At 42.5% G+C, this 72089-nt stretch overlaps 4 protein-coding genes across 10 annotated transcripts; 3 read left to right on the top strand and 1 right to left on the bottom strand.

Annotated features, from left to right (window-relative positions):
• Window positions 1-16508: 16508 nt before the first annotated feature.
• LOC135096347 (uncharacterized) lies at window positions 16509-17704 on the top strand. Of its 2 annotated transcripts, none has more exons than XR_010264704.1 (3): window positions 16509-16704; window positions 16804-16899; window positions 17197-17704. XR_010264704.1 is itself a non-coding variant. In XM_063997800.1 (3 exons), the coding sequence occupies exons 1-3, from the start codon at window positions 16605-16607 to the stop codon at window positions 17409-17411; spliced, it is 396 nt and encodes a 131-aa protein (XP_063853870.1). In that variant the 5' UTR covers window positions 16509-16604; the 3' UTR covers window positions 17412-17704. The 2 variants fall into 2 exon arrangements, 1 of the variants encoding a protein (XP_063853870.1); XM_063997800.1 differs by having other exon boundaries at window positions 17212-17704.
• Window positions 17705-30628: 12924 nt separating this feature from the next.
• On the top strand, window positions 30629-40584 carry LOC135096345 (uncharacterized). 6 transcript variants are annotated; one of them, XM_063997795.1, is made up of 5 exons: window positions 30629-30778; window positions 31560-31994; window positions 32608-32679; window positions 39472-39595; window positions 40417-40584. In XM_063997795.1, exons 2-5 carry the CDS (start codon window positions 31689-31691, stop codon window positions 40581-40583), a joined length of 669 nt encoding a protein of 222 aa, XP_063853865.1. In that variant the 5' UTR covers window positions 30629-30778; window positions 31560-31688; the 3' UTR covers window position 40584. The 6 variants fall into 6 exon arrangements, with proteins under 6 accessions (XP_063853865.1, XP_063853867.1, XP_063853864.1 ...); XM_063997797.1 differs by having other exon boundaries at window positions 30638-31994; window positions 32611-32679; XM_063997794.1 differs by having other exon boundaries at window positions 30640-31994.
• A 565-nt stretch (window positions 40585-41149) lies between these two features.
• LOC135096344 (gastrula zinc finger protein XlCGF57.1-like) lies at window positions 41150-43451 on the top strand. The gene has a single exon (XM_063997793.1). The coding sequence runs from the start codon at window positions 41150-41152 to the stop codon at window positions 42491-42493; it is 1344 nt and encodes a 447-aa protein (XP_063853863.1). The 3' UTR covers window positions 42494-43451.
• Window positions 43452-44581: 1130 nt separating this feature from the next.
• On the bottom strand, window positions 44582-64626 carry LOC135096258 (glutamate-rich WD repeat-containing protein 1-like). Its single transcript, XM_063997626.1, has 7 exons — window positions 54057-64626; window positions 53182-53328; window positions 52379-52561; window positions 48421-48559; window positions 47362-47479; window positions 46724-46800; window positions 44582-46112 (listed from the first exon to the last, which is right to left on the bottom strand). Exons 1-4 carry the CDS (start codon window positions 54069-54071, stop codon window positions 48422-48424), a joined length of 483 nt encoding a protein of 160 aa, XP_063853696.1. The 5' UTR covers window positions 54072-64626; the 3' UTR covers window positions 44582-46112; window positions 46724-46800; window positions 47362-47479; window position 48421.
• Between the last annotated feature and the right edge of the window lie 7463 nt (window positions 64627-72089).

Raw genomic sequence — 72089 nt, 5'->3', positions numbered from 1 at the left:
TGGCGTTTTGTTAACTAACAATATGAAATACACTTAAAATACACATTTTTTTTGGTAATGTTCTCTTTCTCCATATATTCATGTTTTTTGGCGTTTTGGTACCCAGTAAGCTCAATAACACTCACAATACACGTTTCCCGTAATATCTTTTCCTTTCCCCATATCAGGTACTCTTTATGTACTTTTGTGTTTTTCTATGTAACAAGCTCAAAAACTTTCAAAACACTTGTTTTTGGTAATGTTATGTTTTTCCATTAAAAGCGTTTTCATGCTTTTTAGCGCTCTGGTACGTAAGAAGCTCAAAAACACTCAAAAATATTGTTTGGATAATATTGTTTTTCATAACCATATTGAATACTCTCGTGCTTTTTATCGTTTTTCGAGCGTAACATGCACAAATACACTCGAAACACTATTCTTATAATGTCAATTTTTTTCCCCTTATTTTTTTTTTTTCCCATATAAAAGGCTTTCCATGCATTTTGCCGTTTTGGTATTTAACAATGTGAAAAAAAACACTAAAATAACATATTTTTGGTAATGTTTTCTTTCACCATATAGAGTGCTATTAGCGTGTTTTCCCGTTTTGGTACCTAAGAAGCTCAAGAACACTTATAATACACGTCCTTCGAAATGCCTTTTCGTCTCCCAATGTAGTATACATTATCTATGTAATAAACTTAAAAGCAATCAAAAAACTTTTTTTTTTTTTCGTAATGTTATTCTCCGTCTTCATAAAAGGTGTTTTGCATGCGTTTCACCGTTTTAGTAGGTATGAAGTTGAAAAACACTCATAAAACATATTTTTCGACTTGTTATTTAGTATTCCCATACAGGGGATTTCCATTCTTTATAGTGTTTGGTGTCTATCAGGCTTAAGAATACTTAAAAGACACATTCCTCGTAATTCTGTTTCGTTTCACCATATAAAAGGCTATGCATGTATTTTGGAATTTTCGTATCTAATTTTCGTATGTGAAAACACTATAGATATACGATTCTGCGATTTTGGTAAGTTGTTCTCTTTTTTCCACATAGAGTTGTGTTCCTGCGTTTTAATATTTTGGTACCTGAAAAACTCAAATCACTCAAACCTACACGTCTCTCATAATATCTTTTTTTTCCCCCCTATTTATATGCTTTCCATGAATTTAGGCGTTTTTTTACGTAACAAACTGTTTTTCGTAATGTTTCTCTATAATATTACTTCATATAAAGTTTCTCTATGAAATGTGTTTTGTATGCGTTTCAGCGTTTTGGTACTAAAGTAACTCAAAAACACTGAAAATAAGACATTTTTTATAATATAATGTTTTCGAATACAGAGTGTTTTCCATGTTTATCATTTTGGTGCTTAGCACGCTGATAAACACTCAAAAGACACATTTCTAGAATGTTAGTTTTCTTTTCCATACAGGGTGGTTTGCGAGCATTTTGGCGTTTTGGCACCTAAGAATATGAAATACACTCAAATCAAAGTTTTTTTTTAATGTTCTGTTTCTCGATATAGAGTGCTATTCATTCATTTTAGCATTTGGTATCTAAGAAGCTGTAAATCTCTCGTAATATACGTTCCCCGTAATTTCTTTTAGATTCCCTAATACAATGCATGCTTTTTTGCATTTATCTACTTAACAAGCTGAAAAACACTTGAATAATAAGTTTTTGGTAATGTTATTTTGATTCTATATAAAGTGTTTTCATTGTGTTTCAGCGTTTTGGTAAGTATGCAGATGATAAACACTGGTGACAGACTTTTTTATAATAGTATTTTTTATTATATGGTGCTTTTACCATGCTTCTTATGGTTAGGTTGCCTTGCACGCTCATAAGCATTCAAAAGACACGTTTCTGGAATTCATGTTTTCTTTCCCTTTATTAGAGTGCTTTCCATACATATTGATTTTTTTGTTTCGTAACAAAGTGATATTCACAAAATGCTCATTTTTGCTAATATTGATTTGTTTCTCCTTATAGCTTTTTACGTTTTTTTTTTTTTTTACCAAAGAAGCTCAAAAACACACAACACTAAAATACTTGTTTTTCAAAAATTTTTCTTTTTCATAAAAAAAAAAAGGTGTTTTGCATGAGTTTTAAAGTTTTAGTACGTAAGTAGTGAAAATATATGTTTTGGTATTTTTTTTTACTTATACGAGTTTTCCATTATTATTATTATTTTTTTTTTTTAGCGTTTAGATGCATAGCACATTCATAAACACTCAAAAGACACATTTCTTGAAATCTCGCTTCTTTTCGCCATGAAGGGTGCTTTGCATGTATTTTATCTGTTTGGTGTGAAATACACTCAAAATAAACGTTTTTGGTAATATCCTGTTTTTCCATATAGAGAGTTATTTATGTGTTATCCCGTTTTGGGGCCCAAGTTTAAAAACATTCATAATAAACGTTCATCGCAGTGTGTTTCCACTTCCCATATAGGGTAATTTTTATGGAATTTGGCATTTTTTTACGTAAGAAGCTTAAAAACACTCAAAATTCTTGTTTTTGGTAATGTTATTCCGTTTCGCTATAAAACATGTTTTGCTTTTTTTTACGAACTTAAATCAAAAACACTCAAATGTCACGTTTTTGGTAATATTGTGAAAAACACTGAAATGTCACGTTTTTTTTATATATAATTTCTATTCTCATATAGGATACTTTCCATGTTTTGTAGCGTTTTGTTGCCTAGCACGCTCATAAACACTCAAAAGACACGTTTCTGGAAAGGTCGTTTCCTTTCTCTATATATGCATATATATATATTTTCTGTTTATAAAAGATGTTTTGCATGCGTTTTAGAGTTTTGGTACGTAAATAGTTCAAAACACTAAAGAGACGAGCTTTTGCTAATGATTTATCTTTTTCCAATATAGGGTTAATTTTATGCTATTTAACGTTTATCGTGGCTAACTCCCTGAAAACTCCCAAAAGACACAATTATGTTAATGACCTTTCGTTTCCCCATTAAAGGTGGCTTAGCATGCATTTTGGTGTTTCGTACCTAACACTGCGAAAAACGCTCAAAATACACGTCTTTGTTTCGCCATACAGAGTGCTATTCATGCATTTTAACATTTTGGTACGTAAGAAGTTTAATAACTCATAACATACGTTTCTCTTAATATTATTTTCTTTTCCCATATGAAGTACTTTCCATGCATTTCAGAATTTTTGTACGTAACAAGCTCAAAATCTATGAAAATACACGTTTTTGGAAAAGTTATACATTTTTTTCTATAAAGGGTGTTTTCCCTGCTTTTTAGCATTTTGGTACACAAGTAGCTTTAAAAACTATGAAAAGAGATGTATTTTTGGTAATGTTTTCTTTTCCTATATAGGGTATTCTTGATGGCTTCTAGCGTTTCGGTCCCTAACACGTCCATAATTACTGAACAAAAACTTTTCTTGAAAAGTCGTTTCCTTTACCCATATAAGATGTTTTACATGCATTTTGGCTTTTTGGTACCTTACAATGTTAATTACACTAAAAATATGTGTTTTTAGGTACTGTTGTTCTGTTTCTCCATGCGTTTTAACGTTTTGGTAATTGAGAAGTTCAAAAACATTCATAATACATGTTTCTCGTAATGTCTTTTTTGTCTCCCCATTTAGGTTGCTTTGCATGTATTATGCCGTTCATGTACGTAACAAGCTCAAAAACACTGAAAATACTTGTTTTTGGTGATGTTTGTCTCCATAAAGTGTGTTTTGAGTGCGTTTAAGCATTTTGGTACGTGTGTAGCTTAAAAAAAAAAATTAAACTCGTTTTGTTTTCCCATATAGCGTACTTTCCAAGCTTTTTTAGCATTTTGTCTAACATGCACAAAAATACTCAGAAGATTCGCTTCTTTTAATGTTTTTTTTTCCCCATATAGGGCACATTGCAGGCATTTTCGCGTTTTGGTACTTAACATTGTAAAAAAAACACTAAAAATACACATTTCTTGTGATATTGTTGTTTCTCCATATGAAGTATTTTTCAACGCCTTTTTTCTTTTGTGTACCTAAAAGGCTCAGAAGGACTCCTAAAGCACGTTTTTCGTAATTTCGTTGTTTTCTATATAGAGTATCCATGCATTTTTGCGTTTATTTACGTAACAAGCTGAAAAAAACATTCAAAATACTTTTTTTTTAATAATGTTACTCTGTCTCTTAATAAAGGGGGTTTTTGCAAGCGTTTTAGTTTAGCGTTTTGTTGTAAAACATGCACAAAAACGCCGTAGAGGTTTCTTTGCTTGCATTTAGGCTAACTAGGTAACTAGGTAAAAAAAAAAAAAAACACACACGAAATACACAATTTTTGTATTGTTATTCTGTTTCTCCATTTAGAGTGCTACTCACGAGTTTCAGCGTTTTGGTACCTAAGAAGCTCAAAACCACTCAATATTCACGTCTCTTTAGTGTCTCGATATAGTGTACTTTCGATACATATTTGCGGTTTTGTACGTAACAAGCTGAAAAAAAAAAAACATTGAAAATGCATGTTTTTGTTAAAGTTATTGTTTCTCTATAAAATGTGTTGGGCAAGTCTTTTAGCGTTTCGGTACCTGAGTAGCTAAAAACACTCAAAAAACACGTTTTAGTATTTTTTTTCTCTCCAAATAAGGTGTTTTCCATGCTTTTTAGTGTTCTTGTGCCTTCAAAGGACACTGAAAAGACATATTTCTGTAAATAAAATCTCAATTCACAATTGAGGGTGCTTTGCATGCATTTTGGCATTATAGTAAATAAGAATGTGAATGTGAATGTTTTTCATAATCTCTTTCCAAGATAGTGCTATTCATGTGTTTTAGCGTTTTAGTACCTAAGACGATCCAAATCACTCATAATATGTATTTCTTGTAATGTTCTTTGATTACCTGAAATAAGGTTTTCCATGCATTTTGTCGTTTTTATACGTAACGAGCTAAAAAAAAAAAATACTCGAAATACTTGTTTTTGGTAATGCTGTCCTTTCTCCATATTTTTTTTTTTTTTAATGCGTTTTAGCATTTTCTACGTGAGAAGCTAATAATACTGAAAGGATACGTTTTTAGTAATGCTGTTTGGTATTCCAATAGAAGGTGATTTAAATGTATTTTAGCGTTTTGGTGCATAATATGCTCATAAGCACTCAAAAAAAAAAAAACGTTTCTGGAAATGTCGTTTATTTTCCCCATATATGGTGTTTTGCATGCATTTTGGCAGTTTCGTACCTAAAAACACTGGAAGTACGCATTTTTTTGGTAATGTTCTGTTTCTCCACATATAATGCTATTGAAGTGTTTTTTGTGTTTTGCATCCTAATCAGCTCAAAAGCACTCATAATACATTTTTTTTTCTCGTAATGTCCATTAGTTATTCCATATAGGATACTTTGCAAGAATTTTTGCGTTTTCGTACATACCAATGTTGTTAACACTCATAACACATGTTTTTGATAATAATGTTGTTCTGTTTCTACATATATATGTTATTGAGCGTTTTGTTAGCAAAGGTCTCTCTCTCTCTCTCTCTCTCCACCCCCCCCCCCCCCCGTCTGTCACGCACATCCCTCTCGCCTCAGTCTCCGCTTTCATCACCTCCTGCTGCTGCCTCTGAGCCTCTCCTGTACCTTCTCTTTGGTGGTATTTCGCCATTCCTACCACAGCCATTTCCGAATATCTCGCTATTCTCTCCTCACCTCCTTTCAAAAACAGCTTTACATTCTCAAAAAAAATTCTACATTAGTTTCCCCAAAAAAAAGTTCCCGGTTCCTCTTATTTCTATTGTCCCGCCATCCTCTGAGGCAATTGTCTTTTCCATTTCAATCTCGTAATTGTCAGATTTAACGCTTTTTCCTCCTAATGATTTAGAGTCACATCTTGCTGTTCCTTGCCCGCCACACGAGTTTCCGGAGCTACTACATTTTCTATACACACGCTGAGTGTACGATTCATGTTTTTGCAGTAGTTGATTGTGTCTGTGTCATCATGCGTCACTGTACACAAAGGAAGCCGACTAACAAGTTTTTTTGTGGCAATAGAGGCAAAGAATCAGTCTTTTCTTGTTTTTGTTTTTATTGTTCTAGTTTTTGTTCTTGTTCTTGTTCTTCTTTTATTTCTTTTTTTTTCTTCTTTTCTTTATCTTCATCTAGTTTTCATTTTCTTCATCGTCTTCTTCTGTAGTGAGAACACAACACTAAGCATCCTGAACACTCCTTCACTCACAGGTCATGAAGCCTCCTGCTCTCACGTAACACAATTTCTACGTCCTGTAACTTAATTACCTTGGGAACACAATTATAAGCCCCATTCTTCCTAATGCAGATAAAAAAAATAAAAATAAAAAACTGAATTTCTACATCACTCAGCACTTCCCGCGCCGCCCCATCCTGCATCACCTTCCATTACAAGATTAGCCAGAGCATTATTCCCTTACAAAGAACCCTCCGCGATTCTGCACAACCCCTCGCTTCCTCCCTCGAACTCTGGCGCTGGTGTGGTGCTGATGACTTGTGTGGGGGGGAAGTCCACTCATAAGTTGCTTTAATGCTCCTCTGTTTCAGGTCACTCTAGCATCTTTACCGTCTTCCACCCCTCATGCGGGCTGTACGCAAATGTCAACACCTTTATATGTTGTGGTTGCTTCTTATCTGTTCTGGCTGCATAGTTTCTTTTCCAATTCACGTTCATATGTACTTGATGATGCATGTTTATTGCAGTGTCTTACATATATGCCTTCGCATTATTTTATTATGTGTCTTGCTGTATTTTAAGTTTTTCTTTTATAACATAAAATATATGGCTGATTTTTCAAGTTCATGCCAGACACTATGACCTCCATTACGCGCTTAGCAAGCAGAGATGAGGCCCTGACACGGAAGCAGTAGTAATTCCAAGGAAAATCAGAATGATACATCCTCAGGTTCAACCAATTAGCGGTAGCAAAACGGCAGAGGCACCTCCGCTTTGGGGGATCCTGAGGAGGAATTGGAGCGATAAGGCAAGATGCAGATATGAAATTGTGATCAAAGGTGCTCCACGTAGAAAAGAGTGACAGAATAAGGAGAAGGATTAGAGGTTAGGAAAAAGAATACTGGGTGTTTCTCATTGACAGACAGCCAGGGATACAAATTAGATGGTGTCTCTGTTCAGAGTAAGAATCTCAGCAAGACCTATGTATTATGATGGCAACCCTGCACTGCAATACCGAGCAGAGTCTGGGCGAAACTCAGTCTTACTTACAAATACTTTTATTTCTTCACTTAACTCAGCTATAGCACAATTTTGGCAAATTTAGTTTATATCCACAGACGAAGCTGTGTTTGTTCAGTTATGTCAGTAGTGTAAGAAAGGCCATAATTATAGAGAGTATAAATAAAGGAATCAAATTTTACGGTTTATACACTTATTGATAATCGTTATGTCCACCCATTTTGAGGTTATTCTTCAAATTAAACATGTCTTCTCGGACATAAAACACCCCTGAATGTGAGGGTGCTTTCAGATTTCGCATAGAGTGATATCAAAGAGAAAAGGAAAAGTTTTAATGACTATCTTGCATGTCTCTCAGCAAGCAGGGTAGAGAGAAGATGGGTGTTTTCTTCCCCTCCCACGTCCCTCCCTTCCTCCCACCAACCCCATCACCCACCCATCCCTGGTAATCCGATCCCCTGATAATTAATTAATAGTAATATTTAAGTAAACCGTTTGCTGTTTTTCGCATTTTGCTAAGTATACAGTTTCCAACATCTCAAATTCACGTCTCGGACCACGTGCACAAAAACACAAACAAATTCACAAATAAATAAACAATTGAGAAATGAAAACTCAAATGAGCAAATTACTTTACTTCACAGTAATCATGCTGGTCGGCGCATCCGTGGCCGAGGAACAGCACGCCGCGGAGGAGGCCTTGGAGGCGCTGGTGCTTCAGACACAGCGGGGCCAGCTCCTCCTGCTAGAGCTGGAACACCAGCAGCTGTTGTCTGCGAAGAGCAAGGCGCACCGGCTGCTTCTGAAGGACCCGGAGCCCGACATAATCCTGCTGCAGCAGAAGGTGCAGCAGGTGGAAGCTGAGCTCGCCTTCCAGCAGCAGCAGACGGACATGGCCCGGACAAAGGCTGCCTCCATCATGCGCTCTCTGCGCGCCGACGAGCAACAGGCGGCAGCTCTCTTGAAGCAGCAGGCCGCGGAAGCTGATGAGGCGAGCCGCCGCCTGTGTGAGGCGTTAACTGAGGGCCACGGGGACATGTCTCTTCTGTGCCGCGGAGCAAAGGTGGACATGTCACCAGAGCTGGCCAAGGTGCTCAATTGGCTGGCTCGGCAACAGGGCAAGACGGAGTCCAACAGGAAGCCCTGGATACTCACCAAGCTGGCAATGGTATGGATAGGATGGCTAGTGGTAGTCAGGATGCTCTGGCGCCTAGGTGAGCCTGAAGAAAAGACCCACAAGATGGACTGAGCGCCACTTATCAGACTTTTCAGGCTCTCCTTGGGGCCACAGCACCCTAACCACCGCCACCTTCCACCACACGCCACTTCCACCTTTCAACACCCACCACTTTCTAGAATGCACCATCCGCCACCTCCCAACATCCAACAGCCACCATCGCCACCACCCAACATCCAACAGCCACCATCACCACCTCCCAAACTCCAACAGCCACCACCCACCATACAACAGCCACCATCGCCACCACCCACCATCCAACAGCCACCACCCACCATACAACAGCCACCATCACCACCTCCCAAACTCCAACACCCACCACCCACCATACAACAGCCACCATCGCCACCACCCACCATCCAACAGCCACCATCACCACCTCCCAACATTCAACAGCCACCATCCAACAGCCACCATCGCCACCTCCCAACATTCAACAGCCACCACCCACCATCCAACAGCCACCATCGCCACCTCACACCATCCAACAGCCACCATCGCCACCACCCAACATCCAACAGCCACCATCGCCACCACCCACCATCCAACAACCACCATCGCCACCACCCAACATCCAACAACCACCATCGCCACCACCCAACATCCAACAACCACCATCGCCACCACCCAACATCCAACAACCACCATCGCCACCACCCACCATACAACAGCCACCATCGCCACCTCCCAACATCCAACAGCCACCATCGCCACCTCCCAACATCCAACAGCCACCATCAACACCACACACCATCCAACAGCCACCATCGCCACCACCCAACATCCAACAGCCACCATCGCCACCACCCAACATCCAACAGCCACCATCGCCACCTCCCAACATCCAACAGCCACCACCCACCATCCAACATCCAACAGCCACCATCGCCACCACCCAACATCCAACAGCCACCATCGCCACCATCCAACAGCCACCGTCGCCACCACCCAACATCCAACAGCCACCATCGCCACCTCCCAACATCCAACAGCCACCATCGCCACCTCCCAACATCCAACAGCCACCATCGCCACCACCCAACATCCAACAGCCACCATCGCCACAACCCAACATCCAACATCCAACAGCCACCATCGCCACCACCCAACATCCAACAGCCACCATCGCCACCTCCCAACATCCAACAGCCACCATCGCCACCACCCAACATCCAACATCCAACAGCCACCATCGCCACCACCCAACATCCAACAGCCACCATCGCCACCTCCCAACATCCAACAGCCACCATCGCCACCTCCCAACATCCAACAGCCACCATCGCCACCACCCAACATCCAACAGCCACCATCGCCACCACCCAACATCCAACAGCCACCATCGCCAACACCCAACATCCAACAGCCACCATCGCCACCACCCAACATCCAACAGCCACCATCGCCACCACCCAACATCCAACAGCCACCATCGCCACCTCCCAACATCCAACAGCCACCATCGCCACCACCCAACATCCAACAGCCACCACCCACCATCCAACATCCAACAGCCACCATCGCCACCACCCAACATCCAACAGCCACCACCCACCATCCAACATCCAACAGCCACCATCGCCACCACCCAACATCCAACAGCCACCATCGCCACCTCCCAACATCCAACAGCCACCATCGCCACCTCCCAACATCCAACAGCCACCATCGCCACCACCCAACATCCAACAGCCACCACCCACCATCCAACATCCAACAGCCACCATCGCCACCACCCACCATCCAACATCCAACAGCCACCATCGCCACCACCCAACATCCAACAGCCACCATCGCCACCTCCCAACATCCAACAGCCACCATCGCCACCTCCCAACATCCAACAGCCACCATCGCCACCACCCAACATCCAACAGCCACCACCCACCATCCAACATCCAACAGCCACCATCGCCACCACCCAACATCCAACAGCCACCATCGCCACCTCCCAACATCCAACAGCCACCATCGCCACCACCCAACATCCAACAGCCACCATCGCCACCACCCAACATCCAACAGCCACCATCGCCACCACCCAACATCCAACAGCCACCACCCACCATCCAACATCCAACAGCCACCATCGCCACCACCCACCATCCAACATCCAACAGCCACCATCGCCACCACCCAACATCCAACAGCCACCACCCACCATCCAACATCCAACAGCCACCATCGCCACCACCCAACATCCAACAGCCACCGTCGCCACCACCCAACATCCAACAGCCACCACCCACCATCCAACAGCCACCATCGCCACCACCCAACATCCAACAGCAACCACCCAACATCCAACAGCCACCATCGCCACCACCCAACATCCAACAGCCACCATCGCCACCACACACCATCCAACAGCCACCATCGCCACCACCCAACATCCAACAGCCACCATCGCCACCACCCAACATCCAACAGCCACCATCGCCACCACACACCATCCAACAGCCACCATCGCCACCTCCCAACATCCAACAGCCACCATCGCCACCTCCCAACATCCAACAGCCACCATCGCCACCTCCCAACATCCAACAGCCACCATCGCCACCTCCCAACATCCAACAGCCACCATCGCCACCACCCAACATCCAACAGCCACCATCGCCACCACCCACCATCCAACAACCACCATCGCCACCACCCAACATCCAACAACCACCATCGCCACCACCCAACATCCAACAACCACCATCGCCACCACTCACCATACAACAGCCACCATCGCCACCACCCAACATCCAACAGCCACCATCGCCACCTCCCAACATCCAACAGCCACCATCGCCACCACACAACATCCAACAGCCACCATCGCCACCTCCCAACATCCAACAGCCACCATCGCCGCCACCCAACATCCAACAGCCACCACCCACCATCCAACATCCAACAGCCACCATTGCCACCACCCAACATCCAACATCCAACAGCCACCATCGCCACCACCCAACATCCAACAGTCACCACCCACCATCCAACATCCAACAGCCACCATCGCCACCTCCCAACATCCAACAGCCACCATCGCCACCTCCCAACATCCAACAGCCACCATCGCCACCTCCCAACATCCAACAGCCACCATCGCCACCACCCAACATCCAACAGCCACCATCGCCACCACCAAACATCCAACAGCCACCATCGCCACCTCCCAACATCCAACAGCCACCATCGCCACCTCCCAACATCCAACAGCCACCATCGCCACCTCCCAACATCCAACAGCCACCATCGCCACCACCCAACATCCAACAGCCACCACCCACCACCCACCATCCAACATCCAACAGCCACCATCGCCACCACCCAACATCCAACAGCCACCACCCACCACCCACCATCCAACATCCAACAGCCACCATCGCCACCACCCAACATCCAACAGCCACCATCGCCACCACCCAACATCCAACATCCAACAGCCACCATCGCCACCACCCAACATCCAACATCCAACAGCCACCATCGCCACCACCCAACATCCAACATCCAACAGCCACCATCGCCACCACCCAACATCCAACATCCAACAGCCACCATCGCCACCACCCAACATCCAACATCCAACAGCCACCATCGCCACCACCCAACATCCAACAGCCACTATCGCCACCTCCCAACATCCAACAGCCACCATCGCCACCTCCCAACATCCAACAGCCACCATCGCCACCTCCCAACATCCAACAGCCACCATCGCCACCTCCCAACATCCAACAGCCACCATCGCCACCACCCAACATCCAACAGCCACCATCGCCACCACCCAACATCCAACATCCAACAGCCACCATCGCCACCTCCCAGCATACAACAGCCACCATCGCCACCACCCAACATCCAACAGCCACCATCGCCACCACCCAACATCCAACAGCCACCATCGCCACCACCCAACATCCAACAGCCACCACCCACCATCCAACATCCAACAGCCACCATCGCCACCACCCAACATCCAACAGCCACCATCGCCACCACCCAACATCCAACAGCCACCACCCACCATCCAACATCCAACAGCCACCATCGCCACCACCCAACATCCAACAGCCACCACCCACCATCCAACATCCAACAGCCACCATCGCCACCTCCCAACATCCAACAGCCACCATCGCCACCACCCAACATCCAACAGCCACCATCGCCACCACCCAACATCCAATAGCCACCATTGCCACCACCTACCATCCAACAGCCACCATCGCCACCACCCAACATCCAACAGCCACCATCGCCACCACCCAACATCCAACAGCCACCACCCACCATCCAACATCCAACAGCCACCATCGCCACCTCCCAACATCCAACAGCCACCATCGCCACCACCCAACATCCAACAGCCACCATCGCCACCACCCACCATCCATCTGGGAGGTGGCGGATGATGCGTGGTGTGAGGTAGTGAATGGGTGATGTGAGGTGGTGGATGGGTGATGTTGAGGTGCTGGATGATGGATGTTATTGGGAGGTGGCAGTTTTCGTACGATATGAAGTGGCAGGCGGCTCGTGTCATCCACCGCCTGCCACCTCCAACATCCGCCATCCGCCACCTTTCATCAACCGCCATGCACCATCTGCCACCTTCCATCATCCACCACTTTCCAACATCCGCAATCCACCATCCGCCACCTCCTACTATCCGCTATCACCATCTCCCATCCTTTCTTCCTCTTTTTCTTTTTCTCTTCTTTTTCCTACATTCTAGTACATACGTACCAAAATGCTAAAACGCACTCAAAACACCCTTTATGGAGACACAGAGTAGCATTACCATAAACAAGTATTTTCACTGTTTTGAGCTTGTGACGTACATGAACGCCAAAACAGACAAAAAATACATTACGAGAAACATGTATTGTGAATGTTTTTGAACTTCTCAATTACCAAAACACTAAAACGCATGGAGAAACAGAACAACACTACCTAAAAACGTGTATTTTCAGTTTAATTAACATTGTTAGGCACTAGAAAGCCAAAATGCATGTAAAGCATCTTAAATGGGGAAAGGAACGACATTTTGAGAAACGTTTTTGTTCAGTAATTATGGACGTGTTAGGGACCGAAACGCTAGAAGCCATCGAGAGTACCCTATATGGGAAAAGAATATATTACCAAAAATACATCTCTGTTCAGTGTTTTTTAAGCTACTTGCGTACCAAAATGCTAAAAAGCAGAGAAAACACTTTTTATGTAGAAAATGTACAACTTTACCAAAAACGTGTATTTCCATAGATTTTCAGCTTGTTACGTACAAAAATACTAAAATGCATGAAAAGTACTCTATATGGGGAGAGAAAATAATATTAAGAGAAATGTATGTTATAAGAGTTATTAAAATCTTAGGTATCAAAATGTTAAAAGGCATGAATAGCACTCTCTATGGCGAAACAAAGCATCATTACCAAAGACGTGTATTTTGAGCGTTTTTCCCAGTGTTAGGTACCAAACGCCAAAATGCATGCAAAGCCATCCTTTAATGGGGACAGGAAAGGTCATTAACTGAATTGTGTCTTTTGGGAGTTTTCAGGGTGTTAGCCACGATAAACGTTAAAAAGCATAAAAATAACACTATATGGAAAAAGATAAATCATTAGCAAAAGCGTGTCTCTTGAGTGTTTTGAACTATTTACGTACCAAAGCGCTTAAACGCATACAAAACCTTTTATCCTTTTATAGAGAAACGGAAAATATATATGCATCTATCGAGAAAGGAAACGACCTTTCCAGAAACGTGTCTTTTGAGTGTTTATGAGCGTGCTAGGCAACAGAAGCCTACAAAACATGGAAGGCATCCTATATGTGAATAGAAATTATTATAAAAAAAAAAAAAAACGTGACATTTCATTGTTTTTGACTTCATTACTAAAAATGTGGCATTTAAGTGTTTTGACTTAATTTCGTAGCAAAAAGCTAAGAGTCATGCAAAACACGATTTATAGTGAAACAGGATAACATTACCAAAAGCAAGAATTTTGAGTGTTTTTAACCTTCTTACGTAAAAAAAAATGGCAAATTCCATGAGAAGTACCCTATATGGGAAATGGAAACACACTGCGATGAACATTTATTATGAGTGCTTTTAACCTTGAGCCCCAAAACGGGATAACACATAAATAACTCTCTATATGGAAAAACGTTTACTTTGAGTGTATTTCACACCAAACCGATAAAATGCATGCAAAGCACCCTTCATGGCGAAAAGAAGAGAGATTTCAAGAAACGTGTCCTTTGAGTGTTCATGAATGTGCTATGAACCTAAACGCAAAAAAAAAAAAAAAAAAAAAAGTATGGAAAACTTGTATAAGTAAGACAAAAAAATTACCAAAACATCTATTTTTCACTCCTTACGTACTAAAACTTTAAGACTCATGCAAAACACTCTTTATGGAAAAGGAGAATAACTTTTCCTAAACAAGTATTTTAGTGTTTTTGAGCTTATTGCATAGAAAAACACCAAAATACATGCAAAACACCCTATACGGAGAAACGAAAAGACATTACCAGAAACGAGTGTTATGTATGTTTTTGAGCTTCTTTGGTAAAAAAAAAAAAAAAACGCTAAAAAGCATGAATAGCACTCTATATGGAGAAACAAATCAATAAATCAAACAAACTTTTTTGTCCTATCCACTCTTACACTGATGATACCACCCTGCACTTTTCCATGTCTTTTCACAGACGTCCAGCCCTTCAGGAAGTAAACAGTTCAAGCAGGGAAGCCATAGAATGCCTGAATTCTGATCTCTCTAAAATTTCTGATTGGGGGGAGAGCAAACTTGGTATTGTTCAATGCCTCAAAAACTCAATTCCTCCATCTATCAACTCGACACAACCTTCCAGACAACTATCCCCTCTTCAATGACACTCAACTGTCTCCCTCTTCTACAATGAACTTCCTGAGTCTGTCCTTTACTTATAATCTAAACTGGAATCTTCACATCTCATCTCTAGCTAAAACAGCTTCTATGAAGTTAGGTGTTCTGAGTCATCTCCACCAGTTTCTCTCGCCCTCCCAGCTGCTAACTCTATAAAGGGGCCTTATCCATCCATGTATGGAGTATGCTTCACATGTCTAGGAGGTTCCACTCATAACGCTCTTTTAGACAAGGTCGAGTCAAATGTTTTTTGTCTCATCAACTCCTCTCCTCTCACTGACTGTCTTAAGTCTTTTTCTCATCACCACAATGTTGCATCTCTTGCTATCTTATACCACTGTTTTCATGCTAACTGCTCTTCTGATCTTGCTTACTGCATGCCTCTCCTCCTCCCATGGTCTCACTGTACAAGACTTTCTTCTTTCTCTCATCCCTATTCTGCCACCTCTATAATATAAGAGTTAACCAGTATTCTGAATCATTCGTCCTTTTCTCTGATAAACTCTGGAACTCCCTGCCTGCTTCTGTATTTCCACCTTCCTATGACTTGAACTTCTTCAAGAGGGACATTTCAAGACACTTATCCTTCAATTTTTTACCATTCTATTTGACATTTTTATGGCTACTGACAACAAATGAGCCTCTCTTTTTTTTTTCTGTCCTTGGTCAATGGCCCTCTTACATAAGAGATAAAAGAAAAAAAATTATATATATATATATATATATATATATATATATATATATATATATATATATATATATATATATATATATATATATATATTTATATATAACTAGTGTAAAGAAATATTCTAAATGAAAATACATGAAATATAATCAAAATAAAAACAAAAAATATAAAATATATGTGAAAATACAAAAAAATACACAATAAAAAAAACTAAATTTAATAAGCAATAGAAATAAATATTAAATAAAATTAAATAAAATCCAAAAAATAATAATGGAACTAAAAGTAAAATAACATAACACAAAATACAAAAAAAACAACAAAAAGTGAAGCATTTATAAAAATAAAAACATTCATAATAAATAAAGCATCAATAAATAAAACAATAATGAAACAAAAGAAATCACAAAAAAAAGATAATAATTACCATAAGCAAAACAAACAAACAAACTAATTAAAATAAAACTTCTGTCATGTTTTCATTTACCCTTCCAGATATAGAGAAATGGCATTCCCCCGGGGCAGGATGGAGGCAGCAGAGTGGCGGCGCCTGCTTCACCTCCTCAAGGACGCGCGGGTCAGGGTGACGAGGGAGTATGGAAGTTTTTCGATACCAGAGGAAACCATCACTGAGGAGGAGGAGTGGAGAGAGCTGGAGGACGTCACTATCAATTTGTGGGGGTGTAAGGTGTTCAGGTGAGTGTGTGTGTGTGTGTGTGTGTGTGTGTGTGTGTGTGTGTGTGTGTGTGTGTGTGTGTGTGCTGCCTCTAATTACCCTTGGTTTCTTCCATACAGGGAATCTGACGAGATGTGTTTCTTGTCAGCCTCAATTTTTGACTTATGAGTCTGATGAAGAAGATGAAGATGAGGAGGAGGAGGACTTAAAAAATTGTTAGTATCAGCAGTAATATTCAGAGTTGTGTGAGTGATATAATATTATAAGGCTAGTAATTGTTAGTAAGTAGTGATAACAAGTTTTTATTGTTATTATTACTAATAATAATAATAATAATAATAATAATAATAATAATAATAATAATAATAGTAATAATAATAATAATAATAATAATAATAATAATAATAATAATAATAATAATAATAATGATAATAATAGTAATAATAATAATAAGACTCACAAGAGTTTTTCTTCCATCAATAGAGCCTTGACTTTTTTCCTTCATGACACAGTAACCTGCTCCACAGCCTGCTGCATCACCACCACAGCCACCTCCACCACAGCCTGCTACACCACCATCACAGCCACCACAACACAGTCACTCCACCACAGCCTGCCAAAAGTAGTGGAGACAAAGAGGCGCCCTTTGAGAGTGGTGCCCCCAGTGCTGTGCTGCATCAAGTGTTGTACACCTGCAGGTGGTGTGGTTGGTGTCCTCCACACGTAGGGAATTGTTTGTAAGGTGTGTGGCGGCGTGAATCGCGGTGCAAGTGTTCTGGTGCAGTGAGCCACACTGGGGTGCCAGCAGGTGCGCCGTGACAGGTGTGAGGACTCGTTCACCACAACACTCATTCACCGACGCTGTGCTGTGTGGGCCAGGGCATATCAGGCAGTTAGTTTGGCACAGGCGGCATTCTGATTGCCTTTGGTTTTGACGTGTGTTGTAAGACTCAAACACTGATAATAAAGCTGCTCCACCCTGTCTCTCATTTCCCTGAGTCCAGTGGTGTGGTGAAGGGTCCCAGCACTAGTGATAAAGCTGCTCCACAACAGTCCTGCACAACAAAGAGAATGGCTGGGTGCAGACTCTGCCGGCAAGGAAGCAACATGGGAAACACTTCAGGGAGAAAGACCAGCGGGACCGACAGTGGACAGCTGGATGACTCGGCGGGCAGCCGGGAGAGGATGGCCAAGCTAGGCCAGACCCATTGCTGGCCAGGAGAATGGACTCAGCCGAGGAGATGCACATGTGTGTCCCATGGGAAAGAGCTGCCGTGTCACTGCAGTAGTGACGCTGAAGAGGACATCAAGGAGAACGAGTCATGCGAGGCGAGCCACACCACCTTCAGAAACGTGTCATTCTGTCTGCAGATGATGCCTCAATATTAAGAGAATGACAAGCCACACTGACTGTGGAATTCCTCACACTGACTTGAACAAGACCTCACAGTGGAGCAAGGCACAGGAAAGGGAGATCATTGCATTACCTACTGCAGAGAGAGAGAGAGAGAGAGAGAGAGAGAGCAGCTGGTACTATACAAATGTTATTGGTGTCAGTATCAACTCTTGTTTATGCCCAAGACAGTGTGAGTCTCTTCAGACAAACATACAACAAGTTTCTTCAGTAACAATTTCCTGGAATCCACTCCCGGCAGTCTGCGCCACCAGCACACCCCGTGTCTCTCAGCCAAGTCTCCACCCAGCACCCTAAACCATCTGCCCAAACAGGTGAGATGTCGGGGAGGCAGAGAGAGGCGGTGCACATTACACATTACATCTTAAGTAAGTATTAACCCTAAGGAAGTATCCTGTTGATGATACAGAAATGTTGTTAATGTGCCACTAGTACTGCAGTGAACGTGCTGCCTGTCCTGCACGCCACCACACCAGCACATGCCACACCTTCTCCGAGTGCCACCATCCGGTGCTGCGCAGCAGAACAGGTGTGGAGGCGTCAGCCGAGTATATGACTGACGCGTCGTGCCAGAGGAAATGCAAGCTGACCATCATGGGTGGCTTCAACTGTAGAGAACTAAATTGAGATGAATGGACAAGTGAAGGAAGTGACGAATCATGGGGGAATGAAATGCTGAAGTTAGCCATGGAAAACACTTTAACACAATGGATTGCAATTGACACGAGATTTAGAAGTGATGGTGTACCACTGAGACTGGACTCGATTTTCATGAAAGACCCAGAAATTATAGAAAGTGTCACCTGAGACTCCCCTTTAAGCAAGAGTGATCACGTGTTAATTGAACTCCAAATAACAGAGACTTTAAAGTGTCTGAGAGAAGAGGATCACAAGATTGAAAGGTTGAACTATAGGAAGGCAGACCATAAAGCCATGAAATGATTTTTACACAGGCAGATTGGAGCGCCTTTAACATGACCAATACCATCGTTTCAAAAGTGAACAGGAGAGAGATTAGGAAAAGTGACTGGTTTGACAAGAGTTGTACGGAGGCAAAAAGTAAGAGTGACCAGGTGTTGAATAAATGGAGAAGGAAAAAGAAGGCCAGAACTGTAGAAAAACTATGCGGAGGCCAGAAATGACATTTGTCTATGCAGAGAGATAAAAAGAAACTATGAGAAGGATACAGTGGAGAGGTGTAAGGACTGGCCAAATTCATATACAGTAAATTAAAAAAACAAAGAAGGGATAAGCAAGCTGGAAGTGAATGAACTACAATACACAAAGGCAGCAGAAATGGCAGAAGTTATGAAATGAATGACTGTTTTCAGAAAGCTTTCACCAGGGAAGATGACTTCAACAATCAGGAGGAAATAACCATGAAGGGTAACACCTTGCATGAGATCCAGATATCTATTGAAGAAGTGTAGAAATTACTGAGTGGGTTAGATGCAAGGAAGGCACATGGACCGGATGGAGTGTCAAACTGGGTGTTGAAAGAGTGCAGCAGTGAGCCAAGTGCTAAAATGCTAAAATACACAGTATCACCAATTGTTTGCTGAGAGTAGATAGAGTCTCTGAAGACTGGAAGAGCCCAAATATTATTGCAATATACAAAGAAGGCAAGGGAGAGGATCTGATGAATTACAGACCTGTATCATTGACAAGTGTGGTGGCCAAGATCTGTGAAAGGGCAGTTAGAGACAAATGGATGGAATACCTGGAGACCAAAGACATAATAAGTGACAGTTTGGCTTTCAAAAAGGACACTCCTGTACTGCTAACTTGGTGTGCTTCTATTCAAGAGTTACCGATATAATACAAGAAAGAGACAGATGGGCGGACTGCATTTATTTAGACCCGGAGAAGGCCTTCGACAAAGTTCCACGCAAGAGACTAGTGTGGATACTTAGAGAAGAAGGTGGTGTGGGAAGAAAATTATTGGCATGGATGGAAGACTTCCTAAAGGACAAAGATGAGGACAGTTATAAGAGACAAAACATCTACATTCAAAAGTGTTTACAGTGGAGTTCCTCAGGGATCAGTTCTACCTCCTATTATGTTTGCTATATACATAAATGATATGGTTAAGGAGACAGGAAGTGATGCAAGTCTGTTTGTTGATGATGCAAGATCATGAAGGAAGTAAAGAATAAAGAGGACTGTGACCTGCTCCAAAAGGACTTCAATAGGATATATGAATGGAGTAAAAAAATGGAACATTGCATTTGATGCAAGAAAATGTAGTGTATTGGAGTTAGGGGAAAGCAAAAACAGACCTGTTGGAACCTATAAGCTGAGAGAAGCAAAAATCCAGAAAAGGGACACTGAGAAAGATCTTGGGATATATATATATATATATATATATATATATATATATATATATATATATATATATATATATATATATATATATATGTGTGTGTGTGTGTGTGTGTGTGTGTGTGTATTTATATATATATATATATATATATATATATATATATATATATATATATATATATATATATATATATATATATATATATATATATATATATATATATATATATATATTTGTACACACACACACACACACACACTCTCATGGCGGACAGAAAAGTCAACGCAAATAGGCGTTCCTAAAAATCCAGCCATCTACGTCGCTGAGAGCTGCCCTAGTGGAAATACAGATGTGAGACTTCACACTGGTTTTACTCGTTGCTGTCCTGTATCTAAAAGTGTTTTGTAGAAAGCGGTTAAATTGTTATAGTGAACGATGAAGAAGGGGCTACTTCGGTCCCCACTGTGTTGTTTACACCAACGGGGACCGTCCCGAAGGCAAGACAGAGAGACTTACCGGGATTTGGGGAAGAGGACCGAAGGGTCGGAGAAGCAATGATGAGAAGAATTATCACTCTGGAAACCGAAATGAAGGATAGATTTGACAAGATGGAGAAGATGGTTGAAACTTTGATCACCGAAAAGGGGGTGTGGAAAAGTGCATACGACGACCTACATAAAAAAAACTAACGTTATTTGAAAAGAAATCAATGGAATATGAAGGCAAAGTGGAAGAGTTAAGCGTAAAACAGGGAAATTGGAGGAAAGAACAAGAGGAAGAAAAGATCGATTTTAGGAAAATTGTGGAGGAATAGACCAAGGCAAACGACACAAAGCTAACAGAAAAAGTTGTTCAATTTATAAAACAGAAAGAAAACTTGGTGAGAGACACTGTGGATCAGAAAAAAAAAAAATGTGGTATTCTGCCTGAAGGAAGAGTGTACACTTCAATGGACTGAAAGAGAAAAGAAGGAAAAGATGTGTGGAAAAATTAGTGGGGACATTACGAGAAGAAAAAGAGCTAACTGGAGAGATGATGACGGGATGACGGCCCGTTGGTGGTGGGGGTAGCGCTCTTCCTGCCTTCAAATACCAGCGGGTTCATAGGCTTTGATAATGGGGTACACGGTGCGGATGCGGTACCAGTCCCCCCGGGTCCGAGGGGCGGGCATAGAGCCTCTGTGTCCGTCCCTCGGATCAAGGGCGTCCTAGCAGAGCTCGCAGTCTGCGAATTGGTGTTTCGTGCTGCGGCGGGTCTAGTAAAGCAGATAGCCAACCGCCTGGCTGAGGGTGGCGTCCTCAGAACCGGTGTAGCAGGAAAAATTTCCCCCCTGACTGTAGTTCCCCCTGGGAACAGTAGCCTAGGTTAAATTTCCCCCCCCCCGGGAAAATTGGTCTGGGCTGTTTTTCCCTGGGGGGAATGACAGACATAGGATATATTTCCTTCCTCTTGGCCATTTCACCCCCCCCCACACAAAAAATCATAACACCGTTCTCAAGTCACCAATGGCAAGTAGTGTAAAGTATTGTAATGCTTATGACGTATGTAAATGTGACAGGAAAATATAGGTCATATGGCACTATGGACAAGGGAAGGGGGAGACAAGAATAAAGGTAGGGAAGGAGACGTTTTGTACGTCAGAGAGTCATCAAGTCCACCGTACACAAAACAGCGTAATGTAACGAATACAGTGGTTATTGAAGAGTAAAAGGGAGCTCATGATGTTTTTTTTTAAGATTTATCATTGTAATGCTGAAGTCCCTGTCCCGTGATGATCGAATCACTGTATTGTTAGGCTTCAGTGATTTGCCAGTTTGCCTCATTATGTTAGGCCGCTTTCACACCAAGGTGGCATGTCGCACATGGCATGCCACGCGGAAACGAACATCTGGAAATATATGATACCTTTCACACAGAAGTGGCGTGGCACGTCGCATGTGCCACGTGTGACTTGCATGCCACTCGGGGATCGGACTATTAATGGAACGTTCACATCCAAAGTTATTATTAACCAAGATAATATAAATTTAAAAAAAAACAAAAGCTACTGAAAATGAAAATTTTTGGATGTATGGCATATATACTCGTAGAATAGTTTTGAAGTGTTTAGACAGATTTTCGCCTACGTGCGACATGCCACCTTGGTGTGAAAGCGGCTTTAGAGTTTATGCTAGTAGGATAATGTAGCTGCTGATACCCTTACTACTGCTCGGAGTAATCTCCCTATTATATCGCCTAGCTGTTGTTGTTGTTTTTTTTTTTCGTAATGCTGAAGTCCCTGTCTCGTTATGATCGAATCACTATATTGTAAGGCTTAAGTGATTTGCCAGTTTGCTTCGTTATTATGGAGTTAATTTTCTGTAATGCGGTGCGTTAACTAGTTACGGCCATAGTTGTAAACGTTCACTTCATGCTTCCTGGATCCTCCCTTATTATTGAAGATCTGGTGGTTGTGTATGTGTATGGGGGCAGGGGGAATATTGGCCAGGAGGGGAGAATACTATCCTGGGTCAAAATTTCCCCTGGGGGAGATTTATCCTGGGCCAGATTTCCCCCTGAGGGAATCTCAGACGGGGGGAAATACAGACTGGTACACCGGAATCCTGTCGGGGGCGACTTCGGCAGGTAGGTTTCGCATCACCTGTGCCATTGAAGACGGTAGGTGTGAGTAGTGCTGGCTTTAGCCCGCTACCCTGTCGTCCCCTCCAAAGGGGTTGTCCTGGCCGCCTGCTATCGGCTGCTTGGTCACCAAGCGCGGGTAAACGGCGGTCGGACAAAGCATGACTCGATCAAGCGAAGAAATTAAAAGATTGATTAGATATGTTGAGGGTGGACAGTCCTATGAAAATAAGGTTTAGGTCACAAGTGGCAGCTGAAGAAACACCGAGTAAATCCCGGAAACTGGCCAAGTTGGAAGAATACAAACAAGTGTGGATAAAAAAAAAAAAAAAATAGAACCAGAGAAGAGATATACTAGAAATTAACTAAGAAAGGAGCAAATGAAAAAAAAACGAAAACTATCAGAGGTGGAGAAAAAAAAAACTTCTTTGAAGGGTGATGGACGTGAGGTTGAGAAAGTGGTACAGAAGGGAAGTAAATGCGGAAGGGGAAGACTAAAAGTAGCATACACGAACATAAATGGACTAATGGCAGCAGTGTTGGAACTAGAAGATTATTTAAAAGAGGAGAAACCGGACATCATGGGAACTGTTGAAACTAAATTGGCAAGTGTAGGGGATATATTGAATATTGGTGAAGGAAAATTCATCCTGTGGATGAGGAATAGAAAGAATAAACGGGGAGGTGCGATGCTTCTAGTTAGGAAGGATTTATTAGTGGAATCTGTCACATATGGGCTGGAGGAGGCAGAAGTATTGAGAATAAGCTTAAGACAGAATATGGGAAGATACCGTAACGTTGTGGTGATTTAGGTTCCCCCCTATTCCAACTCTTGGAGAGAGGATGAATAAAGAAAATACCTGAGGACACAAGGACATGTTTGGCGGAGCTGCTCCAGGAAAATGACGATATACTCCTGATGGGGAACTTCAGCTGTAAAGAGGTATATTGGGAGAACTGGACTACAGAAGGCAGTGAGTCATCATGGGGAAACAAGCTATTAGACCTGGCTGTTGAAAATTTCCTGACACAATGGGTAACAGATGACAAGATTTAGGGGAAATGAAGCACCTTCAAGGCTCAATCTAATTTTCACCAAGGAACAAGAAATAGTAGAAGACCTTAAATACATAAACCCAATAGGAAAAAGTGATCATGTGCTGATTCAGTTCACAGTTATGGATAATAACCTCAGTATAAGGAAAGAGGACCACAGAAGAGAATGGTTAAACTACAACAAGACTAACTTTGGACAACTTAGGAAGTATTTCAGTGAAGTGAATTGGAACATAGTTATTCAAAAGGAGGACATAGAGGAAAAGTGGACAGCTTTCCTGGACATTTGTAATAAGGGAGTAGAGAAATGGGTATCCAAAAGATCAACAGAGAACCTTTTCAAAAAGGATTGGTACAACAGGAGATGTGCAACAGCTAGATTGGAGAGAGAAAAAGCATGGAACAAGTGGAAGAAAAACAAGAGACTGGACCTGTGGAACAATTATATAAGGAAGAGGAATGAATATGTCAAAACTCATAGATGAGCAGAAAATTTTTGAAAAGAATGTTGTGGAGAAACATAAAGACCAACCAAAATTATTTTATAAATTCATCAATGGAAAATTAAAGAGATAAGATGAAATAAGCACAGTAAAAACTGGAGAAGAGACAGTGGATGACCCAGAAAAAGTAGCTGAAGTGTTTAACAGATACTTCCACTCTGTGTTTAGTATGGAAAATTATTTCAGAGGTGAGAGGACAGCGTTAGGAAAAGGGACCGACCTAAAGGAGATTAAAACATCAGTAGAAAAAGTAAAGAATATGTTGGAAGACCTGGATGTAAGGAAAGCAATGGGTCCTGATGGTGTCTCAAGTTGGATTTTAAAAGAGTGTAGCTCACAGTCAGTCTCAGCACTGCACAATATAATTAGCACGACCCTGGTAAAAGGTAGAGCACCAATAGATTGGAAACGGGTGGATATTACCCCAATCCACAAGACTGGAAGTAAAGAAGATCCATTAAATTACAGACATGTATCGCTCACAGGTGTGGTGGTGAAGATTTGTCAAAAGATTATCAAGAACAGATGGGTGAAATACCTAGAAGACAACAAGGTGATAACAGAGAAACAGTTTGGCTTCAGAAAAGGAAGATCTTGTGTTACGAATTTGATAAGTTTCTACTCAAGAGTAATAGATATAGTGCAAGAGAGAGATGGATGGACCAACTGCATATACTTAGATCTGAGAAAAGCATTTGATAAAGTTCCGCACAAGACTAATATGGAAATTGGAAAAAATTGGAGGACCCAGTCGATCACTGTTAAAGTGGATGACTGACTTTTTGACAAACAGAGAAATGAGGACAGTAATTAAAGGCACCAAGTCGAATTGGAGAACAGTAATAAGTGTAGTTACTCAAGGTTCAGTACTGGCACCTATTATGTTCACAGTTTATGTAAATGATATGACAGAAGGTGAAGAAAGTTACATGAACCTTTTTGCTGATGATGCTACGATTATAAGGAAAGTAACAAATGAAGAGGACTGCAATGCTAGGACGAAAAATAAGGATACTGTAGGTCCATTAAAGGCAGCAGATGGGGAGCTGGTTAGTTTTGGGGAGGAGATTAGTAAACTTCTGAATGATTATTTTTTAACTGTTTTCACCCAGGAAAACATGCAGGATATGCCAGATAGTGAACAGGTGTTTAGAGCAGATGAGTATGAGAAGCTGACAGATATTTCCATAACTAGGGAGATAGTGGAGCAGGAGATAGATAGGCTAAAAAAGTTCAAGCTCTATCACTTCATAGGTCCTCCCTCCCTTCATTGTTCTGCTCTGGTCCTCCCACTACCTGCAGAGCACAGCACAGGGAGCAAAGCTACAGAACTAAAATGGTCTGTTTTTTGCACACCTGTACCAGGAACTCTTTTGTCACTCTTACTATCATCTCTTTTTCTCTCTCCCTCTCCCCTTGATACATGACAAACATCTCAATAGAAGTCAGAGACCCACCTGAGGAAGAGGCAGTTGAAGGATTCTAGAGGCCATTGTTTGAAAACCCCAGACAACACCAGGAAGCCCCAGGGATAGAAACCATCATAGAGAAAAACAGAAACAAACAACAAATACCAGCTGTTGAATTGACACAGAAAGGTCTGAGAAAGAAAATTAGTCTATACAGCAACTTTAAGGCCCCAGGCATAGACAAGATCCCAAACTTTTGGCTAAAAAAGATCACATCACTGCACCATCACTATGCACTGGCTTTTTACCAGATCACAAAAAGGAGAAGAGGACTCCCCACAATGGCTAACCACTGGAAGTACCAACCTGCTCCCAAAGACCGGCCAGACTCACTTGCCAAACAAATACAGACCCGTCTGCTGCCCATCAACAACATACAAGTGGCTGACAGGGGTCATAGCAGATGCAACATATGAACATCTAGACAGTGGGAACTACCTGGAAAAGAATGGAAGATCTGTATAAGGAATAAATCAGGCACTAAAGACCAATTATTAATCAACAAAACAATCTTACAGGACTGCAAGAAGAGAAGGAGAAACCTAGGCATGGCATGGATCAACTGCAAAAAAAGGCATTTGACAGTGTGCTCCACTCATGGATAATGCGGTGCCTGGACCTCCGCAAGGTCCAAAAGACCAGGTGGAAAAATACCATCACCCTGAGCCACACAGGGGGACAAACAGTAATCCCACTTGTGAAAATACAGACAGGAATATTCCAGGGAGACAGCCTCCCACCACTCTTGTTCTGCATCACTGTAGAACCACTTAGTAAAATATTGAAGAAATATGACATTGGCTATAATTTAAACAAAAGCAGAGGCCAAAAAAACAGCTAGGCTCATCTTCAGGTCATCTTCATGGATGACCTGAAGATTTATGCAGAATCAGACCAAAAACTCAGTGAACTCGTCAGAGCAGTACATCAGTTCTCCAGGGACATAGTATGGAGTTTGATCTGGATAAATGCTCCAAATGCACCATCAGGGCTGGCAAGAAGGTAGCAGCAGAAAACATGTACATTGGTGAACAGGACTGCACTGAACACCTTGCTGTAAACTCCACATACAAATATTTGGGAATAGAAAACAATGCCACTCTAGAATACAAAAAGTGAGAGAGAGGATCAACAAAAAATACCTTAACCACCTGAAAAAGATCTGCAGGTCAGAACTAACACCAAAAAACAAGATCACTGCCATAAACCAGCTGGCAATACCAGTGGTGACTTGTGGGGCTGGAATAGTGGACTGGCCACAAGGAGAGCCAGACAAGTTAGATATCAAGACCGGGAAGATGCTCACCCTACACAAAGTCACTTAAAGGTACCAGTGCATGGACAGGATGTACCTACCCTGGAGAGAAGGAGGACTGGGCCTGATGGAGATCAACCAGGCATATAGGGCATTCATTTTAAGTATGGGGCAGTACCTGGGGAGCTCTGAGGAGGACACCATGGAAAAGGCAGCACACCACCACAGTGAGGACCTGTCCCAACACACATCCATTACAAAACTGTTAGAAAACTTTGGAGGAGACCTCTTGGCAAAAAAGGAGGTGATCAAATAACACCAGCAACCAAATTAGCAAGGAGAACTCAAGAGAAAATAGCAAAAGAGAACAGAATCTCAGATCTGAGAGACAAAAGCAACACCGAAGAGCCAGGAAATTCCAGGAAGAGCTGGAAGAAGATTAGATAAATAAAGAAGGGTCACTATAGTGGCTCAAGAATGGGGAGCTGGGTTTTGATGGAGAGAATTATAGTAAGGATACAAGATTAAGGCCTTCCACCCAATGGCTTCAGAAAAATGGCAGGGATCTCACAGAATGACAGATGCAGATTCTGCCATGCAGCAGTCAAAGAAGTGACCCATCTGGTCTCAGGCTGCCAGACTCTCCTGGCAGACAGTCATTACACGATCCACCACAACAAAGTCTGCAGATACCTGAACTGGAAAATGTGAAGAGAACTAGACATAGAGGCAAAGAAAAACATCTGGGAACATGAACCAGCACTAGTTGTCTCAAACAACAGAGTCACCATCTTCTACAACAAGGACATTCCAGCAGGGAGACACACACACACACAAGGTGGGGCAACAAAACCTGATATTGTTATCTGGAACAAAGAAGAGAAAACAGCCAAAATGATAGATGTTGCAGTCCCCAGTGACTGTGGCCTCAGTAGAGCTGAAAGGAAAAAAATTACAAAATATCAAGACCTAAGAAATGACCTACGAACAACGTGGTCACTGACGGACGTCGGTATAACACCAGTGGTGGTGGCGGCGACAGGGCTGATGAAGAAGAACCCGGAGAGCTGCCCTGAGGCAATCCCTGGTCCCCCAAGTGCAGAGTGAATCATTTCAGAGCTTTGAAATATTAGACAAGTGTTTGGACAGGGATGACAGGTGGAAACAGACAGGTGTGTTTTGTACAGGGACTGCCACGTGTAGGCCTGACGGCTTCCTGCACCAACCCTTGTGTTCTTGTATATTACTACTACTACTACTACTACTACTACTACTACTACTACTACTACTACTGCTGCTACTGCTACTGCTACTACTACTACTACTTCTAGATCAGTACATGAACAGGCATGTTTTGTACAGGGACTGCCATGTGTAGGCCTGCTGGTCAGCCCTCAACATTACACAGGCTAGTAAGTGCAGCATCTCTTCCAGTTCATCCTTTCTTTCCTGTGAATAATGCAGAGATTTCACACATTGCTTTAAGTGCTGACAATTGTTGACTGTTGCTGTGAAAGGGTTGACGGGTTAATGATCCTGGGAGGCAAAGAAAACTGGTGGTCTTTGGTCAGTGGCCTTGGTGTTGTGATGGTCTGCTGCCTTCATCACTTTTCACCACAACAGGCAGAGGGAGTGAGAGTGCAGGGGAGAGGGAGAGGGAGAGAGGAAGGTGTGAGAGGTAAGACAAATGTGGAGAGAGAGTATACTTAATATTGCATCTCTTGCTATGCAAAGCTGGATAAGAGTGTTGAAGCCTCCCTCCTGAAAGAGTTCAAGTCAAAGGCAGGGGAAAACACAGCAGCAGGAAGGGGAGTTCAAGAGTGTGCCAGTGAAGGGGATGAAAGACTGAGAATATTGGTTAACTCTTGCATTGGAGAGGTGGACAGAATAGTGGTGGAAGATTGAGAATACTGGTTAACTTTTGCAGTAGGGAGGAGGACAGAATAGTAGTGAAAGATTGAGAATTGCATTGGGGAAGTGGACAGAATAGTGGTGAAAGACTGATAATACTGGTTAACTCTCACATTAGGGAGGTGGACAGAATAGTAGTGAAAGATTGAGAATACTGGTTAACTCTTGCATTAGGGAGGTGGACAGAATAATGGTGAAAGACTGAGAATACTGGTTAACTCTTGCATTAGGGAGTGGACAGAATAGTGGTGAAAGATTGAAAATACTGGTTAATTTCTTGCATTAGGGAGGTGGACAGAATAGTGGTGAAAGATTGAGAATACTGATTAACTCTTGCATTATGGAGGTGGACAGAATAGTGGTGAAAGATTGAGAATACTGGTTAACTCTTGCATTAGGGAGTGGACAGAATAGTGGTGAAAGATTGAAAATACTGGTTAATTTCTTGCATTAGGGAGGTGGACAGAATAGTGGTGAAAGATTGAGAATACTGATTAACTCTTGCATTACGGAGGTGGACAGAATAGTGGTGAAAGATTGAGAATACTGGTTAACTCTTGCATTATGGAGTGGACAGAATAGTGGTTAAAGATTGAAAATACTGGTTAATTCTTGCATTAGTGAGTGGACAGAATAGTGGTGAAAGATTGAAAATACTGGTTAATTCTTGCATTAGGGAGGTGGACAGAATAGTGGTGAAAGATTGAGAATACTGGTTAACTCTCGCATTAGGGAGTGGACAGAATAGTGATGAAAGATTGAGAATACTGGTGAAGTTTTGCATTAGGGAGGTGGACAGAATAGTGGTGAAAAAGAGGATGATGGACTTAATTCTTTCTTTTTTTATAAATGTTTATGATAATTTTAAACATTCCTCCTCGTTTATTCCTTCCCTTCTTCCTACACTACTTTATTCTTCCTTCTCCCTTCCTTTCTACATTTCCTTCGTCTTCTCTCCTTTATTGTTCGTTTCTCCTTTCTACATTTCCTTCTGCTTCTTCCCTTTTCTTTTTTCTTCCTCCTTTCATTTATTCATTATTTTTTCGCGTCTTCATTAAAGGGTTAAATGGCTTTCAATAGCTTATTGTTTGAATGAGGCGGTGTTGTTATTCTCGAACTCCAAACCAACCAACGTCAGTATTTATAAAATGAGGAATCGTGTTTTCTATTAAAATATTCTGCACCTGAAGAGATTTATTATTATTATTATTTATTATTTTTTTACGCATACGATATTAATTCACAAGCGTTTTCAGTCGGTATGTAATAAGATTGCCAGAGGCCACCCCATGAAATTATTTTTGGAACCATTACTACACTTCTAATATTTCCTTAAATTATACTTAATTCTTAATACCTAAATATAAGACGTTAATTGTATGGCTTAAAATATATATTAGTCTTTCCGTTCAGTGAAGGATTGAGTGTGTCTTTTCAACGGTGGAGGGATGGCCCAGATGAGATGAATGACAGAATCAGCAGGGAGGCGGTGGAGAAATGTCTGGAAAGACAGAAGAAATGGGAAGGCAGCAGAACCAGACGAGGTACCTTACGAGATATACAAGAATGGAGTGGAAGATGTGATTGATAGTTGAAACAGGCACAAGTATACAAGTGTTTAGGAATGTGGGTGAGTCCGAACGGGTGTGAAAAGGCAAAGAATGGAAAGAGGAGGTCGACTGGTAAGCGCAGGAAGGATGAGCGAGTAAGTGTAACATGGTGAGGGAAGTGTGGAAGAGTGTGGCTGTGCCGAGTATAATGTATGGTATGAGTGTGATTGCTTGGAACAAAAGTGAAATTGATAAGTTAGAAGTGGGGCAGAATAGAGTAGCAAGGATGGCACTGAGTGCACCGAGGTACTGTAGACAGAAGTGAAATGTGTGGGACTGAATTAATGGAAGAACAAGATGGAAGGAAAGAGCTCCGTGGAATGGTACAAGGAGAAAGAGGCCCCGATGTATGAAAGGTGGTATGAGGGAAGCCTGGATGGTGATCTCTTCCGAGCGAGGCCACAGTGTATGGATGTGAATGCAAGGAATTACAGATGGTCTGAGTCCCGCAGCAAAGTGTGCCAGATGTGTGACACGGGAGAGGATGGGACGGTGTTTGTGGTGCTGGATGATGCAAGTGATTCTGACTGAGTTAGGGCGTAATATGAATGAAAGAGTGGAGAAGACAGAAAGGGAGTGAATGGTGGTGCTGCTGAGACTGTCTGGAGAAACCAATGAAAGGATGATTGAGGCTGTGGAGGAGTTTCTAGAGAGAATGTGGCGTGTCAGATGCAGGGACAATTAATTTGTTTTTTTTTTTTTTTCTTTCTACGAGTTGCCGATCCAAAGGCATGGCTGAGGAGCATGGAGCTATAATATACATCAATGCCCGGGAGTGATCCCGAGCCCGGTCCTGTAGCGACATTATCAAGATCAAGATCACTGGCGCCAAAAGTCCCTGTTTATGGTCACTGGTGGAGGGATCAGAGGCGGCGTCCGCGTGGTGCTGTGGTCAGTGGTCAGGGCACGCCGAGTGTGCGGCAGATTGCGCCTGTGTTTGAGCTGGCCTGGGTCACCTGTGGCCACCTGGTCACCTGTCTACTCTGTGTCTGGTGGAGGGAACAGAGGCGGCGTCCGCGTGGTGCTGTGGTCAGTGGTCAGGGCCCGCCGAGTGTGCGGCAGATTGCGCCTGTGTTTGAGCTGGCCTGGGTCACCTGTAGCCACCTGGCGGAGTGGCGGTGCCTCCCTGGCCTCACCTGAGGGCGTGCAGGTAATGGTGGGCGGGGAATAAGTCAATGTCAGGAGCGAGTGACTGAGGTGGTGGCCACCGTCATTCTTGTTGTGGATTGTTTGTTTGTTTGTTGATTTCTTTTATCCCCAAGGCATGGTGGTGCCGTCTGGCTGTCTGCTGGTGCTGCCTGCCTGGTGAAGTGTTCCCTGGGGAATACACTGCTGCACTAGGTTGTTAGGTTGAGTGGCACTAGTGTCGACGTGCGGTCCCCGACTAGGCTTGGCCGCCTCCGTCAGGTCGAGAGAGAGTAGTAGTATCCTCGTCTGATCTGGTAACACTGCACAGAAAATACACAACTGGGAACTCTGACCTACCGGATTCGGCCTAGCCAGCCGGGGACCCCACGTCCACACTAGTGCCAGCTGTTTGGTGTTAGTTATGTCAAGGTAGGTTTGGTTATTTTGTTAGGTTTGGTTAGGGTTAGTTAGGTTAGTAAGTTAGGCTTGCCTATGTTATGGTAAGTCAGGTTAAGTTTAGGTTAGGTTAGGTTCTTTTTTGACAAAATTTCGCTGTCAATTGTGGCAGAAATGCATGACAACAGTTTTTTTCTTTTTTTGTTTTATTTTTGTTATTTTATTTGTTTGTTTTCCAGCAGGACACCAGTGGTGAGAGAGCAAGACCCAACCAGCAAATTCCCCATCCATTCTGCCCCAGAGACCCTCAGGTCAGTGGCCAGCAAGTCCTCCCGCCCATTCTGCTCCAGAGCCCCTCAGGTCAGTGACTGGCTGCTCAGAGAGCTGCACCACTACTGTCAACACTTGCTTCTTTGTCACAAGTTACCACCAACAAAAACTGATTGGCTTACTCTTTGCGAAGAGGCATTTTTTTTTTTTTACTTTATTTATATATTTATTTATTTTTATTTTATTTATTCTCTCTCTCTCTCTCTCTCTCTCTCTCTCTCTCTCTCTCTCTCTCTCTCTCTCTCTCTCTCTCTCTCTCTCCACAAAAGTTCTTTGAAGGAAAATGTTTGTAAAGCTTTGCGTGTTGTGCTGGATTCTTGGTGAGGCAGTGACAGGAGTGGTGCAGTGCCTGGTGACAAAAATAATGAGTTAAGTAAGAAGTACTAGCACAGGGCTTAAGTGAGAGAGTGGGCATTGTTAGCCGACACCTGAGACCAGGCCAGACCACGACCTGGTCTGGTCTGCGGACACCAGTTTGTTGCATTTTTCACCCCTGCATGTCTTTAGCAGCACACCACTAGCTGACCGCCTGGCCACTGTGGTGGTTTAGCAGCACACCACTAACTGACAGCCTGGCCATTGTAGTGGTTTAGCAGCACACCACTAACTGACAGCCTGGCCACTGTGGTGGTTTAGCAGCACACCACTAGCTGACAGCCTGGCCACTGTGGTGGTTTAGCAGCACACCACTAGCTGACAGCCTGGCCACTGTGGTGGTTTAGCACCACACCACTAGCTGACAGCCTGGCCACTGTGGTGGTTTAGCAGCACACCACTAGCTGACCGCCTGGCCACTGTGGTGGTTTAGCAGCACACCACTAACTGACAGCCTGGCCACTGTGGTGGTTTAGCAGCACACCACTAGCTGACAGCCTGGCCACTGTGGTGGTTTAGCAGCACACCACTAACTGACAGCCTGGCCACTGTGGTGGTTTAGCAGCACACCACTAGCTGACAGCCTGGCCACTGTGGTGGTTTAGCAGCACACCACTAACTGACAGTCTGGCCACTGTGGTGGTTTAGCAGCACACCACTAGCTGACAGCCTGGCCACTGTGGTGGTTTAGCAGCACACCACTAACTGACAGCCTGGCCACTGTGGTGGTTTAGCAGCACACCACTAACTGACAGCCTGGCCACTGTGGTGGTTTAGCAGCACATCACTAGCTGACAGCCTGGCCACTGTGGTGGTTTAGCAGCACACCACTAACTGACAGCCTGGCCACTGTGGTGGTTTAGCAGCACACCACTAACTGACAGCCTGGCCACTGTGGTGGTTTAGCAGCACATCACTAGCTGACAGCCTGGCCACTGTGGTGGTTTAGCAGCACACCACTAGCTGACAGCCTGGCCACTGTGGTGGTTTATCAGCACAGTAACACCCTGACCACAGGCCACTGCCTCCCTGTTTTGTGTTTGTGGTGCTGGATGATGCAAGTGATTCTGACTGAGTTAGGGCGTAATATGAATGAAAGAGTGGAGAAGACAGAAAGGGAATGAATGGTGGTGCTGCTGGGACTGTTTGGAGAAACCAATGAAAGGATGATTGAGGCAGTGGAGGAGTTTCTAGAGAGAATGTGGCGTGTCAGATGCAGGGACAATTAATTTTTGCTTGTTTTTTTTTTTTTTTTTTTTTTTTTTTTTTTTCTCTACGAGTTGCCGATCCAAAGGCATGGCTCAGGAGCATGGAGCTATAATATACATCAATGCCCGGGAGTGATCCCGAGCCACCTGTAGCGACATTATCAAGATCAAGATCACTGGCGCCAAAAGTCCCTGTTGATGGTCACTGGTGGAGGGATCAGAGGCGGCGTCCGCGTGGTGCTATGGTCAGTGGTCAGTGGTCAGGGCACGCCGAGTGTGCAGCAGATTGCGCCTGTGTTTGAGCTGGCCTGGGTCACCTGTGGCCACCTGGTCACCTGTCTACTCTGTGTCTGGTGGAGGGAACAGAGGCGGCGTCCGCGTGGTGCTATGGTCAGTGGTCAGGGCCCACCGAGTGGGCGGCAGATTGCGCCTGTGTTTGAGCTGGCCTGGGTCACCTGTGGCCACCTGGCGGGCTTCACCCCCAACTTGGACCATCGCCAACTCGGACCATCACCAACTCGGCCCTGGTCTATACTAACTCAGACCACGATAACCAACTCGGACCACTATATGCCAACTCGGACCACCAACTTGTACCATATTTAAAAGTTAAATGATAATTCAGCAGCTTAAAATTGACTTTTATTTCACGATAAAATACAATTAAAATTATGCTCTAAAAACATGCAAAAGTCAGTAAAATACAATTAAAATTATACTCTAAAAACATGCAAAGTCAGTAAAATACAATAAAAATTATGCTCAAAAAACATGCATAAGTCAGTTTAAAAATAAAACTCAAGTATTTCATGAAAAATCAAGTCATTACATATTCACAGCAATATGATGAGAGGCAGCATGCAAAAGTCAGTAAAATACAATTAAGATTATAGTCTAAAAACATGCAAAAGTCAGTTTAAAAAATAAAACTAGAGTATTTCATGAAAAATCAAGTCATTACATATTCACAGCAATATGATGAGAGGCAGCATGCAAAAGTCAGTAAAATACAATTAAAATTGTAGTCTAAAAACATGCAAAAGTCAATTTTAAAAAATAAAACTAGAGTATTTCATGAAAAATCAAGTCATTACATATTCACAGCAATATGATGAGAGGCAACTTTCAGTAAGCTTTTTGCTGTTTTAGTGCCCAGAGAAAATTCCTCCCAAAGCATGGCTAGTCGTCCATGTTGTTTTGTATATTTATTTTTTTTGGTGACGCAACACCTTTCCATCATTTATAAACTTTACATGAGGCATTACAAGTCTAGCCTCTGTGTGTAGCAGGGTTATTAAAGTATAGAAGTTCAGTTGGCCTTTATGTGCTTTCATATTAAGTCTGTAATGCCATCCTTCAACGTCATTGTTAGTTCTTACACTTCGATCAAATACACACCAAACTTTGGGAGGCCACATTTCTGATGTAATCCATGTACTGTTTATGTACTCTAAAAGATCTAAGAGTGGTTGTGACCCAGCTGCTTTCCTATAGAATCTTATAAAAAGTCCTTCTATGTGATCATCAGGTACATACAGCAGAGAAAGCAGTTGTCTTACAAATTTGTAGGTTTTGCTATCATGTGTGTAAGCAGACTGGAGGCCAAGAACTTGCGCCTTCCTCCAAACTGCTTGTCCCCAGTGAAATGCACAACCACGCATAACTACATGTGGGAAAACTTCTGGAATAGCACGCCAAATACTTTGTTCAAAATCAAGGATAACTTCTTTTACTTTTAATTGTCCATCTAAAATTTCTTTGAGTTTATAATCTTTACATCTCTTACCCGACATTAACACAAACAACAGAGGCGTTTGTTTTACGTTACCATCGCACTTCATAAATGCGTGAATACTAAAAAGCTGGGTAAAGGGTCGCCTCACTACTTTAAAAGTTCCATGAACATACCAGTTTCTTGCTTTAGCAAGTAACTGAAGCTGTTCTTGTGTTGCAAACAATAGGTGGCGTCTGTCCACTATACTTATATCTGATTTAAGAAAGTTAGGTGGAATGTGCTCCTCACTAATACAAAAAGTTAGGTCACTGGGCTCAGCAGGTCTGTTAGCTCGCCGCTTCCTGTTTGCTTGGCGAGCTAGATTCACCGGTGCAGGTAGCGAAGCAGTAGGCTTTGTTGGATCAACGTGTTCAAGAAGCACTTCCTCCACGATTTCTAAAGCTGGGCGAAATACATCATCCATTGCTTTGTCTTTAATTAACTTTGACACCATGCTTGTAGTCAAAGGGCATGCTTCCGGTGGGTGTGAATGTTCATTGGCTCCTCTGATAAACACTCCGTTCACTTCCTTTACTATCATGTTACAGGTAACCTTTTTATTACGCACTGCACAGCGACAATGAACACCAACATTTGTTTTTCTTTTAAATGTGTATGAAAATCCTAGACTGTCCACAAGTTTCTGCTTGCCCCTTTGTGAAGATGCACATATTTTTTCATACGTTATAATAGGTGGATGAGCCTCAGAGCAGTCCAAAGTGTCGTTGTCCAAGGTGTCTTTCGTCTAGATAAGTTTCAGAATTTATATCATCCACTAACGCCTGGGTCGGAGTAGGTAGATGATCCTCAGGGCAGTCATGTACAGCGATGTCTTGTACAGAAGAGCAAGTTGTGCAGCTCCAATTCACGTCAAGACCCTCCCTTACAGCTCTTCTACAGTCCTCCCTTGAAATCCCAGTCTTACAGGTTCTGTGTTGCCATGATTTACATCCATCACACAACAATGCCTCCTGTAAAAAATCATATTCCGAGGTTCATGTCGATATTTTAGTGTACACTAGATATAATCAGTATTACAGAAAACTGTTCAACATATAGTTACAATAAATTCAATTAACAATTAAATCCTGTAGTCTCACCTGTCGAGGACGCACCACGTCTTTGCACACCAAACACTTGTCCATGATCGGACTGCCTTCTGCTGTGTACAAGTGATATCTGGCCTGGACATCTTGTGAGTGAACCAAGAATCACAAATGTGTGAAGCACTCTTCTCTGTGCGATAGTTTATGATGGTTTGAATCTAACAAGTGTGTGAAGCACTCTTCTCTGTTCGAGTTCAAGTTGGTTAGGCCATGATCCCTTTAGGCCGAGAGTCATTTAGGCCGTGATCCCTTTAGGTCGAGAGTCATTTAGGCCGTGATCCTTAAACTCAGTGTTGCAAACCCTGCGCTGCCATTCTTGACAATGGTCACACTGCAAAGCATGGTCACACTGCAAAGCATGCTGGTTGAATCGTACACGTCGAGAGCAAACAACACGAGGAAATTTGGTAGGCATCCTGAGCGATGAGGCGTGAGGGAATAACGAATACGCAGAATTTGACTTCAACACATCAACTAAGTAAGTAAGACAGTGTTTTGAGACTTTCAAAATTATATGTTTTGAATTTAGTAATATTTTGAATTAAGTAATTGAGACAGTGTTTCGTAATTGTAATTGCACTTGTACGGACACGGCAAGGTTTGCTGTGCGACACAGGTGTGAGAGGTGGCAGAACAGGAAATGTGATAATGGTGTATCTTGAGCTGATTAATGGCAGCTGTGAAACCAGGTATTTTCAATGGCTGGGTTTCGTGCACTTCCTGCAGTACCTCATAAAACGATTAATATGTGTGTAAGTACGCTACAGAACATAGTTTCCACTGCATATAGGTCTCTTCCACTGTATATAGGTCTCTTCCATTTATTATCTTTATTTTATGGAGGTATCGATCTCTCGATACATTATCAAGAGTATCAACAAGACTCATTAGCATGCAATCACGTCACACTTCTTGCCTCCACAGTAGTCCTCCAGCATCGACTGCACTATAAAAGCTATAAAAAGGATCTCATTATTACGGCCTAAACGACCCACGGCCTACAGAGTCGCGGCCTAAACGACTCGGCGTAAAGGGATCACGGCCTAAACGACTCTCGGCCTAGAGTGCTCACGGCCGAAACGACCTGCTCCCCTCTGTGCGATAGTTTATGATGGTTTGAATCTAACAAATGTAGTGATAATACACGTTCATACGTGAAGCCACGTGCAGCTTGGAGATTTTTTTTCCCACGCTCAAATGAAGCGGTTACTGATTCGTGATTAAAGAGATAATTAGCTCGTGTATTGCTTACATGTAGTTTACAGTGGAATTTTTTTACCTAATTTGGTTGGGGACATTCTTGGCTTCATTATGGGGTAGAGCTCTTAAGTGTAGTTAAATATCAAATTGTCAATAATTACGGCTGCGCCAGTATTATGACAATTTGTTTTTTCATCCTGAGTCGTATGGTAATGAGGCAAATGTAGGGTAATTTCAGTAAGTGTGTAGGGCGGAGACGTCTGTAGAGGTTGGCAACACTGCCCACAGTTTATGATGGTCCGAGTCGGCAAACATGGTGGTCCGACTTGGTATTTCAGAAAATGAGAATGGTCCGAGTTGGTCCACAAGATGGTCCGAGTTGCCTTTTCATAATGGGCCGAGATGGAAAAGGGCCGAGTTGGCCCTACCCCCTGGCGGACTGGCGGCACCTCCCTGGCCTCACCTGAGGGCGTGCAGGTAATGGTGGGCGGGGAACAAGTCAGTGTCAGGAGCGAGTGACTGAGGTGGTGGTCACCGTCACTCTTGTGGTTTGTTTGTTTGTTTGTTGATTTCTTTTATTCCCAAGGCATGGCGGCTGCCTGCCAGGTGAAGTGTTGCCTGGGGAATAATAGGCAGACATCTTGTGCACTGCTGCGCTGGGTTAGGTTAGGCTGTGTGGCACTACAGTCGATGTGAGGTCCCCAGCTGGCTAGGCCGCGTCCGGCAGGTCTAGAGAGAGAGAGAGAGAGAGAGAGAGAGTAGATTCCTTGCCTGACCTGGTAACAGTGCAAGGAAAATACACAACTGGCAATACAGATCTTCCGGACAAGGCCTAGCCAGCCTGGAATCCCACGTCCACACTAGTGCCGGTTGTTTGGTGTTAGTTGTGTTAAGGTAGGTTTGGTTATTTTGTTAGGTTTGGTTAGGGTTAGTTAGGCTTGCTTATATTATGGTAAGACAGGTTAAGTTTAGGTTAGGTTTTTTTTGACGAAATTTTGCTGTTACAATCGTGGCAGCAATGCAGGACATCAGTTAATGTTTTTTGCCTTTTTGTTTTATTTTTGTTATTTGTTTGTTTATCATTGTTTTATTTATTTGTTTGTTTTCCAGCAGGACATCAGTGGTGAGAGACAAAAAGACCCGACCAGCAAGCCCTCCCATCCATTCTGCCCCAGAGTCCATCAGGTTATTGGCCGGCATGTCCTCCTGTCCATTCTACCCCAGAGCCCCTCAGGTATGTGGCCGGCAAGTCCTCCCGTCCATTCTGTCCCAGAGCCCCTCAGGTCAGTGGCCGGCAACGAAAACTGATTGGCTTGCTCTTTGCATGGCTGTGGTGGCCCGATCAGAGTCATTTGTTGTGGTCCTAGGCAAACTCGGCCCATCGGCAACTCGGCCCGTTAGAATACCAACTCGGCCCATAAGATACCATCTCGGCCCATGTTGAAATTGCTATCATCACTTTTTTCCATGATAAGAGCGTGGCAGAAACTGAATGAGCAAAATACAACGTAAAATACAACAAAAAGATGGTATAAAAGCAGTCAAATAAAAATTAAAAAAAAACTAATATGAATAGTTAAAAAGTAAAACTAAGTAAAAAGAAAAGAAAGTTCTAAAATACATGCAATCAAAAGTAAAAAATTATGGATTAACTGCAATATGATGTGAGACAGCCCTTTGTAAGTTCTTGGCAGAACGCTGGCCATTACTGAATTCTTCCCAGAGGTTCACAAGATGTCCATGTTGTTTCTGGTACCTCAAAACTTTTCCATCCAACAAAAGCCTTACTTGAATGGAGACCAGCTTGGCTTCATCATGTAGAAGTTTTACTAACAGGTAAAAGTTTAGTTGGCCTTTCCTTTTGTGTGGTGGCCCTACTCTGTGGAGGCTGTGTGTTAGGCTGAGACTGAGGCAGGAAGCCCCTCTCTGCCTGTGTGGTGATGGCCTCCTCTGTTATAGGTGCCAGGTGTATCTTGTCTGTGGAGTCTGTGTTAGGCTGAGGCTGAGGCAGGTAGCCCTTCACTCCCTGTGTAGTGACAGCCTCCTCTGTTACAGGTACCAGATTGGCATCCAGTGGCGGGACTCCCTCTGTGCATCCTCGGTGCAGCCCCAGTGTTCCTGCAGAACTGACCACTACCAAGAGCAGTGTTGCAATGGAGGATGTGATGCCAGGCAGCAGCAGTAGCAGCAGTATGAACAGATGGGAACAGTTGCTCTTCTAGACAGGGTGGAATCAAAAGCTTTTCGTCTCATCAACTCCTCTCCTCTCAGTGACTTTCTTCAGCCTCTCTCTCACTGCCGCAATGTTGCATATCTAGCTGTCTTCTACCGCTATTTTCATGTTAACTGCTCTTCTGATCTTGCTAACTGCATGCCTCCCCTCCTCCCGCGGCCTTGCTGCACAAGACTTTCTTCTTTCTCTCACCCCTATTCTGTCCACCTCTCTAACACAAGAGTTAACCAGTATTCTCAATCATTCGTCCCTTTCTCTGGTAAACTCTGGAACTCCCTGCCTGCTTCTGTATTTCCACCTTCCTATGACTTGAATTCCTTCAAGAGGGAGGTTTCAAGACACTTATTCATCAATTTTTGACCACTGCTTTGACCCTTTTATGGGACTGGCATTTCAGTGGGCATATTTTTTATTGGATTTTTGTTGCCCTTGGCCAGTGTCCTTCCTACATAAAAAAAAATAAAAATAAAAAACCACAAGTGTGACCACTGCAGGAAGACATTTGCCCAGAAGAGTCATCTTGCCTCACACATCCTCACCCACACTAGGGAGAGAATGTTCCAGTCCCTGGAGTGTGGGAAAAGATTTACCAGGAAGGGTTCCCTTGACAGACACATCCTCACCCACACTGGGGAGAGAAAGTTCCAGTGCGTGGAGTGTGGGAAAAGATTTACCAGGAAGGATTCCCTTGACAGACACATCCTCACCCACACTGGGGAGAGAAAGTTCCAGTGCCTGGAGTGTGGGAAAAAATTTACTCGGAAAGGTCATCTTGACACACACATCCTCACCCACACTGGGGAGAGAAAGTTCCAGTGCCTGGAGTGTGGGAAAAGATTTATCCATAAAGGTTATCTTAACAAACACACCCTCACCCACACTGGGGAGAAAAAGTTCCAGTGCCTGGAGTGTGGGAAAAGATTTATCCATAAAGGTGATCTTAACAAACACATCCTCACCCACACTGGGGAGAGAAAGTTCCAGTGCCTGGAGTGTGGGAAAAGATTTATCCATAAAGGTGATCTTAACAAACACACCCTCACCCACACTGGGGAGAAAAAGTTCCAGTGCCTGGAGTGTGGGAAAAGATTTACTCTGAAAGGTCATCTTGACACACACATCCTCACCCACACTGGGGAGAGAAAGTTCCAGTGCCTGGAGTGTGGGAAAAGATTTACTCAGAAAGGTCATCTTGACAGACACATCCTCACCCACACTGGGGAGAGAGAGTTCCAGTGCCTGGAGTGTGGGAAAAGATTTACTCGGAAAGATCATCTTGACACACACATCCTCACCTACACTGGGGAGAGAAAGTTTCAGTGCCTGGAGTGTGGGAAAAGATTTACTCTGAAAGGTGATCTTAACAAACACACCCTCACCCACACTGGGGAGAGAAAGTTCCAGTGCCTGGAGTGTGGGAAAAGATTTATCCATAAAGGTGATCTTAACAAACACATCCTCACCCACACTGGGGAGAGAAAGTTCCAGTGCCTGGAGTGTGGGAAAAGATTTATCCATAAAGGTGATCTTAACAAACACATCCTCACCCACACTGGGGAGAGAAAGTTCCAGTGCCTGGAGTGTGGGAAAAGATTTACTCTGAAATGTCATCTTGACACACACATCCTTACCCACACTGGGGAGAGAGAGTTCCAGTGCCTGGAGTGTGGGAAAAGATTTACCAGGAAGGGTTCCCTTGACAGACACATCCTCACCCACACTGGAGAGAGAAAGTTTCAGTGCCTGGAGTGTGGGAAAAGATTTACCAGGAAGGGTTCCCTTGACAGACACATCCTCACCCACACTGGGAAGAGAAAGTTCCAGTGCCTGGAGTGTGGGAAAAGACTTACCCATAAAGGCAGTCTTGACAGACACACCCTCACCCACACTGGGAGATAGTAAAGTGGCCGTCTTCTACAACAAGGACATTCCAGCAGGGAGACACACACACAAGGTGTGTGTGTCTGATATTGTTATCTGATGACCTGATATTGTTATCTGGAACAAAGAAGAGAAAACAGCCAAAATGATAGATGTTGCAGTCCCCAGTGACTAAGGCCTCAGTAGAGCTGAAAGGAAAAAAATTACAAAATATCAAGACCTAAGAAATGACCCACATACAACGTGGTCACTGACGGACGTCGGTATAACACCAGTGGTGGTGGCGGCGACAGGGCTGATGAAGAAAAACCCGGAGAGCTGCCCTGAGGCAATCCCTGGTCCCCCAAGTGCCCACGAGGTACAAACAGCTGCGGTCAAGGGAACAGTTGCTGTCCTGAAGAGAGTCCTCAGATACACTGCTAACACTGCTTAGGGTGTAACTTTAGACCCCAGGCTTGGGGCCCATTGCACTCACCAAACAATGAAACAAGAAAATGCAGAAAACAGGGAGAGAAAGTTCCCAGGCCTGCAGTGTGGGAAAAGATTTGCCCTGGCAATACCAGTGGTGACTTGTGGGTGTGGTGTGGTGACTGGCCACATTACTGCCACAAACCAGCTGGCAATACCAGTGGTGACTTGTGGGTGTCGTGTGGTGACTGGCCACAACATTACTGCCACAAACCAGCTGGCAATACCAGTGGTGACTTGTGGGTCTGGTGTGGTGACTGGCCAAAAGGTTTATCCTGCAATGTAATGTTGACAAACATCCTCACCCACACTGTGGTAAGGAAGTACAGGTGTGGTGTTTGTGGCAGTGTTTGTGTAGCAAGAGTGGTGTTGCCAGACACATCCAAACACACCTGTGGGGGGTGAGGTGTTGTGGTTGTGGTGGTGGTGTGTGAGGGACTTGGAGTGACTAGTGTTTGTGTGTTGTTACTTTGTACTCAAGTGTTGGAATAAACTTTTGTTGCTAGAATGCTGAGTTATGTTGTTAACAGTATTTAATGTGTGTGTGTGTGTGTGTGTGTGTGTACAAAATGGCCAGTATTAATCCTCACATGACAAACACAGCAGTGGATGACTGGAATAGACTCAGTAGTCAGGTTGTTAGTGCAGAGTGAGTCATTACAGAGCTTTGAATTGTTAGACAAGTGTTTGGACAGGGATGACAGGTGGAAACAGGTGTGTTTTGTACAGGGACTGCCACGTGTAGGCCTGATGGCTTCCTCCTCCAACCCTTGTGTTCTTGTGTACCACTACTACTACTACCACCACTACTACTACTACTATTAATAATAATAAAACACTTAATTTCTTCACTCTTTTAATATATTACAACATCCATTTTCTTCAAATATAAACTGGAAAATTGTTATTAAAATTATCGAAAAGTAAACCCATCACTCTTCTTCTTCATCAACAATTTGGCTTAGAAGAAGAATAGCAACAATACCACCACCAGTAACTTACAACTCCACTATAACTCGCTGTTATATATAAAATGCACCCAATTATGAAAATATACGCTGTACAAGATACAGTGTGTGTGTGTGTGTGTGTAGGACAGAGAGAGAGAGAGAGAGAGAATAAAAAAGATAACAAATGCATGGAGAGAGAGAGAGAGAATCCAAATAAAACCATTTCAAACCATACATACACACATACAACAACAACAATAACCACCAAAAAGATAATAATAAAAATTGCTACATATCATTATTATTATTATTATTATTATTATTATTGTTGTTGTTGTTTTGTTGTTCTCTCCTTGGCGAGTACCTTCTGACAAACCCGCAGGTGGGAACACGGGAAGGAAGCAAGAAAATGAACGAAATAGAGGAAGAACTTAAAAAAAAATACAAAGAAAATGGGGAAGATATAGAAAAATAAAGGAAAAATTAATAAATCTACAAGAAATGAAGGAATAATGATGGAGGAACTGATATATAATGGATAAACAGGAAGAACAAGGAAATGGAAAAGAATAAAAATTAATAATGACCTAAATGTGAATATAAATAAAATAGATAAACAAGAAGAACAAGGAAATGGAAAAGAATAAAATAATAATAATGATAAAAATAATAATAATAATAATCCAAATGTGTATAAATGAAGAATAAAAGAAATAAAACAATGAGGAATGAAAGAAAACATGTAAACAACAAATAACAATAATGATGAAATGTTGATAATTGAAGGAAATAACAAGGAATGGAGAAGAAAAAAAAACAATGAAGTGAAAAAAGTAAATAAGGAGGAATGAAAATGAATAAATAGATAAAAAATAAATAAATGAAAGAGGAAGGAAATAAATAGATAAATGAAAATAAGTAAAAAAAATACATGAATGAAAATAAAAGGTAATAAAGAACACAAAAATAAAGGAAGAAAAGAATAAATAAATAAAAAATTAATAGACAGATAGACATACACAAAAGATAAAACAATATATTGCACATACATTTTGGCACAGAGAGAGAGAGAGAGAGAGAGAGAGAGACTCTTTAAAATAATAATAAAGAAAGAATTGGAAAAGATGTGTGTGTGTGTTTACCTAGTTGTGTTTTACAGGAAAAGAGCTGTGCTCGTGCTGTCCTGTCACCATATCTATAAGCATCCAGTGTGTGTGTGTGTCACCATACCTATAAGCATCCAGCTTAACTTTAAATCCATGAATATTAGTTGCTTGTACCAGTGTTTCATCTAAGTTGTTCCATATTTCTGTGCTTGTGTTTGGGAAACCATATTTCTTGACATCTCTTCTACTTGGTGTTTTCCTCAATTTCACTCCATGTGCTCTTGTATGTGTTGAGTCCCACACAAATAAGTCTTCTTTGTCAACTTGATCCCTACCCTTTAAAGCTCTGTATATAGCAATCAGCTCCCCTCTTTCTCTTCTCTCTGGTAATGATTTTTTTTTTTTTTTTTTTTTTTTTTTTTTTTTTTTTTTTTTTATGTAGGAAGGATACTGGCCAAGGGCAACAAAAATCTAATAAAAATTTTTTTTTTTTTTTTTATGTAGGAAGGATACTAGATGCAAGCTTCAGTCTCCTTAATCTTTCTTCATAGGTTTAATCTCTCAAGCTTGGCAACAGTTTGGCTGCAGCTCTTTGGATCCTTTCTAGTGTGTGTGTGTGTGTGTGTGTGTGTGTGTGTGCGCGCGCAAAGAATGTTTATATTCGGTTAGTCAGTCAGTCAGTCTCTCTCTCTCTCTTTCTCACACACACACACAGTCAGTCAAAAATCTATAAAAATAATGAGCTAAGTTACTTAAGTACAATAAAACCAATAATAATAATAATAATAATAATAATAATAGTGACACTATTTTCATAATGAGATGAATGATTTACTGGAATGTTCTTGTTTGTGTTTGTTTGTTTGTTTGTCTGTTGCTCAAGTGTGTGTGTGTGTGTGTGTGTGTGTGTTGCACACACACACACACACTAATACTCTCAACCAGTCAAAAACCTCAAAAAAACTACCATAAACCTTTCCTCCAGGAGGGCCAATCACGGCCCTCCTGGTCGTGGGGGGGAGGAGGGTCAGCCACCAGCCAGGGGGACATTTGGCTCAGGGACGGGGCTGCCCTGGTGGTGATGGTGATGGTAGTAGTAGTGTGGGCTGCTTCCTGTTGGGGAAACGGAGAGGGGGTGAGTGGTGGTGGTGTGGTGGTGGTGGTGGTGGTGGTGGTAGCAGGAGGAAGTTATGTCAAGCAGTAGTAGTAGTAGTACTAGTATAATAGTAGTAGTAGTAGCAGCAGCAGTAGTAATAGTAGTAGCAGCAGTAGTAGTAGTAGGATGAGGAGGAGGTTCTGTCAAGCAGTAGTAGTAGTAGTAGTAGTAGTAGTAGTAGTAGTAGTAGTAGTAGTAGTAGTAGTAGTATGAAATTATGAATGTAGAAGTAAATAAAAGAAATAAAAATTTGACAATAATAATAATAATAATAATAATAATAATAATAATAATAATGATAGTGATAATAATAAGATGAAGAAGAAAAGAAGGGAGAAAAAGATGAAAAGAAGGAAGGAAGGAAGAAAAAGATGAAAAGAAACAAAACAAAAAGTTTAAAACAATAAAAATGAGAGAGAGAGAGAGAGAGAGAGAGAGAGAGAGAGAGAGAGAGAGAGACCCTAACTTAACAACAACAATGCCGCCACCACCACCACCACCAACAACAACAACAACAACAAAAACACCACCACCACCATCACCAACAACAACAACAACAACAACATACCCACTGGACACCTTAATCTTGGTGACCTTGCTTTCCAGGTCTGGGGTCAGCGGTGCCTTCTTCACCTCCTCCTCTGCCTTGGTTGTAGGGAGGGGTCAGGTCAGGTCAAGTTAGGTTCACAGACATTTTAAAAGGTTCTAGCAGAGAGAGAGAGAGAGAGAGAGAGAGAGAGAGAGAGAGAGAGAGAGAGAGAGAGAGAGAGAGAGAGAGAGGGGAGGGGGAGGGGGGGCTGGGAGATATCATGAGTGCTTTCAAATAATTTCTTTTTAAATCTCCACATTCATTCATGTCTCACACACACACACACACACACACACACACACACTGGTGGTGATTTTAAATTGTGAGACATTGACAACTAGTGGAAGTGACAGCTCATGGAGTAACACACTGTTAACTGGGCGGTGGAGAACTTGATGACTCAGTGGGTTGATTGTGATGCCAGATTTAGTGGAGGAGATAAACCACCAACACTTCATTTAGTGTTTGCCAAGGACATGGAAATTATTCAAACTATACACTGTGATAGCCCTCCACGTAAAAGTGATCAGGTGTTCATGCAATTTCATTTGAAGAATGGACATGTAATCATTGATCAAAATTATAAGGTGAAAAGATTTAAATATACTAAAGCCCACCTGGAAAGATTAAGAAAGCACTCTGCTGCTGCGGACCAGAAAGACTCCCAAGACGCGGGAGGCGTTCGGGAAGAGCTGCACGAGTTGACGAGGACGCGCGGCTGCGGTGCAGAGAAATCTGTGCCCGGAGGAGGAGCAGGATGTAGAAAGGGTAAACAATGGTTCAATACAAAATGCAAAGAGGCTACAAATTGTGAGTGAAATGCTTGCAACAGACGGAGGAGGAGGAAGACTGAGAGCAGACGGGAGGAATGCACCGACGCCAGAGACAAGTACGTCGAGACGACGAGAACGGAGAGAACAAACTACGAAAGAGATGCAACAGATAAGCGTACAAATGAAGCCAAACTGTTCTTTAGACATATTACTGGGAAGATGAAGAAGAAGGAGGGTGTATCCAGACTGAAAGTTGAAGGAAGAGTCTGGGAGGACGCACAGGACGTGGCGGAGGCGGGGAACAGTAGTTTCAGAATGATATTTACTGTGGAAGGGCTTTGATGCTGGAAGGGATGAGTTGGTGAGGAATATACTAAGTACAGTCCCAGTCAGTTATGAGAAAATACTTAAGATGAAGGAACAACTTGATGTAAATAAAGCAACTGGTCCAGATGGAGTGTCAAACTGGATATTGAAGGAATGCACAGAACAACTGGCTGATAAAATTCACAGTCTGGTGGTGACATCACTACCACAGGGGAGAGTGCCAAAAGACTGCAACACACCAAATACTACACCAATATTCAAAGGAGGAAACAAGGAAAACCCACTACATTACACACCAGTGTCCTTGACAGAGAGAGAGAGAGAGAGAGAGAGAGAGAGAGAGAGAGAATCACACACATATACGCAATTACTTCCTTCTCTCTCTCTCTCTCTCTCTCTCTCTCTCTCTCTCTCTCTCTCTCTCTCTCTCTCTCACACACACACCTTCATTTTTCACCCTCTCTTTCCTTCCTTCTTCACTACTTCCCCCTTCCTGTCCCTCCTTCTCTAACCCCTCTCACACACACACACACCCACACCCCTCCCCTCTCTCCCCCTCACCCCCCCCCCACACACCTCAGCAGCTGATGGTCTTAAAGATATTGAAGCCGCTGTGAGCCGTGGACACCAGCAGGCCGGGGATCTGAGGGTGCCAGTGTAACTCCTTCACCTCCTGCTGGCTGCGGTGCACAAACAGCAGCTGCTCTGGCACATCCTGGGGGGGAGGAGGGTGTTAGATTAGGTTAGGTTTGGGTTAAGTTAGGTTAGGTTAAGTTTGGTAAGGTTATTCTTTCTCATCTTTCTCTTCTTCATATCTCTATTTCTCCTGTTTTTCCTCCTCCTCCTTCTAACTTAACCTAGGCTTTATCTAAAACCTGCCATGCACACTTGGTTTTAATTAACCCTTTCATTCCGGTGATCATATATGAACGATTGCATCAGTGCGTCCGTAGTGACGGCGATCGTTCCCATAATCAAGAATTTTCACGCCTCAATTTAGAGCTCCAAGCGCGGTTTCTCGAGTCAGATGGTGCATGGAAGTGTCTGGCATCTGTTTCCACCCGTAGTGTTGCCACTAGCTCTATATTTAGCGGTAACTGAGCTATTCTCCCATTCTGAGGGCGACACTTGGCAACCCCAGTGACCCGCCGTGTGGAAAGCACCCTGATAAGAGCCAAGGGACCTGATAAGAGAGAAGGACACGGACAGCCTGATAATAGGGAAGGGTCTCAAATCCTTCCCTATTATTATGTGTGTGTGTGTGTGTGTGTGTTCTCCGGGCTGTTTCTGGTTGACGGATCACACAGCGAGATCCTTGATAAGCCATAACTAACCTTTTCAGAGATCACATGGAGCTACAAAGTACATCATTGTATTCAGAATAACACAAAGAAAAAAAATATTAGTATTCAAACAGTCTTCTGACAATTTCTAGGTTTATGATTTTTACCCGTCACGGCTTATGGGAAAATAGTTTAATCACCGGAATATAAGGGTTAATAATCCTCTTGTACTGTTTCTGCACTCCTCCTTTCCTTGCTTCCTTCCTTCCTTGCCTCTGTCACCTCATAATGTCTATCCAGTCCTTTCTTTCCTTCCCTCCTTCACTCCTCTTCTCCCGTCTGACCTCAATTGACGGTCAGCCACCACCACGGCACCACCTCTTCCCCTCCAACACCCACACACACCTGCACATTGTTTTGTAGCCTCCTGGGTCGCTGACATGCAGGAAAACAAACAAAAACAAGAAAACAACAAGAAGAAAAGTACACACACACACCAACTAAAACCTAACTATATTGAACTTCATCCTAACTTAACCAAATCAAACCTAGCTTAACTTAACCTAATCAAACCTAACTATATTGAACTTCATCCTAACTTAACCAAACCAAACCTAGCTTAACTTAACCTAAACAAACCTAACTATATTGAACTTCATCCTAACTTAACTAAACCGAACCTAACTTAACCTAAACAAACCTATATTGAACTTCATCCTAACTTAACCAAATCAAACCTAGCTTAACTTAACCTAAACAAACCTGACTATATTGAACTTCATTCTAATTTAACCCAACCAAACCTAGCTTAACTTAACCTAAACATACTGAACTTAATCTAACCTAACCTAGCTTAACCTAACTACTACTACTGCTACTATGACTACTACTACCACTACTACAACCTCCTCCTCCTCCTCCTTTTCCTGCGATTTTGTGTGTACCACAACGAAACAGACGGAAGGTAAAAAACACCAAACCGAAATGGTGGAATAATGAAATCGGATGCTGCTAAGAAAAATGCGTACCACAAATACATACTAACACAAAATAATAATGATAAACTAGAGCACGACAGATTGCGTAAAAAAACTAAAAAGCTGATCAAATGCAACAATAAATTTGTTGAAGCTCAGATCGCGAACTCATGTAAAACGAACCCAAAAGAATTTTACAGTTATGTAAAAGCAAAAAGGGTGTTAACATCAACGATTGGTCCACTAAAAACAGAAAATGGTAAACAAATAGAAAGCGAAACAGACATGGCGAACGCCCTGAACAAGTACTTTTCAACAGTCTTCATGACTGAGGATGCTCAGGGCAGTCTGCTGATCCCCACGCCTCAGTCACGAGGCACCACGCTGCCAGACTTCACCATCACAGAAAGTGAAATCCTCTCAGTCACAAAGAGCATGAACGTAAACAAAACACCCGAGCCAGACAAGATATCACCCAGGCTTCTTAAAGAAGCAAGAAATGAGCTCGTGAAGCCGCTTACAATTTTATTCAATAAAACTTTACTAGCGGGTAAAGTTCCCCTTTAAAAAAGGAAATAAATCTCTCCCAGCCAATTACAGGCCGATCAGTCTCACTTCAGTAGTGTGCAAGCTGATGGAAACAATAATCAGAGATAAAATTGTTAAATATTTAGAAGAAAATAAAATCATAAAGGATTCGCAACACGGTTTCAAAACCAAGTGTTCCTGCTTAACAAACTTACTAGACTTCTTTTATGAAGTATTTAACTCATATGACGACACAAAAGCTGTTGATATTATCTACCTTGATTTCCAGAACGCTTTCGACACTGTTCCCCATAAGAGACTCGTCAGTAAAGTAAAAGCTCACGGCATTGCCGGAAACACCCTGGAATGGCTGAGAGACTGGCTCTCTCACAGAAAACAGCATGTTGTAATAAATGGAAAAGAGTCAGAGTGGCATAAGGTAAATAGCGGCGTTCCTCAAGGTTCTGTATTAGGACCAGTACTCTTTATAATGCACATTAATGATATTGATGAAGGGATAAATAGCAAAATAAGTAAATTTGCAGATGACAACAAAATAACAAGTAGAGTAACATCTGTCACAATGGCAGGAACTGCAGTGTGACCTCGATAAACTAACAAGCTGGGCAGAAAAATGGCAGATGAGATTCAATATAGAAAAGTAAAATTTTACATATCGGAAGCATCAATGTTGAGGCGAAATATGTAATGAATAACATGCCATTGTCAAGCGCCGATAAAGAAAAAGATCTTGGTGTCGTTGTGTCAAACGACCTAAAGCCGAGTCAACATTGCACAGAAACAGTAAAGACGGCAAATAAATTAGTAGAGTTCATTGGAAGAACCTTTGAATTTAAATCAGAAAAGGTTATACTTGCCTTATATAACTCACTGGTGCGCCCTCATCTAGAATACTGTGTACAGTTCTGGTCACCATACTACAAAAAAGACATTGAAAAACTAGAAAAGATACAGCACAGAGTCACAAAGATGATTCCAAGATTGCGCAATAAGCCGTATGAGGAACGACTGGAAGAACTAAACCTATTTAGTTGAACAAAGTGCAGGATAAGAGGAGACCTAATTGAAGTGTTCAAAATTTTCAAAGGATATAGTAACATTGATGCACATAAATGTTTTACCATTGATCATTCTAACCTAACAAGAAATAATGGATTCAAGATTATACCCAAACGTTTTAAATCCCACAAGGCCAAACATTTTTTTCTTTAATCGTATAGTAAATATATGGAATAAACTTCCTGCATAAATGGTGAACACCAATACTATTGAATCATTAAAAAATAAAATAGACAAATATTTAAAAGCAAATCCCCAACAAGCTCTCTTCTTGTCCGAATAATTACTAAATTCACTAATAAACTCTTATTTTACACACACCAGTTTTAATATAAATTGTATTAACTTTCAGATAGGCGTATAGAGTTCACCGTAGGGTGAATAGTAGAACTTCCTTTCATCCTTTCCTATGAAAATTCCATGTCAGTTTTTCCATACTGCATGGTACTTTTCCCAACTATTTCCATGCCAGTGCAAGCTGGAGAGAGTGGTGGGTGGGGAGGAGCCTTCTGCTATGCTGTCCTGTCTCTCTTCCCTGTAGCTAGTTAGAAGTAGTTACCAAACAGCCTTGCAAGGACCAAAAGGTCTGTTGCTGTTTGGCTTTCCTTTGTATTCCTCCTCCTCCTCCTCCTCCATCCCACCACCACCACCACCACCACCACCCACCTCCCCCTCCTCGGCTGCCTCCCTCTCCACAGCCAGGTCCCACTGCAAGATGGCGTCGTCCTCCACCCCGCTGGCCAGCACGGAACCCTCGCTGGGGTGCCACTCCTCCGGCGCTGAGTGGTGCTTCAGCTCTTTCACAGCAGCCCACATCACTTCAATTAGAGCCTTTGGAATATAGAAATGTTGTTAATCTGTCATCAGAACCATAAGAATACCCTTAAAAACCCGAGTCACTTCAACTACTGTCTCTGGAATGTAGAAATGTTGTTAATCTGTCACCAGAACCCTAAAAACACCCTTAAAAATCTGTGTCACTTCAACTACAGACTTCAGAATGTAGAAATGTTGTTAATCTGTCACCAGACCCACAAAAACATCCTTAAAAACCTGTGTCACTTCAACTACAGACTTTAGAATATAGAAATGTTGTTAATCTGTCACCAGAACCCTAAAAACACCCTTAAAAACCTGTATCACTTCAACTACAGACTTTAGAATGTAGAAATGTTGTTAATCTGTCACCAGAACCCTAAAAACACCCTTAAAAATATGTGTCACTTCAACTACAGACTTTAGAATGTAGAAATGTTGTTAATCTGTCACCAGACCCAAAAAAACATCCTTAAAAACCTGTGTCACTTCAACTACAGACTTTAGAATGTAGAAATGTTGTTAATCTGTCACCAGAACCACAAAAACACCCTTAAAAACCCACATCACTTCAACTAGGACCAGGTCAAGCCAGGTCAACACTCACCAGACATGACAGGTGACCAATCGACTTCTGACTAGTGACCTCAGAATATGAAGAGAGGCAGGTCATCTCTACCATGACCTGACCCAGCCTGATCTGCCTCCACATCCTCCAGCAGCGAGGTCAGCTCCCAGATGTTGCCCTGACCCAACTCGGACCAGAAGGCTGCGACCTGCACGTTGTTGATGGTGGTGGCCTGGGTGGAATGAGGTCAGGTTAGGTGAGGTGAGAGAGAGAGAGAGAGAGAGAGAGAGAGAGAGAGAGAGAGAGAGAGAGAGAGAGAGAGAGAGAGAGAGAGAGAGAGAGAGAGAGAGAGAGAGAGAGAGAGAGAGAGAGAGAGAGAGAGAATGGTACACATTTAATGCTGGGTCAACAAGGAATGCCCCCAGTCAGAGCCAATCGGTGCACATTATAAGCTGGGTCTCTCTCTCTCAATGGTTCATCTATGTATTCCTAACCTAACTTGACACAGGCTAACTTAACCTAACCTAACCAAACACAACCTAACCAAACTTTACATAACACAAACTAACTCAACCTAACCTAACCTAACCTAAATTAATCAAAGTTTAGACCATGCAAACAAACTTAACCTGACTTAACATTAACTAACCTAACCTAACACAAACCTAAAAACACAAACAAAAAAAATATGAAAGAAAACAAACAAACAAGGTAATAATTAGATATGCAAGAAAAATACGAAAAACTAAGAAAAACATTAAAAAAAACTGCTAAGAAAAAATAATAAATAAATAAATAAATAAATAAATAAAATAGCATTAATTTTTCTAACTCCAAAACGACGCATGATACAAAAATCTACCGTAGAGGAGAACTTATAGAAAACACCCTTAAAAACCACCACGCCAAACCTCACGTCCCTAAAGTAACCCTAAAGGAAGATACAGCCAAAAATATTACCAGTGCTTCCCTCATGAAAAAGTTTATAGGCGGAAAAGTCGCATTCTAGCTCTCCTCCTCCTCCTGCCTCTTCCTCCTCTTTGCTCCCTCCTTGCATGGCTTCCTCCTCCTCCATTCTCTCGTCCTGGCCCTCATCCATGCTCTTAACTGGTGGAGATCGAAGGGAAATAGAGGAAATGTGAAGGGGTGTGTGGCACGCAGTGTGGGACGGAAGGATGGTACAGGTACAGATCTTGATGGTACAGGTGGCACAGGATCACTCCTGACCCAGGCCTTTGGATCGGCAACTCCTGTAGAAGGAAAAAAAAAAAAAAAAAAGAGAAACGAACAGCATCCTCTATCCTAACTGTTAATACACCTGGCACGCCACATTCTCTCCAGAAACTCTTTCACCGCCTCAATCATCCTTTCATTCGCCTCTCTACACAGTCCCAGCAACAACACCATCCATTCCTTTCCTGTCTTCTCCACTCTTTCAATCCTATCATGCCCTAACTCAGTCAGTATCACTTGCATCATCTCATTCCTGTCTCTGGCATACTTCACACACTCCAGCACCACATGTTTCACCGTCTCATCCTCTCCCATGTCACACATCTGGCACACTTTGCTGCAGGACTCAGACCACCTGTAACTCCTTGCATTCACATCCATACACTGTGCCCTCGCTCAGAAGAGAAGATCACCGCCCAGGCTTCCATCATACCACTTTTCATACCTCGGGGCCTCTTTCTCCTTGTACCATTCCAGGGTCTTCTTTCTTTCCATTTCATTCTTCCATTCATTCAATCCCACACATTTCACTTCTTTGTCTATCTCATTCTCCCATTTTCTCACATCCCATTCGGCTCCCACTCTGCCTCCTCTTGTTACCACCCATTCACGCTCATTTTGATTCCTCCCACCCATTCTTATCGCCCACACAACTTGCAATCCATTCCTGTCTGTCATTCTCATGCATCTCTTCCTCCATTTGCTTCCACTTTCATTCCACAGGTACACCTTCCTTGCTATTCTTGCATCATCCATTCTCTCAAGCCTAATCTTGTACCTAAGTGTGGCTTTTGTCAGTCTTTCTCTGAAGGTGCTCCATCCCATGTCACCTCTCAAGGCTTCAACTGCTGTGCACCTCGGTGCACTCTGTGCCATCCTTGCTACTCTATTCTGGCCCAATTCTAACTTATCAATTTCACTTTCATTCCATGCAATCACATCCATACCATACATTATACATGGTACAGCCACACTCTTCCACACTTCTCTCAACACATCACACTTACTTGCTCTCATCCTTGCCGCGCTTCCCAATCGACCTACCCACTGGTTTACCATACTTATCTTTTCATTCTTTGCCTTTGCGCACCCACTAGGACTCATCCACATCCCTAAGTACTTGTGTTACTGTATGTAAAGCATATGTACCTCACGTCATTATTCCTCGGCATTTATAAGTGAAATATTCAATAGTTTTCTATTTGCATGAAAACATGTAATATGTGTAAGTATCAGTATTCAATGCTATATTAAGCACCGAAGCCGATGCTCACTTGTTGGTAGTGTGAGGTTAACCTGCTGGTCGCCTGCGGGCATCACTCACAGCCAAGTCGCGCTCAGACAAAGACGGGCAGGATGGTGACCGAGGTAAATACTTTAATTTTGTAGTGAAAACTGATTGTCATAGTGCCAAGTCAATTGCATGTATTGTTAATGAATATTGTAATATGTTGAAAGTGTTTAATATCAGTGTATAATGTTATTTTGTAAGAAATTGAGACCGAGAACTTGTTCGCAGTTCTTACGGTCATGCCTACCTCATCAATAAACGTGTCAGGGAGAACTGCCTTTCCTCGACCCTACGATGATGGGTGTGATCAGTAAAACAGATCACCTGAGAGTCAATTGATGCCCAGCCGGTGTGGCTACAGTAAGAACTCAACCTACAAGCAAGAAATTGGCTCCATGTGAAACCATAGCAAGAGTGAGTCACAGGACGAGGGGACGCTGACGTAAGCCTATAGGTTGACCTCTGAGGCCCTGGGGTCAGCTCTACCCTTGACGACAACCACTCCCTTCCACCCACCGTGCCTCACCACCATTTTGTAGAACCCATGGTCACAGGCAAGAAAGTATAATATGCACTGAATTGAGTATGTATGTGCACTGAATTGAGTAGCCTAAGTGAAAATTACCCACAATTAGCTAGTATTAGAGTGGTAATTTTAATTGCTCTTTCAGTGTCTCAGTATTGACATAATTAAGTTGTTAGATATGTCTGATACTGGGGAAATTAATGCCGTAGATGGCCTTAGGGAAGGTGAGGGTGAGCAAGTGGACTGGGATCAAACTTGTAATGAAGAAGTTAGTGTCAGGGAGCGAGTGCTGACCGACAAAGGAAGAGAATATCAAGTCAGTGTAACCAAAGGAAGAGCAGAGTCCTGTAAGCGTAAATGGAGCAGTGTTACCAGCAAAATTAAGAAAGGACTAAAAATTGTAATTAGCCCCTTTGAATTAGAGCCCATGTCAAGTGAAGTAATAAAGGCATTTCATCAGTATTATGTGGAATACACAAAACTGGTGGAACTAGCACCAGAAAAGTCAGAGGAGCTAAATGAAGAGCTGGAACACAATCAACGAGTTCACCATGAAATATTAAAAAGTATAGAATGTAAAAGAAAAGAGTTAAAGAATGACAAAGGATCAATTTGTTCTAGCAAACGGTCTGGGCATTCTAGAGTCTCATCTACTTCATCACGTTTATCAGCACAAAGAAAGCAAGAAGCAGCAGCAAAGGTAGCCAGACTTAGAAAGGAAATGGAATATCATGATAGTTTAGCAGAGGCAGAAATTATGTTAGCTAAGACAAAAGCAGAGGCAGAAGCAATGTTCTCAAAGAAAAGGAAAGAGAGAGATTTAGCAGTCGCTAGTGCAGAACTTAATGCTCTTAGCTTAGTTGAAGAAGAAGTAAAAATGCTTCCAGGTAATGATGAAAGTGTAGAGAAGTAAAGTTATCTTCAACAATACATAGAGTCACAAAATGAAATGAAAGCACAAGCAATTGCAAATCAACAAAGTGACAATGCCATGCCTCACAAATATGTTACATTCCATGACCCACAGGAACCTTCTTGCAATAGAGATAATGAATTAGTGACAAATGAAGTAGATGGAGAAATATTTAGTGAACCTCAGGTAATAAATCTCAACCCTACAGCTCAGAGTCTTGTACCAAGCTCTTGTAGACACACTCATAATGTCAACATGCCTAATAATGTGAGACAGAATCATCAATCCTTTTCCCATTCAGGGGGAACCTTTGCAATCAACATACCTGATCCCAAGTGGAGCCTCCCTCCAATAGAACCTAACACCTTTGATGGAGAACCCATGGAATTTCCAAGTTGGTTGAAAAACTTTGAAACTTATGTAGAGTCTAAAACTTCTATTGGTAGAGAGAGACTTGCCTACTTAGACAGGTATACAACTGGTGAGGCAAAGGATGCCATTAAAATGTTAATGCACTTTAACTCTGATGCCGACTATGTGCAAGCAAAGAAAATTCTTAGTGATAGATTTGGAAACAAAAGCATCATAGCTGATGCTTACACAAAAAAGTTAATGAATTGGCTACCAATCTCTCCACATAATGGTCCAGCATTAACAGCATTCTCAGATTTTTTGAAGTGCTGTTTAGCTGCAATGAAACACACTTCTCATTTGTCATTTCTGAATGACCCTAGAGAGCAGAGAAAGGTGCTAACAAAACTCCCTGAACATATTGTTCATGACTGGAGAAAGCAAGTAATGATATATCTTGATACTAACAGTAATAACAACACTCCTAGTAGTGATGAAGAGCACCACCCACCCTTTGAAATGTTGTGTGAATTTATCCAGAAGGAAGCTAAAGGAGCAAGCAATCGCTTTGTTTCCTGGAATTCAGTAAGTAGGGAAGTAAATGACTGGATCAAAACTCACACAAGGGCAACCAATTGGAAACCAAGGGAATCAAACATCATGACAAAGAATAGAGGGAGTAGAACTTTCATGGCTAAAGCAATTGAGGAAAAACCAATGTGGTCATTCCAAAGTAAAGTAAATGTACAAGCCAACAAACAGCATCCCAAGGACCAGGAAAGGAAAGGACAATTCTGTCACTACTGTACAAAGGATCATGATTTAGATGATTGCAAGGAATTTTCCAAACTTGATGGTAATACTAGGTACAAATTTGCTAAAGAAAAATGGTTATGTACAGGGTGTCTAAAAATGGGTCACAAAGGAAAGGATTGTAGAAGAAGGAAAGTTTGTAAAGTATGTCAGAGATACCATCCCACAGCTCTTCACAATGATGATATGACAAAAACTGAGTCAAAGGGTGCCAGCACAAGCAACTCAGCCTAAAGAGGATAAACCCACAGTAGTAGCAAATAAGGTCAAAGTTACAGAATCAGTGACACATGACATGCACACCATGATAGTTCCTGTATGGTTACATCATGTTAGTAATGAAGAGAATAAAGTTTTAGTGTATGCCCTGCTGGATGAGCAGTCTGATGCTTCATTCATCAAGGAAAGCACTCTGGATAAATTGGGAGTTAGTGGACCATCAGTGTCACTTAATATCCACACAATAAGTGGAAAACAAACCACTGATTCTATCAAAATTCATGGACTTAAAGTAAGAGGTTATAATGAAGAAGTGGAAATATCAATCCCTTCAGCATATTCAACAGAAAACATTTCAGCTGGATGGAGTCAGATACCAAGGGCCGAGACTGCTTGTGACTGGCCCCACTTAAAGGCAATCTCTGACAAACTAATGAAATATGACCCAAACGTTGACATAGGACTCCTCATTGGTCTTGATTGTGCAGAAGCCATTATGGCAGAAGAGCAAATAGCAAGTGATAGCAAGAAGCATCCCTACGGATGTGGATCTGATGCAGCCAAGTTTGTAAGAAGCAACTTTTATGTTGATGATGGTTTGAAGTCAGTAGCTACAATGAAGGAAGCTGTCACTCTTATTCAGCAGAGCAAAGAATTATGTTACAAGGGAGGTTTTAACCTTCCTAAGTTCTTGTCAAACAACAAAGATGTATTAGCTGCAATTTCTCCTCATGAGAGAGCAGATGGAATTAAAAGTTTGGATTTTAGTAAGAAAGAAGACACACTGCCTATAGAAAGAACTTTGGGAGTTGAGTGGTACATAGAATCTGACACATTTCAATTTAGAATAAAGCTGAAAGACAAGCCACTCACCAGGAGAGGCATTCTGTCAACAGTGAGCTCTATAATGATCCATTAGGTCTAGTGTCACCTCTCCTACTGACTGGAAAGCGAATTTTACAAGAGTTATGTAAGAATGCAGTTGAATGGGACGATGAGGTGCCAGATTATGTCAAACCTAAATGGATAAAATGGAAGGATGAGCTGCATAAGCTAGATCAGTTAAAGGTACCTAGATGCTACAAACCTGATGACTTTGGGGAAGTAGAAAAGGTTGAACTCCATCACTTTTCAGATGCCTGTCAAGAGGGATATGGCCAGTGCTCATATATTAGATTAATTAGCAAGACTGGCCAAATTCATTGTGCATTAGTAATGGCAAAGTCACATGTCACACCTCTAAAAACCATGACAATTCCCAGACTAGAGCTAGCAGCAGCAGTGGTGTCAGTTAGAATCTATAAACTCTTGAAGGGAGAACTTGAGTATAAATGTGGAAGAAGTATTTTGGACAGACAGCAAAGTAGTCCTTGGTTACACTGCAAATGAAGCAAAGAGATTCCATGTATATGTTGCTAATAGAGTAGAAACAATTAGAGATCACACTTCAGATCAGCGGAAATTTGTAGAAACACAGTATAACCCAGCAAATCATGCATCTAGAGGCATGACAGCAGATGAATTGTGTAATAGCAAGATCTGGTGGAACAGCCCAGAATTCCTTTGGCAATGTAGTAAAATGGATAGCCATTCCCAGTACAAGGTCATAAATGAGAATGATCCTGAAGTGAAGAAAGTTGTATGCCATGCTGTAGGTTCACAACGGCCCACAGATATACTAGAAAGACTTGAGTATTTTTCTGATTGATTTAAAGCAAAGAGGACAGTTGCTGTATGCCTCAAGTTTCTGAACAGTTTCAGAGGAAAAGGTGATGGCACTACTAAAGTAAAGGAAAATACATATAAGCCAGTAAATGTAGCACAAGTGTCAGAAGCTGAAAATGTAATTATAAAACAACTGCAATCAAAGGCATTCCAAAAGGAGATAAATGTACTGAAATCATCTGCTAACCATAATTCTTTAATTAAAGGAAACAATGGTAAGGAACAAAAGTGATAGACAAGACCAGTTCTCTCTATAAGTTAGATCCCTTCATTGACAAAAATGGTATCATGAGAGTAGGAGGAAGATTGAGGCTTTTTAATCTGACAGATAAATCCAAACACCCAGTCATCTTTCCCAAAACATCACACATAACCCAGCTGATTAACAGAAGTATCTCCCGATCATGATGGCCTAGTAAGAAAGGTTAAGATCCTGGTGTCAGACTGTAATCTCAACAACCAGGGAAGATACACAAAGGCAAACAGGACCATCATAGAGAGGCCAATACATAGTCTAATATTGCTGTTAGAAGGTAATGCATAATAATAGACCGGAGCATCCCCGCCAAGGAGCCAATGTAACAAAACATATTATGTGCCAATCTTAGTTTTAAGGTACATACTAATGTTAATTTAAGGTAAATTGTTACACAATTTAGGAGAGCCATGTTACTGTATGTAAAGTGTATGTACCTCATGTCATTATTCTTTGGTAATCATAAGTGAAATGTTCAATAGTTTTCTATTTGCATGAAAACGTGTAATATGTGTAAGTATCAGTATTCAATGCTATATTAAGCACCAAAGCCAATGCTCACTTGTTAATAGAGTGGTTAACTCACTGGTCACCTGCGGGCGTCACTCAAGGCCAAGTCACGCTCAAAGATGGGCAGGATGGTGACCGAGGTAAATACTTTAATTTTGTAGTAAAAACTGATTGTCATAGTGCCAAGTGGATTGCATGTATTGTTAATTGTCATAGTGCCAAGTTGATTGCATGTATATTGTTAATGAATACTGTAATATGTTGAAAGTGTTTAACATCAGTGTATAATGTTATTTTGTAAGAAATTGAGACCGAGAACTTGTTTGCAGTTCTTATGGTCTTGTCTACCTCATCAATCACCCTGTCCTGTCTTATCTCACCTCATCACTTCACCACCGCAGAACCCCATCAACCTACCCTGTCTCACCTCTCCCCAGTATAATGTTTACATCAGGCTTTATTCTAGACACAAAATTTGAAAGAATATGCAGAAAAAATTAACCTAATGTATCAAATTGATTTCATTTAAGTAATAACAAATAACAAAGAAATTCATTAAAAATTAACCTAACGTATCAAATTGATTTCATTCAAGTAATAACAAATAACAAAGAAATTAATTTGTTATTTTCATCATCATGACATATTTAGTATTATACTTATTTTTATTTTTGCTTGTATTTTCTTGTGTTTTATTTGTATTTTAAGCCTATTCACCATCTACGCATCAATTCTACTGGTGGAAAAAGTAAAATTTTGGCATTTCAAAGGGAGTGACAGCCTGACTACTGAGTCTATTCCAGTCACCCACCATTCTGTCTGGGAACCAATTCCAATTCCCGTCTCTATTAAAACTAACTTTATCAAGCTTGGGGGCAGATCCAGCCAACACTTTGTGAGGCTTTCATTAAACTTTAGATACTCCTTGCTGCTCCTCTTTGCTCAGAGGTTGTCAGTACAATTTGGTAAGACTTTTTCACTCCCACCACTATTCTGTCCACCTCCCTAATGCAAGAATTAACCAGTATTCTCAATCTTTTACCACTATTCTGTCCATCCCTATTACAAGAGTTAACCTGTATTCTCAATCTTTCATCACTGTTCTGTCCACCCCCTTAATGCAAGAGTTAACCAGTATTCTCAATCTTTCACCACTATTCTGTCCACCTCCCTAATGCAAGAATTAAAAAGTATTCTGAATCTTTCACTACTATTCTGTCCACCTCCCTAATGCAAGAGTTAACCAGTGTTCTCAATGTTTCACCACTATTCTGTCCACCTCCTTAATGCAAGTTAACCAGTATTCTAAATCTTTCACTAAAATTCTGTCCATCTTCCTAATGCAAGAGTTAATCAGTATTCTCAATCTTTCACTACTATTCTGTCCACCTCCCTAATGGAAGAATTAACCAGTATTCTTAATCTTTCACCACTGTTCTGTCCTCCTCTCCAATGCAAGAGTTAACCAATATTTTTAATCTTTCACCAATGTTGTTCACCTCGCTAGTGCAAGTCAACAACTATTCTCAGTATTTCACCACTAATCTGTCCATGTCCTCAATGCAAGAGTTAACCATTTTTCTCAGTCTTTCACCACTACTCAAACTCCGTAAAGGTGCGTCCACACAGTCGAACAGTGTCCGTCGGACAAACACTGCTACCAAATCATAAGGCGAAGCAGGATGACGTCATAAGCATGTAAATGAGGGAAGTTGATATGGCAACAAACAGTGGCACCAGATAAAGTTGTAAACCACAGTTTCTACTCTGTTCACCAGACAAGGACCAGTAGACAATGTTCGAAGCTGATGTCCGTTAGCAACACACAGGTATTTACGTCAGTGTTAGTGTGGATTTCGGCGACAAGTGGTTGCTGCCAGCGTCTTCTGCGGTACATCATCACCATGGTGCACAAGAAGAAAGAAAAAAAAAAAATGCACTATGCAGCATAATAATTGGTGCACTGTGCGAGGACAAGATGACAAGAAGGGAATGGCGCAAGGACTGGTCAAAAAACACGAAGAGAAAGGGGAAGTCATGCAACCATTTTACATAAATTGTGTATTGGTTATGAATCAGATTTCACAAACTATATGAGGATGGACCCAAACAGCTTCTACAACACTGGAGAAAATATAACCTTCCATGACGAAGCAGGACACCTGTATGAGGGAAAGCATATCACCAGAAGCACGTCTAGAGGCAATATTGATTTACCTTTCCACCGGGTGCTCCTACACTTCCCTTCAATACACAAGAATATATAAACAGTCCATCTGCAATTATTCCTGGGACATGCCAAACAATCTATGATGTAGTTAAGGATCTGTACCTCCAATACTACGAACACGGACAGTGTCCGGTACAGCTCTTGGTGCTTGCTTCTGACGTCATCTGTGAGCCTTTCCACTTTCCACTGGTAATTGGTAACAATTTTGTCCATCGAACATTGTTCGATCGTGTGGACGGGCCTTAATGAAAGAGTTAACCAGTATTCTCAATCTCTCACCACTATTCTGTCTACCTCCCTAATGCAAGAGTTAACCAGTATTTTCAATCTCTCACCATTCTGTCCACTTCCCTAATGCAAGAGTTAACCAGTACTTTCAACCTTTCACCATTATTCTGTTCACTCTCAAACTCCATAATGAAAGAGTTACCCAGTATTCTTAATCTCTCACCACTATTCTGTCTACCTCCCTAATGCAAGAGTTAACCAGTATTTTCAATCTCTCACCATTCTGTTCACTTCCCTAATGCAAGAGTTAACCAGTACTTTCAATCTTTCACCATTATTCTGTCCACCATTCTAATGCAAGAGTTTACCAGTATTTTCAACCTTTCACCACTATTCTGTCCACCTCCCTAATGCAAGAGTTAACCAGTATTCTCAATCTCTCACCACTATTCTGTCAACCTCCCTACTCTGTCATACTCCATAATGAAGGAGTTAACCATTATTCTCAATCTTTCACCACTACTCTGTCAACCTCCCTAATGCAAGAGTTAACTAGTATTTTCAATCTTTCACCACTATTCTGTCCACCTCTTTAATGCAAGAGTTATTCAGTATTCTGTCTTTCATCCCCTTCACTGGCACACTCCTGAACTCCCTACCTGCTGCTGTGTTTCCCCCTGCCTGTGACTTGAACTCTTTCAGGAGGGAGGCTTCAACACTCTTATCTAGCTTTAAATAGCAAGATGCAATATTAAGCATAATCTCTCTTCACATTTGTCTTACCTCCCACACCTTCCTCACTCCCTCTCCCTCTCCCCTGCTGTTGTGGTGAAAAGTGATGAAGGCAGCAGACCATCACAACACCAAGGCCATTGACCAAAGACCACCAGTTTTCTTTGCCTCCCAGGATCATTAACCTGTCAACCCTTTCACAGCAACAGTCAGCAATGTGTGAAATCTCTGCATTATTCACAGGAAAGAGAGGATGAACAGGAAGAGATGCTGCACTTCCTAGCCTGTGTAATGTTTGGGGGTGACCAGCAGGCTTACACGTGGCAGTCCCTGTTCAAAACATGCCTCTTCATACACTGATCTAATAGTAGTAAACAGGAACACAAGGGTTGGTGCAGGAAGCCATCAGACCTACACGTGGCAGTCCCTGTACAAAACACACCTGTCTGTTTCCACCTGTCATCCCTGTCCAAACACTTGTCTAATATTTCAATGCTCTGTAATGACTCACTTTGCACTAACAACCTGACTACCGAGTCTATTCCAGTCATCCACCGCTGTGTTTGTCATGTTAAAATTAATACTGGGCATTTTGTACACACACACACACATTAAGTACTGTTAACAAGATAACTCAGCATTCTAGCAACAAAAGTTTATTCCAACACTTGAGTACAAAGTAACAACACACAAACACTAGTCACTCCAAGTCCCTCACACACCACCACCACATCCACAACACCTCACCCCCCACAGGTGTGTTTGGATGTGTCTGGCAACACCACTCTTGCTACACAAACACTGCCACAAACACCACACCTGTACTTCCTTACCACATTGTGAGTGAGGAAGTTTGTCAACATTACATTGCAGGATAAACCTTTTGGCCAGTCACCACACCAGACCCATAAATCACCACTGGTATTGCCAGCTAGTTTGTGGCAGTAATGTGGCCAGTCACCACACCAGACTCACAAGTCACCACTGGTATTGCCAGCTGGTTTGTGGCAGTAATGTGGCCAGTCACCACACCAGACTCACAAGTCACCACTGGTATTGCCAGCTGGTTTGTGGCAGTAATCTTGTTTTTTTTTTTTTCTGACCTGCAAATCTTTTTCAAGCAGTCAAGGTATTCTTTCTTGATTGTTTCTCTAATTTTTTTTTTTTTTAATGCAGCATTCTCTTCTGTTCCCAAAAACATGTATGTGAAGTGTTCAGCAAGATGTTCAATGCAGTTCTGTTCACCGATGTGTGTGTGTTTCTGCTGCTACCTTCTTGCCAGTCCTGGTGGTGAGGTGAGGTGTGGTGAGATGTGTCTGTTAAGGGAACCTTTCTCAGTAAATCTTTTCCCACACTCCAGGCACTGGGACTTCATTGTTCCAGATAACAATATCAGGTTTTGTTACCCCACCTTGTGTGTGTGTGTGTGTGTGTGTGTGTTTCCCAGCTGGAATCTCCTTGTCGTAGAAGACGACCACTTTGCTACCTCCCAGCGTGGGTGAGGGTGTGTATGTTAAAATTACCTTTCTGGGGAAATCTTTACCCACACTCCAGGCACTGGAACTTTCTCTCCCCAGTGTGGGTGAGGATGTGTCTGTCAAGGGAACCCTTCAAGGTAAATTTTTTTCCCATACTCCAGGCACTGGATCTTTCTCTCCCTAGTGTGGATGAGGATGTGTGCATCAAGATCCCCCCTTCTGGGTAAATCTTTTCCCACACTCCAAGGGAGTTCTGGAGTTTACCAGAGAAAGAGATGAATGATTGAGAATACTGGTTAACTCTTGCATTAGGAAGGTGGACAGAACAGGGATGAGAGAAAGAAGAAAGTGTTGTGCAGCGAGGCCATGGGAGGAGGGGAGCCATGCAGTTTGCAAGATCAGAAGAACAGTTAGTATGAAAATAGAAGAAGATGATAGCATGAGATGCGACACTGCAGTAATGAGAAAGAGGTTGAAAACAGTAAGTAAGAGGAGAGGAGTTGATGAGACAAAAAAAATTTGATTCCACCCTGTCTAGAAAAGTGGTATGAGTGGAACCCCCTAGACATGTGAGGCATACTCCATACATGGACAGATAAGGCCCCTGTACAGAGTTAGCAGCTGGGCGAGAAAAACTGGCAGAGACATCTCAGAATGCCTAACTTCATAGAAGCTGTTTTAGCTAGAAATGAGACGTGAAGTTTCCAGTTTAGATGATAAGAAAAGGACAGACCAAGGATGTTCAGTGTAGAAGAGGGTGCCAGTTGAGTGTCAACGAAGAAGAGGGGATAGTTGTGTGGAAGGTTGTGTCGAGTTGATAGATGGAGGAAATGAGTTTTTTGAGGCACTGAACAATACCAAGTTTGCTCTGCCCCAATCAGAAATTTTAGAGAGACCAGAAGTCAGGCGTTCTGTGGCTTCCCTACATGAAGTGTTTACTTCCTGAAAAGTTGGATGTCTGTGAAAAGATGTGGAAAAGTGCAGGGTGGTATCATCAGCGTGGGAATGGATAGGACAAGAAGTTTGGTTTAGATCATTGATAAATAATAGGAAGAGAGTGGGTGACAAGACAGAACCCTGAGGAACACCACTGTTAATAGATTTAGGAGAAGAACAGTAACCATCTACCACAGCAGCAATAGAACGGTCAGAAAGGAAACTTGAGATAAAGTTACAGAGAGAAGGATAGAAGCCGTAGGAAGGTAGTTTGGAAATCAAAGCTTTGTGACAGACTCTATCAAAAGCATTTGATATGTCTGAGGCAACAGCAAAAGTTTCACCAAAATCTCTAAAAGAGGATGACAAAGACTCAGCAAGGAAAGCCAGATCACCAGTAGAGCGGCCTTGACAGAACCCATACTGGCGATCAGATAGAAGGTTGTGAAGTGATAGATGTTTAAGAATCTTCCTGCTGAGGATAGATTCAAAAACTTTAGATAGGCAGGAAATTAAAGCAATAGGACGGTAGTTTGAGGGATTAGAACGGTCACCCTTTTTAGGAACAGGCTGAAAGTAGGCAAACTTCCAGCAAGAAGGAAAGGTAGATGTTGACAGACAGAGCTGAAAGAGTTTGGCTAGGCAAGGTGCAAGCACGGAGGCACAGTTTTCGAGAACAATGGGAGGTACCCCATCAGGTCCATAAGCCTTCTGAGGGTTTAGGCCAGCAAGGGCATGGAAAACATCATTGCGAAGAATTTTAATAGGTGGCATGAAGTAGTCAGAGGGTGGAGGAGAGGGAGGAACAAGCCCAGAATCATCCAAGGTAGAGTTTTTAGCAAAGGTATGAGCGAAGAGTTCAGCTTTAGAAATAGATGTGATAGCAGTGGTGCCATCTGGTTGAAATAAAGGAGGGAAAGAAGAAGCAAAGTTATTGGAGATATTTTTGGATAGATGCCAGAAGTCATGAGGGGAATTAGATCTTGAGAGATTTTGACAGTTTCTATTAATGAAGGAGTTTTTGGCTAGTTGGAGAACAGACTTGGCATGGTTCCGGGCAGAAATATAAAGTGCACGAGATTCTGGTGATGGAAGGCTCAAGTACCTTTTGTGGGCCACCTCTCTATCATGTATAGCACGAGAACAAGCTGTGTCAAACCAAGGTTTCGAAGGTTTAGGCCGAGAAAAAGAGTGGGGAATGTACGCCTCCATGCCAGACACTATCACCTCTGTTATGCGCTCTGCACACAGAGAGGGGTCTCTGACACGGAAGCAGTAGTCATTCCAAGGAAAATCAGCAAAATGCCTCCTCAGGTCCCCCCAACAAGCAGAGCCAAAACGCCAGAGGCACCTCTGTTTAGGGGGATCCTGAGGAGGGACTGGAGCAATAGGACAAGATACAGATATGAGACTGCGATTGGAGGAGCCCAACGGAGAAGAGAGGGTGACAGCATAAGCAGAAGGATTAGAGGTTAGGAAAAGGTCAAGAATGGTGGGCGTATCTCCAAGATGGTCAGGAGTATGAGTAGGGTGTTGCACCAATTGCTCTAGGTCGTGGAGGATAGCAAAGTTGAAGGCTAGTTCACCAGGATGGTCAGTGAAGGGAGAGGAAAGCCAAAGCTGGTGGTGAACATTAAAGTCTCCAAGAATGGAGATCTCTGCAAAAGGGAAGAGGGTCAGAATGTGCTCCACTTTGGAAGTTAAGTAGTCAAAGAATTTCTTATAGTCAGAGGAGTTAGGTGAGAGGTATACAGCACAGATAAATTTAGTCTGAGCGTGACTCTGTAGTTGTAGCCAGATGGTGGAAAACTTGGAAGATTCAAGAGCATGGGCACGAGAGCAGGTTAAGTCATTGCGCACATAAACACAACATCCAGCTTTGGATTGAAAATGAGGATAAAGAAAGTAGGAGGGAACAGAAAAGGGGCTACTGTCAGTTGCCTCAGACACCTGAGTTTCAGTGAGGAAAAGAATATGAGGTTTAGAAGAGGAGAGATGGTGTTCTATAGATTGAAAATTTGATCTGAGACCATGAATATTGCAGAAGTTAATGAAGAAAAAGTTGAGGTGGGTGTCAAGACACTTAGTGTCAATATCAAAAGAGCAGTCTGAACTGAGGACATTTGTGGTCCCCTCCCCAGACTGGGACTCCGAGGCTGGTGTATGAGTCGCCATGATTTTGAATTCTGAGTGAAGGGTGTGTATGTATTTAGGTGCTTGTAGTTTTGTGTGAAGGAAGAGAATTGTCTTTAGAGGGCAGGCTGTGACTGCCACCTTGTGTTGTGAGACACAAAGGGAAACAGTCCATGAGGTCACAGCTGGGTTTAAAGATAAGTTCACAGCACCCCCTGATCCAGTGTTTTAAACATCACTGGAAGTAATTATCGCTTTGGCAGGTGCCTACTGCCTCCTCCTGCCTGGCGTCACATCCTCCATAGCAACAATGCTCCTGGCCACGGCTGGTACTGCAGGAACCCGTAGGCTGCACCGAGGATGCACAGAAGGACTTCTGTTGTTGTACGCTAACCTGGCACCTGTAACAGAGGAGGTCATCACCACAAAGAATGCAAGGGCCTTCCTGCCTCAGCCTAACACACAGCCTCCATAGACAATTTTTTTTTTTTTTTTTGTAGGAGGGACACTGGCCAAGGGCAACAAAAAATCTAAAAGTCTACTGAGATGCTGGTCTCCAAACAGGGTCTGAAGCGGTAGTCAAAAATTGAAGGATAAGTGTCTTGAAACCTCCCTCTTGAAGGAATTTAAGTCATAGGAAGGTGAAAATACAGAAGCAGGCTGGGAGTTCCAGAGTTTACCAGAGAAATAGATGAATGATTGAGAATACTCTTGCATCAGAGAGGTGGACACAATAGGGGTGAGAGAATGAAGAGTCTTGTGCAGTGAGGCTGCAGGAGGAGGGGAGGCATGTAGTTAGCTAGATCAGAAGAGCAGTTAGCATGAAAATAGCGGTAAAAGATAGCTAGAGATGCAACATTGTGGCGATGAGGAAGAGGCTGAAGACCTGTCCTGTCTAGACATGGTTGCGCACATAAATGCAACATCCAGCTTTGGATTGAAAATGAGGATAGAGAAAGTAGGAGGGAACAGAAAAGGGGATACTGTCAGTTGCCTCAGACACCTGTGTTTCAGTAAGGAAAAGAAGATGAAGTTTAGAAGAGGAGAGGTGGTATTCTACAGATTGAAAATTAGATCTTCGACTGCGAATGTTGCAGAAGTTAATGAAGAAAAAGTTGAGGGGAGTGTCAAGACACTTGGGGTTGTTGACAAATGGGCAGTCTGACCTGGGGACATTTATGGTCCCCTCCCCAGATGGTTGGTGTAGGAGTCACCATGATAATTTTGAAATTCTGAGTGACGGGTGTGTTTGTTATTAAGTGCTTGTAGTTTTGTGTGGAGGAAGAGAGTTGTCTTTAGAGGGCAGGCTGTGACTGCCTCCTTCCTTGTATTGAGACACAAAGGGAAACATTCAGTGAGGTCACAGCTGAGTTTAATGATAAGTTTACAGCACCTCCTGAACAGTGCTTTAGACCTCACTGGGAGTAATTATTGTTTCAGCAGGTGCCTACTGTCTCCTCCTGGAAAAATACACCTGGCACCTGTAACAGGAGGGGCTTCCTGCCTCAGCCTCAGCCTAACACACAGTGCACGTGGAAGACTTGCGACAAGGGGTGCAGACACAACAAAGTACCAGTGGTGCTTCAGGTGGTACCCAACTGGGAGAAGCCATGCACCCCATCCGGACCAAACCAGGTTAACCCCCAAACAGCGGCCGTCATCTATTCAGGCACAACCCAGCAGCTTGCTCACGCCAGTGATCATCTATTAAGGCACGACTTTCCGCACTTAGAGTTTTTAATTCAAACGTCTCGCTTTCTTCTCAGAAGTTCTGGAGACGAGGGGCAACTAGATCACTGGAAGACGAGTCACTCTCTCCGAGGACAGAGGTGTCAGTCGTGATTCATGGAGCTGTGGAGGAGGTGTCTGGCAACTCACGTGACCCACAGGGTGGAACAGGCGCTTCCTATGTGCTTTTCTACCACAAATGCCACAGTATGGCAGCTCTGATATCTTTGTGTGTGTGTGTGTGTGTGTGTGTGTGTGTGTGTGTGTGTGTGTGTGTGTGTGTGTGTGTGTGATTATTATTATTATTATTATTATTATTATTATTATTATTATTATTATTCAAATTATTATTATTACTCTCTTATCAGCTTTCTTGTGTGCTTCTTTTTTTCTTGTCATCTTTTTCCTACCCATCCTGTACTTTCACGCCTTTCTCTTTATTCATATTGCACTTGCTGTTGTAGCCACATTCACACAAGTTACCCTTCTAGCACATCTTGTTTTCTTTGAAATACAGTTCATTATGTTTTTCAAACCAACTATTCTAAACATTCATCTCCCTCTCTCTCTCACACACACACACACACACACACATACACAGAGAGAAAGAGAGAGCTGGTAATTCTCTCTCTCTCTCTCTCTCCCTCACACACACACACAGACAAAGAGAGAGATTCAGAAGAGAACTGTCAGTTCTCTCTCTATCTCTCTCTCACAAACATATGATATATATATATAGAGAGAGAGAGAGAGAGAGAGAGAGAGAGAGAGAGAGAGAGAGAGAGAGAGAGAGAGAGAGAGAGAGAGAGAGAGAGAGAGAGAGAGAGAGAGAGAGAGAGAGAGAGAGAGAGAGAGAGAGAGAACCAATGTTTGGAATAGCATCTGTTTAAGAAAAAAAAACAGGAAGAACTGTATTTCAAGGAAAACATGATGTGTTAGAAGGGCAACATGTGTGTATGTGGCTACAACAGCAAGAGCAACATAAACAAACCTCTCTTCCCTGGGAACGTCTCCCCGCCGCACAGAGCCTTCCCGCAGCATGGCGAGTCGCCACGCCCAGAAATCTTTTCTTCATTTATTGACTGTAGATTTTGCCTCAGCTCACACATGGAAAATTCAAGTTTATTTTCATTATCTCTATTACTAAAATATCCTGCAGGAATATGTAGATGTGTAATATCTTCTCATACTGAAAACTCTATTTTACCCGATATGTGGAGACCTTCAGGTCACAGTACACCTTGCTGAGGATCAAGCATCAAGAGAACAGAACCACAGGTAAGAATTGGTGAGCCAACAGGGCAGGCGACTCGTGCTTCCCTGGTTGCTGCCTGCACTCAGACAAGTGCAATGGTTCTCCCCACACAAGTAGGGTTTTTGAAGGCTTCGTCTGCTGTGCACCCCGGCACATAAGTGAACGCGCTGTCGGAAGATCCTGCTTAACACTTGGAAGCGTGTCTCGTGGTGGACGTTGGCCTCTGAAACCAACTACTACCAACTTATTGGATGTTTTGCATACCCCTCTTTAAGTATTGGGTGTTGTTTGCCTCCCCATTAGGTTGGGTAAGAACTCCAAGGTCATAAGAATGGATTTCTATGTTATTTCTGATTTCAGCTAGCCTTCACATGAACGTGGAGGTTCATCCGCAGACCATCTCAGTGAGGACTGGAACGAGATATTTTAGGGCGAT

The sequence above is a fragment of the Scylla paramamosain genome, unplaced genomic scaffold (assembly GCF_035594125.1).
Source record: "Scylla paramamosain isolate STU-SP2022 unplaced genomic scaffold, ASM3559412v1 Contig3, whole genome shotgun sequence".
Taxonomy (NCBI): domain Eukaryota; kingdom Metazoa; phylum Arthropoda; class Malacostraca; order Decapoda; family Portunidae; genus Scylla; species Scylla paramamosain.
This window is presented reverse-complemented; position numbering and strand designations above follow the sequence as displayed.

Excerpts from the sequence above, each read along its gene's own strand:
- LOC135096347 (XM_063997800.1), top strand. The coding sequence starts at position 16,605 with ATGGAAGTTTTTCGATACCAGAGGAAACCATCACTGAGGAGGAGGAGT. Across the intron at positions 16,705-16,803 it reads TGGGGGTGTAAGGTGTTCAG|GGAATCTGACGAGATGTGTT; the intron begins GTGAGTGTGTGT and ends TCTTCCATACAG. Across the intron at positions 16,900-17,211 it reads GGAGGAGGACTTAAAAAATT|CCTGCTGCATCACCACCACA; the intron begins GTTAGTATCAGC and ends CCTGCTCCACAG.
- LOC135096345 (XM_063997795.1), top strand. The coding sequence starts at position 31,689 with ATGGTCACTGGTGGAGGGATCAGAGGCGGCGTCCGCGTGGTGCTGTGG. Across the intron at positions 31,995-32,607 it reads CCTCACCTGAGGGCGTGCAG|CAGGACACCAGTGGTGAGAG; the intron begins GTAATGGTGGGC and ends TTTGTTTTCCAG. Across the intron at positions 39,596-40,416 it reads TCTACCCCAGAGCCCCTCAG|GTACCAGATTGGCATCCAGT; the intron begins GTATGTGGCCGG and ends CCTCTGTTACAG.
- LOC135096344 (XM_063997793.1), top strand. The coding sequence starts at position 41,150 with ATGTTCCAGTCCCTGGAGTGTGGGAAAAGATTTACCAGGAAGGGTTCC.
- LOC135096258 (XM_063997626.1), bottom strand. Across the intron at positions 52,562-53,181 it reads ATGACCTGCCTCTCTTCATA|CATTTCTATATTCCAAAGGC; the intron begins TTCTGAGGTCAC and ends ACAGATTAACAA. Across the intron at positions 48,560-52,378 it reads AGGCAGCCGAGGAGGGGGAG|GATGTGCCAGAGCAGCTGCT; the intron begins GTGGGTGGTGGT and ends CCTCCCCCCCAG.